Source organism: Amblyomma mixtum, chromosome 5, assembly GCF_055824585.1.
Source record: "Amblyomma mixtum isolate Tamu chromosome 5, ASM5582458v1, whole genome shotgun sequence".
Classification (NCBI taxonomy): domain Eukaryota; kingdom Metazoa; phylum Arthropoda; class Arachnida; order Ixodida; family Ixodidae; genus Amblyomma; species Amblyomma mixtum.
The window spans coordinates 183,698,109-183,770,197 of record NC_143016.1 but is presented as its reverse complement, the minus strand read 5'-3'; the positions used below and the strand labels follow the sequence as shown (position 1 = coordinate 183,770,197).

At 45.5% G+C, this 72,089-nt stretch overlaps 2 protein-coding genes and 1 pseudogene across 2 annotated transcripts; all 3 read right to left on the bottom strand.

Moving 5' to 3' along the window:
- Window positions 1–11,036: 11,036 nt before the first annotated feature.
- On the bottom strand, window positions 11,037–12,361 carry LOC149345032 (uncharacterized). Its single transcript, XM_089547353.1, has 2 exons — window positions 11,769–12,361; window positions 11,037–11,154 (listed from the first exon to the last, which is right to left on the bottom strand). Exons 1-2 carry the CDS (start codon window positions 12,359–12,361, stop codon window positions 11,037–11,039), a joined length of 711 nt encoding a protein of 236 aa, XP_089403479.1.
- Window positions 12,362–29,302: 16,941 nt separating this feature from the next.
- Window positions 29,303–33,823, bottom strand: LOC149345031 (uncharacterized; annotated as a pseudogene).
- Window positions 33,824–34,947: 1,124 nt separating this feature from the next.
- On the bottom strand, window positions 34,948–48,402 carry LOC149345030 (uncharacterized). The gene is made up of 4 exons (XM_089542718.1): window positions 48,237–48,402; window positions 46,553–46,613; window positions 46,327–46,492; window positions 34,948–35,349 (listed from the first exon to the last, which is right to left on the bottom strand). The coding sequence occupies exons 2-4, from the start codon at window positions 46,581–46,583 to the stop codon at window positions 35,235–35,237; spliced, it is 312 nt and encodes a 103-aa protein (XP_089398844.1). The 5' UTR covers window positions 46,584–46,613; window positions 48,237–48,402; the 3' UTR covers window positions 34,948–35,234.
- Window positions 48,403–72,089: the final 23,687 nt, after the last annotated feature.

The following is a 72,089-nucleotide window of genomic DNA, read 5'->3' as shown; positions in this document are numbered from 1 at the left end:
CAAAATCTTCTTGTTCCCAGCTCAGGTTGTGCAGTGGCACTTTCTCATGCTTGTTCTGACAACTGCTTGTTCTGACAACATTAAGTTTTTTTCCCCAATGAATGCACCAAGTTTGAATTGATGATATCCACTTAACCTTCATATAACTTTTGATCTTGTATGGAAACTTGTATGGAATTTTGGATCTTGTATACACTATGCAGTCATCCGCAAAGAGTTCGATTGGTACCCCAGGGTCAGCTCATAAATGGATATCATTGTTACAGTTCCTCAAAAGGCAGCCAGTTTCTATAATTACGTTGTTTTAAATCCCTATAGCATTGATAAGGAACAAATTCAAATGCCTTAGAAAGGTTTAGAAAGATAGCACCTAACTGACCCTTTACATAAACAGCATTTTCGATGTCGTAAGTTATTCCTTCCAACTGGGATTGAAAGCCGTGTTTAACTGTAAAGGAGATTTCAGCTTAAATTCAGTTTAAATACTGCATTTTTACGGACACTCTGTTTATTTTTGGAAAGTGCATCTGTATGAGAATCCACAGGAGTGACTCGACACAATCCCTGTAAAAATCATTAAAGATAATATTGATTTATTAGCCGTCCGTTTATTACACCTGTTTAATCACTGTATTCAGAGCTCAACATTGCCTGAAAAGCTAAAGGTCGCTAAAATGGTGCCTATTCATAAAGAGGGAGAGCAGTCAGTACCAAGTAATTACGGGCCAATTTCGGTCCTCAGTATTATTAACACAATTTTTGAAAAATGTCTGTGTTCACATGTCAGGAAATTCGTAAGCAAATATAGCATAATGAGCGCCAGTCAGCACGGCTTCACACCGGAGATGTCCTAGAGGAGAGGGTGGCGTGTTATTCAAAGTCTTCAGTGACGAACATGCACATGTACCGACTAGTATAAAACTCGTCAGCGTCAATAATTGCCGCTGCACTACGCTATCATTAAACAGACAAACTGTTGTTTCACATGTTCGCAGTGAACGACTGTGAAAGCTGTAATGATACACAGCAAATTGTTTTCGGAACTATCAAGCGTAATCGCGCTCTTTCAGAGCATTATGCTCACTTCTAGCGAGCGTGGAAACCGCAACGCGTCCAGCGTGGTTACAGGAAGTGAGAAGGACCCGTACCAGCAGCTATGATTAATAGCTCGTTCAGAAAAAAAAAACAGAAATCTTGCAACTGTGCGTTATCCGTCCAGCCAGGGCGAAGCGAGCAGCGCACGCTTCACCCTCGCCATGCCCCCGCCGAACTGCGCGCCTGGCGTAGCAAATAGAGAAAGCGGCCCCTAGCGCCAAACGCTGCAGGAAATATGCTAGTTCAGTGCAAGCATGAAAGCACGCGCACGCGCACTGCGATGTCTGTCTCGACGCCAGAAGCGCAACATCAGACGGCGCGGCGATGCAGTTTTATCTGATAATGACCGACTCTCGCGTGCCCCGACTTATTTTGCCGCCGGGTGTACACAATAATGACACGCTCTGTGATAAATTTGGGCAAGAGGAGGGCTGAATTTCAATGCCCGAGTGCGTTCTTTAAAATCAAAGTAACTGCCTAGACCATCTGTATGCGTGTTTCAATGTTATCTCCATGCGTTTTGTACGGCGTCTAAACAGGGTCGGGTATACTGCGCATGCACTAGGCGTCAGGCAGACATAAAGTAAGGCAAATAAAGTCAGGCAAATAAAGTAGGAGTAATAATATATTCAGGTGGTTGCATGACCTTCGGCCGGTTTGTGCGTATTCTCTGCACAAATCAATTATTGAAATAGGTATCAAATTCATCATCATAAGCCTGACTGCGCCCAGTGAAGGGTCAACACCACTGCAATATCTCTCCTGCTACCTCGTCCCTGTGCGAATCATCTCACGTAACTGCGTGTCACCCCGTGCAATCCTTGCCTTCCCTTGGAGTGTCCGTTACACTTGAAGATAAGTCTAAAGAGCAGAGGCGGAAGAAGCGTTACAAAATATCTTCCTCTCATTAGCCGGGCTCATGTCAGCGCATGTCGAAATCTGGCTGAGAATAGGTTTTGGAGAACTTGGCTGACCCTTCACCCAAGTGGCAGTAATTAAATTCACGGCGGATCCTGTACCTCTAAAGGGGATATAAAGAATTAGTCTTGACACTCTTCGGATGGCCGTGTACCGCAGGCTCTACCGCAGGAGGCATTGGCCGTGACCTTCGGGGATTCGCTGGGAGGAGTGATGCCCTCTCGTGCAACACGCTCTAAAGACAGAGATATGACTGAGTTGTACGCTGCCAATTTCACTGATTAGTGGCTTGATTCATTTTTGCTTGTTACCTCCAGTTAACCGGAGTGTTGTACAACGAGGAGAGCTAAAACACGCTGGTGCGAATAGAGCCGCGAGGGTTTGCGTTCTCGTGTAACCTCGCTGGGTGCGGCCATTCATGAAAGTCTGAGGTGTAACGAAGGGAGAGGTTGCGCTTTCCTGTAATGCAGTCAGTTGGAGGCTACGCCTATGAGTTCTTAGAGCGAGGACGGTAGAAAGTCATTTCGCATGACTCTGCGGCTGTGCCATCGCACGGATTCCTAACGAGTATGCCTTCACAATGCAAGTCCCTACCATGTTAGCCGCCCACCTGGGCGCTACCCTCGTGTCGGCTGGCTTGTCGAGTAGCACGAGGTGTCAAACATCAGTCGGCAGTAGTGGCGCTGAAGGTTTTCGCCACTGTGAACAGAACTTTCCAGCCCTTTGCGCCACTCCCGAATGTTTCTTGGCGCCATCTTCCCACATCGGAACCATCCTCCAAACGTGGGAAGCCCCATCGTCATCAACAACTGCAGGAATTACATCGATAAAAGACCAGCGGCAGTCATCTGCGTTCTGTGGACTGTGCGGCTGTGCCATTGCACGGATCGCTAACCAGTTTGCCTTACAAGCCAGGTCAGTTACCCCAACTAATTGTCCATTTCTGACCTGACCTGACCTGACCTGACCTCACCTGACCTGACCTAACCTAACCTAACCTAACCTAACTTAACCTCACCTCACCCCACCTCACCTAACCTAACCTAACCTAACCTAACCAAACCTAACCTAACCTAACCTAACCTAACCTAACCTAGCCTAGCCTAGCCTAGCTTAACCTAACGTGACCTGACCTGACCTGACCTGACCCGACCCGACCCGACCTAACCTAACCTAACCCAACCCAACCTAACCTAACCCATCCCAACCCAACAGAACCTAACCTAACCTAACCTAACCTAACCCAACCCAACCCAACCTAACCTAACCCAACCCAACCTAACCTAACGCAACCTAACCTAACCTAGCCTAACCTAACCTAACGCAACCTAACCTAACCTAACCCAACCCAACCGAACCCAACCCAACCTAACCTAACCTAGCCTAACCTAACCTAACCTAACCTAACCCAACCTAACCCAACCCAACCCAACCCAACCTAACCTAACCTAACCTAACCTAACCTACCCTACCCTAACCTAACCTAACCTAACCCAACCTAACCTAACCTAACCCAACCCAACCCAACCAACCCAACACAACCCAACCCAACCCAACCCAACCCAACCTAACCTAACCTAACCTAACCTAACCGAACCGAACCGAACCTAACCTAACCTAACCTAACCTAACCTAACCTACAGGTCACCGAAAGAGGCTGCCTGCCTACTCTCGATGTGCTTGGAGGCAAAGCAACCTCTCCAGTGCATGTGAAGCTGTCTGCTTTAGTCCCATTTTTCGCTCCTGTTACCAAGTTTCCCGTTAAACCTTCTTTTCAGGTAACAGTTGTGAACAACAAAAACAGTATTTGCTTCTTGTGAGACTTGCGTTGCTCTTGCTAGCATGAGTCTGCCAGTGATTAATTAACTGCCACGCAGTGCTCACAATGCAGTGGGCAGGTTGTGGTGATGATGCCTCAAGGTAAGACTTGGTAGCTAGGTAGGTTGGATTTGCCTATTAAATATTTCTGGTGAGGTCTCCGAAAAACATCAGTCTATTCTAGGCTTGGCCTCACGAGTGTTTTACGGCAGGAAAAGCATTGCAAAATCTTTTCGTGTTCCCAGCTCAGGTTGTGCAGTGGCACTTTCTCATGCTTGTTCTGACAACTGCTTGTTCTGACAACATTAAGTTTTTTTCCCCAATGAATGCACCAAGTTTGAATTGATGATATCCACTTAACCTTCATATAACTTTTGATCTTGTATGGAAACTTGTATGGAATTTTGGATCTTGTATACACTATGCAGTCATCCGCAAAGAGTTAGATTGGTACCCCAGGGTCAGCTCATAAATGGATATCACTGTTTACAGTTCCTCAAAAGGCAGTCAGTTTCTATAATTACGTTGTTTTAAATCCCTATAGCATTGATAAGGAACAAATTCAAATGCCTTAGAAAGGTTTAGAAAGATAGCACCTAACTGACCCTTTACATAAACAGCATTTTCGATGCTGTAAGTTGTTCCTTCCAACTGTGTGGTTGTAGATAACCGGGATTGAAAGCCGTGTTTATCTGTAAAGGAGATTTCAGCTTAAATTCAGTTTAAATACTGCATTTTTATGGACACTCTCTGTTTATTTTTGGAAAGTGCATCTGTATGAGAATCCACAGGAGTGACTCGACACAATCCCTGTAAAAATCATTAAAGATAATATTGATTTATTAGCGGTGCATTTATTACACCTGTTTAATCACTGTATTCAGAGCTCAACATTGCCTGAAAAGCTAAAGGTCGCTAAAGTGGTGCCTATTCATAAAGAGGGAGAGCAGTCAGTACCAAGTAATTACGGGCCAATTTCGGTCCTCAGTATTATTAACACAATTTTTGAAAAATGTCTGTGTTCACATGTCAGGAAATTCGTAAGCAAATATAGCATAATGAGCGCCAGTCAGCACGGCTTCACACCGGAGAGGTCCTAGAGGAGAGGGTGGCGTGTTATTCAATGTCTTCAGTGACGAACATGCACATGTACCGACTAATATAAAACTCGTCAGCGTCAATACTTGCCGCTGCACTGCGCTATCATTAAACAGACAAACTGTTGTTTCACATGTTCGCAGTGAACGACTGTGAAAGCTGTAATGATACACAGCAAATTGTTTTCGGAACTATCAAGCGTAATCGCGCTCTTTCAGAGCATTATGCTCACTTCTAGCGAGCGTGGAAACCGCAACGCGTCCAGCGTGGTTACAGGAAGTGAGAAGGACCCGTACCAGCAGCGATGAGTAATAGCTCGTTCAGAAAAAAAAAAAACAGAAATCTTGCAACTGTGCGTTATCCGTCCAGCCAGGCCGAAGCGAGCAGCGCACGCTTCACCCTCGCCATGCCCCCGCCGAACTGCGCGCCTGGCGTAGCAAATAGAGAAAGCGGCCCCTAGCGCCAAACGCTGCAGGAAATATGCTAGTTCAGTGCAAGCATGAAAGCACGCGCACGCGCACTGCGATGTCTGTCTCGACGCCAGAAGCGCAACATCAGACGGCGCGGCGATGCAGTTTTATCTGATAATGACCGACTCTCGCGTGCCCCGACTTATTTTGCCGCCGGGTGTACACAATAATGACACGCTCTGTGATAAATTTGGGCAAGAGGAGGGCTGAATTTCAATGCCCGAGTGCGTTCTTTAAAATCAAAGTAACTGCCTAGACCATCTGTATGCGTGTTTCAATGTTATCTCCATGCGTTTTGTACGGCGTCTAAACTGGGTCGGGTATACAGCGCATGCACTAGGCGTCAGTCAGACATAAAGTAAGGCAAATAAAGTCAGGCAAATAAAGTAGGAGGAATGATATATTCAGGTGGTTGCATGACCTTCGGCCGGTTTGTGCGTATTCTCTGCACAAATCAATTATTGAAATAGGTATCAAATTCATCATCATAAGCCTGACTGCGCCCAGCGAAGGGTCAACACCACTGCAATATCTCTCCTGCTACCTCGTCCCTGTGCGAATCCTCTCACGTAACTGCGTGTCACCCCGTGCAATCCTTGCCTTCCCTTGGAGTGTCCGTTACACTTGAAGATAAGTCTAAAGAGCAGAGGCGGAAGAAGCGTTACAAAATATCTTCCTCTCATTAGCCGGGCTCATGTCAGCGCATGTCGAAATCTGGCTGAGAATAGGTTTTGGAGAACTTGGCTTACCCTTCACCCAAGTGGCAGTAATTAAATTCACGGCGGATCCTGTACCTCTAAAGGGGATATAAAGAATTAGTCTTGACACTCTTCGGATGGCCGTGTACCGCAGGCTCTACCGCAGGAGGCAGTGGCCGTGACCTTCGGGGATTCGCTGGGAGGAGTGATGCCCTCTCGTGCAACACGCTCTAAAGACAGAGATATGACTGAGTTGTACGCTGCCAATTTCACTGATTAGTGGCTTGATTCATTTTTGCTTGTTACCTCCAGTTAACCGGAGTGTTGTACAACGAGGAGAGCTAAAACACGCTGGTGCGAATAGAGCCGCGAGGGTTTGCGTTCTCGTGTAACCTCGCTGGGTGCGGACATTCATGAAAGTCTGAGGTGTAACGAAGGGAGAGGTCGCGCTCTCCTGTAATGCAGTCAGTTCGAGGCTACGACTATGAGTTCTTAGAGCGAGGACGGTAGAAAGTCATTTCGCATGACTCTGCGGCTGTGCCATCGCACGGATTGCTAACGAGTATGCCTTCACAATGCAAGTCCCTACCATGTTAGCCGCCCACCTGGGCGCTACCCTCGTGTCGGCTGGCTTGTCGAGTAGCACGAGGTGTCAAACATCAGTCGGCAGTAGTGGCGCTGAAGGTTTTCGCCACTGAACAGAACTTTCCAGCCCTTTGCGCCACTCCCGAATGTTTCTTGGCGCCATCTTCCCACATCGGAACCATCCTCCAAACGTGGGAAGCCCCATCGTCATCAACAACTGCAGGAATTACATGGATAAAAGACCAGCGGCAGTCATCTGCGTTCTGTGGACTGTGCGGCTGTGCCATTGCACGGATCGCTAACCAGTTTGCCTTCACAAGCCAGGTCAGTTACCCCAACTAATTGTCCATGTCTTGGTGCCGCTGCCGAGCGCACAGCGCTGCTTTTGCCGACCCGACCCGACCCGACCCAACCTGACCTGACCTGACCTGACCTGACCTAACCTGACCTGACCTAACCTAACCTAGCCTAACCTAACCTAACCTAACCTAACCTAACCTAACCTAACCTAACCTTACCTAACCTAACCTAACCTAACCTTGTATCGTACATGATACGCATGCGCTGTGCGTGCCAGCCCATCCCGAACCGACCGCTGCCGTTGTCGCCTACACACGTGCCTACATCGACCTGCCCCTATAAAACCGAGCAGCTGCTATCAATAAACGTTCATTCTGTTCTTGCTTGACCTGGTCGTTACATGGTGTCAGAAGTGGGCCGACTGTCTGCCTCTCAAGCAGTGGCTTGAACAAGAAACGCAAAGGCGTCGCCTACAAGCCAGGAAAAATGAAGCTACTCAAGCCGCCCGACCAGCTACTTCAGACCGGGAACATCGCAAAGAAGTGGGCGTTGTTTAAGCAGAAGTTCGAGCTCTTTTTGGAGGCAACAGCATCGACCAAGGAGCCAAGGACGGAAGCTACTAAGACTGCGCTGCTGCTAAGTGTTGCCGGCGATGACACTCTTGAGGTATTTAATAACTTCACTTTTTCGGCGGAAGAAAGCAAGAATGACTATGCAACGGTTGTGAGCAAGTTTGAAGCGTACTGTAAGGAGCAGCAGAATGAGGTCTACGAGAGGTACGTGTTTCGCTCAAGGATTCAAGCGGAAGGCGAACCTTTTGAACAATTTCTACGCGACCTGCGAAAGCTAGCCCAGAGTTGCAACTTCTCAACACTGAGCGACGGAATGATCCGTGACCAGATTGTGTTCGGCACAAATAATCCGAAGCTACGGGAGAAACTGCTCAAAGTTAAAGACCTAACGTTGCTTAAAGCTGAACAGAGCTGCAAAGCTGCCGAAGTGTCTGCTCACCAAAATGAGACCTGGGGCCAAATGGAAAGGCAAGTGGCGTCGGTAAAACGGCGTGAACGGTTCAGATGCAGCCGATGCAACCGATTGCACGAGCGGAACAAGTGTCCGGCGTTCGGGAAGACATGTTTTGCGTGCAAAGGGGCCAATCATTTCGCGGCCTGCTGCCAGAAAGAGCCTGCAGTCAGTGCAGTCGTTCACGACGAGGACAACTTCGTCATCCTCTATGTAAGGGTATGCACAGTTGATAGGACCGCTGACTGGACAGTTGAAGCCAATGTGTCGAACCAGAATGTTGTTTTTAAAGTAGACACTGGGTCCCAGGCACACTTGCTGCCTTATTCAGTCTTTCGCAAGTTCAAAGCTACGCCATGCCTGACTCCAAGCAGCTCCGTTCTTCGGTCTTACAGTGGTGACATAATTAAGCACTTCGGCGTGGCGACCCTACCAGTGGTCATTAACGACAAGTCCGGCACCTTCACCTTCTTCATAGTGAAGAAAAGCAAACAGGCGATACTTGGACTACATGCAACGGAGGCGCTGGGACTCGTAGTTCGTTCAGTCAACGCAGTGGATACAGCAGAGTCTGACAAAATACTGCAAGAATTCTCGCCGCTTTTTCAAGGTACCGGCTGTGTAGCCCGCCCATACCGGATGGTCCTGCGCGAAGACGCCATACCTGTGATACAGCCGGCGCGACGCGTCCCCTTGGCACTGCGAGAACCACTGCGAGAGGAGCTGCAGCGCATGGAAGAGGCCCATATCATTGAAAGGGTCAATGAACCAACAGAATGGGTGAGTCCGCTGGTCATTGTCAGGAAAAAGGATGGCAAACTTCGGGTCTGCATGGATCCTAGAAACATTAACGAATGCCTGAAACGGGAGCACTATCAGATGCCTAAGCGTGACGATATTGAGGCAGAGCTGGCAGGCGCTAAATACTTCTCGCGCCTAGATGCAAACTCCGGGTTCCATCAGATTCCATTGGATCAGGCCACATCCACCATTTGCACGTTCGCGACACCTTTTGGGCGTTATCGTTTTTTGAGACTGCCGTTTGGGATTGCGTCAGCGCCTGAAGTGTTTCAAAAAACGTTGAGCTCAATTTTTGATCTAGCACCAGGCGTGCGCGTGTATGTCGATGACGTCCTGATATGGGGTGCTACCCGGGAAGAACACGACAAGCGCCTTCGTAGAGCGCTGGAACTAGCAAAGCAAGCAGGCTTGACGTTCAATCCAGCCAAATGCAAGTTCGCGTGCACCGAGGTTGAGTTCTTGGGCGACCTCATCAGCCAAGACGGGATAAAGCCGAATCTTTCATTCAGTGCATCGATTGCTGAAATGCCGCAACCGGCTGATAAGACGGCGGTTCAGCGAATGCTTGGTGTGGCCAATTACTTTGGGAAGTATATCCCGCATCTTGCTGAAAAGACCAAGTTGTTACGAGGTCTTATCAAAAAAGAAACAGTCTTCGAGTGGACAGACAAGCATGCCGCTGAGTGGGCAGCTATTTGTGCACTTCTAAGCAGCGCACCGGTGCTGGCAATTTTTGATCCAGCAAGAGCGACAAAAATTAGCTCTGATGCATCAAAAAATGGGCTAGGAGCTGCACTGTTGCAGCGACACGGAGATAGCTGGCGACCTGTCGCCTACGCATCACGCGTCATGAGTGAGACTGAGCAAAGGTACTCACAAACAGAGAAAGAAACAGTGGGAATAACTTTTGGATGTGAAAAATTTCACTATTTCGTTTACGGCCGAAGAATTGTTATCGAGACGGACCACCGCCCCCTCCTAGCAATTGCGTCGAAAGGAATCGGCGATATGCCACCACGGCTTCAGCGGTTTTTCTTGCGCTTGTGCAAGTACGATTATTCCCTTCAATTCGTACCAGGGAAAGAGCTGCTGCTGGCCGATATGCTGTCAAGGGCGTCACCCAAGAAACCACTGGACATCACAGGCTCTGAAGACGAAGTAGAAGTTCATGCGGTTGGAGCGGTCACGGACATGGTGAGCAGAAAAACACTTAATCGACTTGTGGAGGCCACGGCAAACGATCCGGATCTGCAGTCGGTTATACGGTACATAACAGCCGGCGGTAACCTGAGTGGCAGCATGAAACCATTTGCGGCGGAATTGTCCCTGATTGAAGGCATTGTGTTTAAAGGCACTAAAGTAGTCATCCCAAAGTGTATGAGGGCGGAAATGCTTCAACGAATACATGAGGGACATTTGGGCCTGAATAAGAGTAAAGCAAGAGCTCGACAGCTAGTGTTCTGGTCCGGACTCAACTCCGATATCGAAACGATGTTGAAAGGTTGCACAGTCTGCCGGAAATATGCCTACCAACTTCAACGCGAGCCATTTCTGATGCGCCCAACACCACATTACGCGTGGTACAGAGTCCGCGTCGACATCTTCCAGCACGGCGGTAGTTCCTACTTGTGCGTGTATGATGCCCTATCGAACTTCCCAGAGGTTGAACGACTAAGCGGCACAACAGCCCGTACTATCATTGACAAATTGAGTGGGATCTTCGCCCGTTACGGGATCCCTGTGGAAGTTTGCAGCGACAACGGTCCCCAGTTCTCCTCTCACGAATTTGCTGTTTTTGCATCCAGGTACGAGTTCAAGCACATTACGTCGAGCCCTGCATTTCCACAGTCTAATGGACTTGCCGAGAAGGGTGTTCAAATCGTAAAGAAAATCCTGAAAAAAACGCAAGAGACACGGGAAGACTTCTGGCTTGGACTGCTTTCCTACCGTTCGACTCCGTTGGAGGACGGTCGTTCGCCGGGTGAGCTCCTGCAAGGCAGAAGACTGCGTACGCGACTTCCCGACTTCAGCCAACAGCCAGAAACAAGTCTTCAAACGCAAGCCGCTCGACACCGGCGCAAAATCCCTACCGGCCCTCCGGAAAGGAGAAGTTGTTAGGATCCGTCACAAACAGTGGACTCGAAAAGCGCAAGTACTGGGGCCGGTAGCGCCGCGGTCATACCGGGTGCTTACCGAAGATAACAAGCTGCTTCCCAGCAACCGCAAGCATCTAAGTGCGACGTTGGAACCCTTCGAGAGCAACGCACTCGGAAGTGACGAGTCCGAGAGTGAGTGCGAGCTCGTCGACGAGCAGGGGCCCAGTCCAAGAAGAGTAGCTGCTGCGCCATCTACGGACGGACACTCTACACCAGCGGTGAGGCGGTCCACCAGAAACAGGAGGCCGCCAAACAGGCTTTACTACGATCACAACTTCAACCACGTGAATTCGTGACGCATTCCCAAGATTCAATAAACAAGGGAAGGTGTATCGTACATGATACGCATGCGCGGTGCTGCCAGCCCATCCCGAACCGACCGCTGCCGTTGTCGCCTACACACGTGCCTACATCGACCTGCCCCTATAAAACCGAGCAGCTGCTATCAATAAACGTTAATTCTGTTCTTGCTTGACTTGGTCGTTACAAACCTAACCTAACCTAACCTAACCTAACCTAACCTAACCTAACCTAACCTAACCTAACCTAGCCTAACCTAACCTAACCTAACCTAACCTAACCTAACCTAACCTAACCTAATCTACAGGTCAACGAAAGAGGCTGCCTGCCTACTCTCGAGGTGCTTGGAGGCAAAGCAACCTCTCCAGTGCATGTGAAGCTGTCTGCTTTAGTCCCATTTTTCGCTCCTGTTACCAACTTTCCCGTTAAACCTTCTTTTCAGGTAACAGTTGTGAACAACAAAAACAGTATTTGCTTCTTGTGAGACATGCGTTGCTCTTGCTAGCATGAGTCTGCCAGTGATTAATTCGACGCCACTTACCGTTAAACCCAGCTTTTCCTGAAAAACGCCGTTTGTTACTTTCTCTTCCAGTTCATGGTTAGACTCAATGCTGTCCTCCTCTATACCGTAAATGATAAGGTTATTTCTTCTACCTCTGTTTTCTAAGTCATCCATCTGGTTTCTAACTGAAGTAAGGTGGCCCTGAAGTTCTGATATGGTAGATTCCATATCTTTCACCTTCGTGGCTAAGACATTTAGGCCGGATAACTGTCTCTCAATACCGTCGATCCGCTCAGTTAAAGAGGAAAGCTTGTCTTCTATCTTGTTCTGTGATGCCTGTAGGCCCTCCATTGTTGAAGTAATCTTACCCTGGCCTGCCAGTAACTCCGATAGCATCTCTTTTTCAGTTGGACCAGGATTTGCTTCAATATCGCCACAAGACAACAGATCTTTCGATAATGTAATAACACAAGACAGAAAGCACTCAACGCTCAGTGGGCAGTGCAGCAGCACTAAAAAACGATCGTCACTTCGATAACAATGTTCATATTTGAGATTACCAACCTGAAGTGCAAAGCAAAAGGGATTGCTTAGCATGTTGCCGTGTCTGCTGCTGACATGCCCACTGGCGAAGAAAAGCTCCGGTGGTAGATTTATAGTCGATGGATGAGCCACATGACATGACGTCCCCGATGTCGTCAAAGGTGTGGAAGCTGATAGCCAAGGTTGGTCTGGTTCAGTGATGACTCCGTCGGAAAGCAGTACTGCTGATACGGCATCGAATCCTTGAACATGGTCCGCACGTGTCGCTTGATACCACTCACGCGGCGCTAGCAGGGCTCCGAGAAAGACCTGAAGTGCAAAGCAAAAGGGATTGCTTAGCAATCCCTTTTGGATTGCATAAAGGGATTGTTTAGCAATCACTTTATGCTGACGACTGTGTATTGTACTCGGAAATTGAGAACGCCGCTGACCAGGAACTGCTGAACAATGCCTTAGGACAAGTTGTTGCCTGGTGCAAAGCTTGGCAAATGTCAATTAATTTTCAAAAAACTGTTTTTATGACCATTACACGCAAGAAGCACAAACTTAAATATCCATATGCTACTAACGACATATTTCTCTCCGAAGTAACACACTACAAGTATCTAGGACTCTGGATCACTAATGATCTCACTTGGACTAAGCACCTTGAATATGTAGTAGCTAATGCTAACCGCAAATTATTCTTCTTGAGGAGGGCTTTGAGACTTTCCACCCCTTCTGTCCGTCTGCTCGAATACAAAAGTGTAATCCTGCCGATACTAGATTATGCATGTGTAATTTGGGACCCTTTCACCAAGACTAACATCACCAAGATGGAAATGGTGCAAAGAAAAGCAGTTCGCTTCATATATAATAGCTTTGGACGTACATCAGTAACCGAACTACTAATGAAAGCAAACCTGCCACCATTAACGCAAAGAAACCGTGTATCACGACTAAAATTCCTCTTTCAACTTATTAACGGTCATTATAAAACCGACCTCACGGGAATAATTAGTTTTTCATCTGGGTATTCTACAAGGCAGAGACACAGTCGCACAATAACCGCCTTTAGCACCCATAATAACTGTTTTAAGTATTCTTTCTTTCCCCGAACAGTAACTGAATGGAATCTACTAACCAATGATCAAATTTCAAAATCATCACTGTCGGCATTTGTTTTAGGTATTGTTTAGAAACGTGTTGTCTTTAAATGTTTATACGCTCCATGGATCTAATTTGTATTATATGCTTTGTCTGTGTTATTGTTTTCATTATGTATTTATTGTATCCCACCCTGCTAAAATCCCCAGAGGGGATTGCAGTATTGATAAATAAATAATAAATAAATAAAATAACTGCCATGCAGTCTGCTCACAATGCAGTGGGCAGGTTGTGGTGATGATGCCTCAAGGTAAGACTTGGTAGCTAGGTAGGTTGGATATGTTTGAATAGTTTCTGAATTTTGTTCTTATTTGCCTATTAAATATTTCTGGTGAGGTCTCCGAAAAACATCGGTCTATTCTAGGCTTGGCCTCACGAGTGTTTTACAGCAGGAAAAGCATTGCAAAATCTTCTTGTTCCCAGCTCAGGTTGTGCAGTGGCACTTTCTCATGCTTGTTCTGACAACTGCTTGTTCTGACAACATTAAGTTTTTTTCCCCAATGAATGCACCAAGTTTGAATTGATGATATCCACTTAACCTTCATATAACTTTTGATCTTGTATGGAAACTTGTATGGAATTTTGGATCTTGTATACACTATGCAGTCATCCGCAAAGAGTTAGATCGGTACCCCAGGGTCAGCTCATAAATGGATATCATTCATGCATATTAAGAACACATTGTTTACAGTTCCTCAAAATGCAGTCAGTTTCTATAATTACGTTGTTTTAAATCCCTATAGCATTGATAAGGAACAAATTCAAATGCCTTAGAAAGGTTTAGAAAGATAGCACCTAACTGACCCTTTACATAAACAGCATTTTCGATGTCGTAAGTTATTCCTTCCAACTGTGTGGTTGTAGATAACTGGGATTGAAAGCCGCGTTTAACTGTAAAGGAGATTTCAGCTTAAATTCAGTTTAAATACTGCATTTTTATGGACACTATCTGCTTATTTTTGGAAAGTGCATCTGTATGAGAATCCACAGGAGTGACTCGACACAATCCCTGTAAAAATCATTAAAGATAATATTGATTTATTAGCCGTGCATTTATTACACCTGTTTAATCACTGTATTCAGAGCTCAACATTGCCTGAAAAGCTAAAGGTCGCTAAAGTGGTGCCTATTCATAAAGAGGGAGAGCAGTCAGTACCAAGTAATTACGGGCCAATTTCGGTCCTCAGTATTATTAACACAATTTTTGAAAAATGTCTGTGTTCACATGTCAGGAAATTCGTAAGCAAATATAGCATAATGAGCGCCAGTCAGCACGGCTTCACACCGGAGAGGTCCTAGAGGAGAGGGTGGCGTGTTATTCAAAGTCTTCAGTGACGAACATGCACATGTACCGACTAATATAAAACTCGTCAGCGTCAATACTTGCCGCTGCACTGCGCTATCACTAAACAGACAAACTGTTGTTTCACATGTTCGCAGTGAACGACTGTGAAAGCTGTAATGATACACAGCAAATTGTTTTCGGAACTATCAAGTGTAATCGCGCTCTTTCAGAGCATTATGCTCACTTCTAGCGAGCGTGGAAACCGCAACGCGTCCAGCGTGGTTACAGGAAGTGAGAAGGATCCGTACCAGCAGCGATGAGTAATAGCTCGTTCAGAAAAAAAAAACTGAAATCTTGCAACTGTGCGTTATCCGTCCAACCAGGGCGAAGCGAGTAGCGCACGCTTCACCCTCGCCATGCCCCCGCCGAACTGCGCGCCTGGCGTAGCATATAGAGAAAGCGGCCCCTAGCGCCAAACGCTGCAGGAAATATGCTAGTTCAGTGCAAGCATGAAAGCACGCGCACGCGCACTGCGATGTCTGTCTCGACGCCAGAAGCGCAACATCAGACGGCGCGGCGATGCAGTTTTATCTGATAATGACCGACTCTCGCGTGCCCCGACTTATTTTGCCACCGGGTGTACACAATAATGACACGCTCTGTGATAAATTTGGGCAAGAGGAGGGCTGAATTTCAATGCCCGAGTGCGTTCTTTAAAATCAAAGTAACTGCCTAGACCATTTGTATGCGTTTTTCAATGTTATCTCCATGCGTTTTGTACGGCGTCTAAACTGGGTCGGGTATACAGCGCATGCACTAGGCGTCAGTCAGACATAAAGTAAGGCAAATAAAGTCAGGCAAATAAAGTAGGAGGAATAATATATTCAGGTGGTTGCATGACCTTCGGCCGGTGTGTGCGTATTCTCTGCACAAATCAATTATTGAAATAGGTATCAAATTCATCATCATAAGCCTGACTGCGCCCAGCGAAGGGTCAACACCACTGCAATATCTCTCCTGCTACCTCGTCCCTGTGCGAATCCTCTCACGTAACTGCGTGTCACCCCGTGCAATCCTTGCCTTCCCTTGGAGTGTCCGTTACACTTGAAGATAAGTCTAAAGAGCAGAGGCGGAAGAAGCGTTACAAAATATCTTCCTCTCATCAGCCGGGCTCATGTCAGCGCATGTCGAAATCTGGCTGAGAATAGGTTTTGGAGAACTTGGCTGACCCTTCACCCAAGTGGCAGTAATTAAATTCACGGCGGATCCTGTACCTCTGAAGGGGATATAAAGAATTAGTTTTGACACTCTTCGGATGGCCGTGTACCGCAGGCTTTACCGCAGGAGGCATTGGCCGTGACCTTCGGGGATTCGCTGGGAGGAGTGATGCCCTCTCGTGCAACACGCTCTAAAGACAGAGATATGACTGAGTTGTACGCTGCCAATTTCACTGATTAGTGGCTTGATTCATTTTTGCTTGTTACCTCCAGTTAACCGGAGTGTTGTACAACGAGGAGAGCTAAAACACGCTGGTGCGAATAGAGCCGCGAGGGTTTGCGTTCTCGTGTAACCTCGCTGGGTGCGGACATTCACGAAAGTCTGAGGTGTAACGAAGGGAGAGGTTGCGCTCTCCTGTAATGCAGTCAGTTGGAGGCTACGCCTATGAGTTCTTAGAGCGAGGACGGTAGAAAGTCATTTCGCATGACTCTACGGCTGTGGCATCGCACGGATTGCTAACGAGTATGCCTTCACAATGCAAGTCCCTACCATGTTAGCCGCCCACCTGGGCGCTACCCTCGTGTCGGCTGGCTTGTCGAGTAGCACGAGGTGTCAAACATCAGTCGGCAGTAGTGGCGCTGAAGGTTTTCGCCACTGTGAACAGAACTTTCCAGCCCTTTGCGCCACTCCCGAATGTTTCTTGGCGCCATCTTCCCACATCGGAACCATCCTCCAAACGTGGGAAGCCCCATCGTCATCAACAACTGCAGGAATTACATGGATAAAAGACCAGCGGCAGTCAGCTACGTTCTGCGGACTGTGCGGCTGTGCCATTGCACGGATCGCTAACCAGTTTGCCTTCACAAGCCAGGTCAGTTACCCCAACTAATTGTCCATGTCTTGGTGCCGCTGCCGAGCGCACAGCGCTGCTTTTGCCGACCCGACCCGACCCAACCTGGCCTGACCTGACCTGACCTCACCTCACCTGACCTGACCTGACCTGACCTGACCTGACCTGACCTGACCTCACCTGACCTGACCTGACCTGACTTGACCTCACCTGACCTCACCTGACCTCACCTGACCTCACCTGACCCGACCCGACCCGACCCGACCCGACCCAACCCAACCCAACCTAACCTAACCTAACCTAACCTAACCTAACCTAACCTAACCTAACCTAACCTAGCCTAGCCTAGCCTAGCCTAGCCTAGCCTAGCCTAGCCTGACCTGACCTGACCTGACCTGACCTGACCTGACCTGACCTGACCTGACCTGACCTGACCTCACCTAACCTAACCTAACCTAACCTAACCTAACCTAACCTAACCTAACCTAACCTAACCTAACCTAACCTAACCTAACCTAACCTAACCTAACCTAACCTAACCAACCTAACCAACCTAACCTAACCTAACCTAACCTAACCTAACCTAACCTAACCTAACCTAACCTAACCTAACCTAACCTAACCTAACCTAACCTAACCTAACCTAACCTAACCTAACCTAACCTAACCTAACCTAACCTAACCTAACCTAACCTAACCTAACCTAACCTAACCTAACCTAACCTAACCTAACCTAACCTAACCTAACCTAACCTAACCTAACCTAACCTAACCTAACCTAACCTAACCTAACCTAACCTAACCTAACCTAACCTAACCTAACCTAACCTAACCTAACCTAACCTAACCTAACCTAACCTAACCTAACCTAACCTAACCTAACCTAACCTAACCTAACCTAACCTAACCTAACCTAACCTAACCTAACCTAACCTAACCTAACCTAACCTACAGGTCACCGAAAGAGGCTGCCTGCCTACTTTGGAGGTGCTTGGAGGCAAAGCAACCTCTCCAGTGCATGTGAAGCTGTCTGCTTTAGTCCCATTTTTCGCTCCTGTTACCAACTTTCCCGTTAAACCTTCTTTTCAGATAACAGTTTTGAACAACAAAAACAGTATTTGCTTCTTGTGAGACTTGCGTTGCTCTTGCTAGCATGAGTCTGCCAGTGATTAATTAACTGCCACGCAGTTTGCTCACAATGCAGTGGGCAGGTTGTGGTGATGATGCCTCAAGGTAAGACTTGGTAGCTAGGTAGGTTGGATATGTTTGAATAGTTTCTAAATTTTGTTCTTATTTGCCTATTAAATATTTCTGGTGAGGTCTCCGAAAAACATCAGTCTATTCTAGGCTTGGCCTCACGAGTGTTTTACAGCAGGAAAAGCATTGCAAAATCTTCTTGTTGTGCAGTGGCACTTTCTCATGCTTGTTCTGACAACTGCTTGTTCTGACGACATTAAGTTTTTTTCCCCAATGAATGCACCAAGTTTGAATTGATGATATCCACTTAACCTTCATATAACTTTTGATCTTGTATGGAAACTTGTATGGAATTTTGGATCTTGTATACACTATGCAGTCATCCGCAAAGAGTTAGATTGGTACCCCAGGGTCAGCTCATAAATGGATATCATTCATGCATATTAAGAACACATTGTTTACAGTTCCTCAAAAGGCAGTCAGTTTCTATAATTACGTTGTTTTAAATCCCTATAGCATTGATAAGGAACAAATTCAAATGCCTTAGAAAGGTTTAGAAAGATAGCACCTAACTGACCCTTTACATAAACAGCATTTTCGATGTCGTAAGTTATTCCTTCCAACTGTGTGGTTGTAGATAACTGGGATTGAAAGCCGTGTTTAACTGTAAAGGAGATTTCAGCTTAAATTCAGTTTAAATACTGCATTTTTATGGACACTCTCTGTTTATTTTTGGAAAGTGCATCTGTATGAGAATCCACAGGAGTGACTCGACACAATCGCTGTAAAAATCATTAAAGATAATATTGATTTATTAGCCGTGAATTTATTACACCTGTTTAATCACTGTATTCAGAGCTCAACATTGCCTGAAAAGCTAAAGGTCGCTAAAGTGGTGCCTATTCATAAAGAGGGAGAGCAGTCAGTACCAAGTAATTACGGGCCAATTTCGGTCCTCAGTATTATTAACACAATTTTTGAAAAATGTCTGTGTTCACATGTCAGGAAATTCGTAAGCAAAAATAGCATAATGAGCGCCAGTCAGCACGGCTTCACACCGGAGAGGTCCTAGAGGAGAGGGTGGCGTGTTATTCAAAGTCTTCAGTGACGAACATGCACATGTACCGACTAATATAAAACTCGTCAGCGTCAATACTTGCCGCTGCACTGCGCTATCATTAAACAGACAAACTGTTGTTTCACATGTTCGCAGTGAACGATTGTGAAAGCTGTAATGATACACAGCAAATTGTTTTCGGAACTATCAAGTGTAATCGCCGCTCTTTCAGTGCATTATGCTCACTTCTAGCGAGCGTGGAAACCGCAACGCGTCCAGCATGGTTACAGGAAGTGAGAAGGATCCGTACCAGCAGCGATGAGTAATAGCTCGTTCAGAAAAAAAAAACTGAAATCTTGCAACTGTGCGTTATCCGTCCAACCAGGGCGAAGCGAGTAGCGCACGCTTCACCCTCGCCATGCCCCCGCCGAACTGCGCGCCTGACGTAGCAAATAGAGAAAGCGGCCCCTAGCGCCAAACGCTGCAGGAAATATTGCCACCTAGCATTGCCAGGTGGCGCATAGCTGCTGACGACGACGAAGAAGGGCTCGCGCCGTGTGGAATCTGTCGCCCTTGCTGCCCAGCTTGCGTGGCCTTGTCTGTCTTCGCACTTGTTATTAAAGCCCCCCTTCGTCAACAAGTACGTTACAGTTTGGTGGGGTGTGCCGGGTACCTGTGAACCCATGCAAGAGACCCCTCCAGGCAACCGTCGCGCCAGCCCTGTACCACTCGACACCCCGGTACACCGCTTCAGTCGGAGGATCCAGGGACTGCCTCCGGAGGTAGGACTAGTAGAGAGCGGCGCCATGGAGACAGCCGCTCCTTCTCCTCTGCAAACTGCCGCTGCCGCGCCATCTCACTACACCCTGCAGACTCCGCGGATTCCCAAGACGTTCCGTGGGGAACTTTTTGAGGATGTGGAGGACTGGCTCCTTCATTTTGAGCGCGTAGCTGCGTTTAACCAATGGGAGGACGCAGCCAAACTCCGGAACGTTTACTTCAGCCTCGAGGATGGTGCTCGCACCTGGTTTGAGAACCGAGAGGACGTTTTAATCTCGTGGCATGAGTTCCGTCGTCGGCTGCTGGAGGCCTACACAAGCGCTGATCGTCGTGAACGAGCTGAGCGTGCACTACAATATCGCATCCAGCTGCCGAACGAAACTGTCAAGATGTACGTCGAGGACATGACGCGCCTATTCAGAAGAGCTGACCCGGCCATGCCGGAAGACAAGAAACTCCGGCATTTGATGCGTGGCGTCAAAGAGCAGCTTTTCGCAGGCCTCGTGCGCAGCCCACCATCGACCGTTGCTGCATTCCTTACAGAGGCCACAACGATGGAAAAGGTGCTGCAACAACGTTCTGCGACCTACGACCGGCCCGTGCATGCTGCTGCTGTCACCGCATCGTTTGCTACCTCCGGGAGCCACCCTGACGATCTGCGTGAACTGATTCGCACCATCGTGCGTGAAGAGGTCCTGAAATTTTGCAGCCCTTCGCAGCCAGCGCTAGCTTCGATTTCTGCTCTTGTTCGCGAGGAAGTGCAACAGGCGTTCAGGGCTCCTGCTGTCGAAACACCTCCTCTACCAGGAGAATGTCGCCGTCCACCTTCTGGTCATTCCAGCCGATCTCCGAGCTGACGTTCTCTTCGCCTGCCACGATGAGCCCACATCTGGCCACTTGGGCTTTTCACGTACGCTCGCCAGAGTGCGAAACATGTACTACTGGCCTGGACTTTCTGATGATGTCAAACGCTACGTTAAAAGCTGCCGAGAATGCCAGCGCCGGAAAACGCCACCACTTAAGCCGGCGGGTTTTCTCAAGCCCGTTACAGCCCCTCGCGCTCCGTTCGACCAGATCGGTATGGACCTCCTCGGCCCTTTCCCTTTGTCGCACGCCGGCAATAAGTGGATCATAGTTGCTACCGACTATTTGACTCGCTACGCCGATACCAAGGCGATCCCGCGTGGCACAGCTTCCGAAGTCGCGGAGTTTTTCATGCACAACATCGTCTTGCGACACGGCGCCCCATCGCACGTCATTACCGACAGGGGGACGGCGTTTACAGCGCAGCTAATCGACCACATCTTTCGGCTGAGCTGCACAACGCACCGCAAGACCACAGCCTACCATCCGCAGAGCAATGGCTTGACCGAAAGATTGAACAGGACCCTCTCGGACATGTTGTCCATGTACGTAGATGTCCAGCACAAAACTTGGGATGAGGTCCTGCCGTATGTCACCTTCGCCTATAACACCGCCCTGCAGGAAACTACGCGCTTTACACCGTTCCGCCTTGTGTACGGACGTGAAGTTCAGAGCATGCTTGATGCCATGCTCCCGTGCCCAGAGGATGACCAACTCGACCCAGACGCCCAACAATTTGCCCAACGTGCTGAAGAAGCCCGTCAGCTGGCCCGTGTGCACATCGGGCAACAGCAGAGCACCGACGCGCGCCGTTACAACCTTCGCCACCGACAGGTTGACTACAAACCCGGTGACCAAGTCTGGGTATGGACTCCTGTCCGTCGCCAAGGCTTGTGTGAGAAACTGCTCTGCCGCTATTTTGGCCCTTACAGAGTGATCCGGCGTGTGAGTGACGTAAACTATGAAGTGGTTCCGGACGGTGTTGCGCAACCCCGACGCCGACAGCCCAGCTCTGACATTGTGCACGTTGTACGGCTTAAGCCGTACTATACTCGGTGACGCAGACGTGTTGATGTCTTGGAACGGTTCACTTGCGGAACTTTGCTCGTTTCTTGTTTATTTTTTGTTTCGTCGACAGCGCTCTTTTTTCATAAGGGGGGGAATAATGCCACCTAGCATTGCCAGGTGGCGCATAGCTGCTGACGACGACGAAGAAGGGCTCGCGCCGTGTGGAATCTGTCGCCCTTGCTGCCCAGCTTGCGTGGCCTTGTCTGTCTTCGCACTTGTTATTAAAGCCCCCCTTCGTCAACAAGTACGTTACAATATGCTAGTTCAGTGCAAGCATGAAAGCACGCGCACGCGCACTGCGATGTCTGTCTCGACGCCAGAAGCGCAACATCAGACGGCGCGGCGATGCAGTTTTATCTGATAATGACCGACTCTCGCGTGCCCCGACTTATTTTGCCGCCGGGTGTACACAATAATGACACGCTCTGTGATAAATTTGGGCAAGAGGAGGGCTGAATTTCAATGCCCGAGTGCGTTCTTTAAAATCAAAGTAACTGCTTAGACCATCTGTATGCGTTTTTCAATGTTATCTCCATGCGTTTTGTACGGCGTCTAAACTGGGTCGGGTATACAGCGCATGCACTAGGCGTCAGTCAGACATAAAGTAAGGCAAATAAAGTCAGGCAAATAAAGTAGGAGGAATAATATATTCAGGTGGTTGCATGACCTTCGGCCGGTGTGTGTGTATTCTCTGCACAAATCAGTTATTGAAATAGGTATCAAATTCATCATCATAAGCCTGTCTGCGCCCAGCGAAGGGTCAACACCACTGCAATAACTCTCCTGCTACCTCGTCCCTGTGCGAATCCTCTCACGTAACTGCGTGTCACCCCGTGCAATCCTTGCCTTCCCTTGGAGTGTCCGTTACACTTGAAGATAAGTCTAAAGAGCAGAGGCGGAAGAAGCGTTACAAAATATCTTCCTCTCATCAGCCGGGCTCATGTCAGCGCATGTCGAAATCTGGCTGAGAATAGGTTTTGGAGAACTTGGGTGACCCTTCACCCAAGTGGCAGTAATTAAATTCACGGCGGATCCTGTACCTCTAAAGGGGATATAAAGAATTAGTCTTGACACTCTTCGGATGGCCGTGTACTGCAGGCTCTACCGCAGGAGGCATTGGCCGTGACCTTCGGGGATTCGCTGGGAGGAGTGATGCCCTCTCGTGCAACACGCTCTAAAGACAGAGATATGACTGAGTTGTACGCTGCCAATTTCACTGATTAGTGGCTTGATTCATTTTTGCTTGTTACCTCCAGTTAACCGGAGTGTTGTACAACGAGGAGAGCTAAAACACGCTGGTGCGAATAGAGCCGCGAGGGTTTGCGTTCTCGTGTAACCTCGCTGGGTGCGGACATTCATGAAAGTCTGAGGTGTAACGAAGGGAGAGGTTGCGCTCTCCTGTAATGCAGTCAGTTGGAGGCTACGCCTATGAGTTCTTAGAGCGAGGACGGTAGAAAGTCATTTCGCATGACTCTGCGGCTGTGCCATCGCACGGATTGCTAACGAGTATGCCTTCACAATGCAAGTCCCTACCATGTTAGCCGCCCACCTGGGCGCTACCCTCGTGTCGGCTGGCTTGTCGAGTAGCACGAGGTGTCAAACATCAGTCGGCAGTAGTGGCGCTGAAGGTTTTCGCCACTGTGAACAGAACTTTCCAGCCCTTTGCGCCACTCCCGAATGTTTCTTGGCGCCATCTTCCCACATCGGAACCATCCTCCGAACGTGGGAAGCCCCATCGTCATCAACAACTGCAGGAATTACATGGATAAAAGACCAGCGGCAGTCATCTGCGTTCTGTGGACTGTGCGGCTGTGCCATTGCACGGATCGCTAACCAGTTTGCCTTCACAAGCCAGGTCAGTTACCCCAACTAATTGTCCATGTCTTGGTGCCGCTGCCGAGCGCACAGCGCTGCTTTTGCCTGGTTGCTCAATATGCGAGTGTTATTCGTGCGCTGATATTACTATCAGGTGATATCAAAACAAATCCAGGACCCGACGCTCTCTTTGCTGAGTTGCAAAAACTGTCCGCTGGACAGGCAGAAATACTGGTGGATGTGAAATCTCTCAAAAGTAGGAGGAGACGTTGGAGACGAAGTTGGAGACGTTACCAATACTGACTGGTGAGGTGTTTGGCGGACCTGAAAACCCAACGCAAATACCTTTTAACCCTAAAAACCGACATACACACATTAAAGACGGGCACCGTCCAAACATATCGCTTTTTGCGGGATTTGGAAGCCTGTATGAACGATTCCGAAAATCGCGCACGACGAAATAATTTTATATTCCGTGGCCTCCCGGACACCAACCACAGAGAAACTTTTGCTGAATTGGAACAAGCCCTTATCCGTCTTTGTTCTGATACACGGCATGTAACAGTTGACGCTGCTCACGTTGAGCGCGCGAACCGCCTCGGCCAGCACACTGAACATCGACCCCGCCTCATAATTGGAAAATATTCATTCTTCAGAACAAAAGAAGCCATTCTTTCTAATGGGAAGCAATTTAAGAACATAGGCTACAGCGTTGGCGAAGATTTTTCTTGTGCGGTCAGAAATTCCCGCAAGCACCTTTTCGCTTTTGCCAAAAACAAGTCTGCATACTCTAAAATACGCTCCAAGGCTTTGCAGTTGTATTCAAAATGTTACATTTATGATGAATCGTTAGGCACTGTAAAAGAAATCGCGTAGCAATCGCGAAATTCGACAATTGTCCGTAAACATTCGCGCACTACCAACCGATCAAATCTTCCTTTTTCAGTTATCTATACTAGGATACGAAGCTTTCTTCCGAAACGTGTCGCCTTGTCAAGCCTTGTCTACCATCTATGATTAATGTACTAATCCTAACGAGAAAAGAAGCTTACTGATGACGTCACCGACACTGAAAATATGCTGGACTTACAAAATTTTAATTTTTTTCGCGATGGCCGTACAGGTGCACGAGCCGGAGGCGTCCTTATTGCGGTTCATCAACAGTTGCCATGCTAACGTATTAACATCAATTCAGGAATGCAAATGCTATGGCTTATTCTTCGCGCCCTACCAAAAACCTTCTTCTTAGGCGTATGTTACAGACCTCCGAAAAGTAATCTACAGTTTCCTCATGAACTAATTAGCATACGGATCCATCTCAAATCCAAATATGTCGGCACCCAAATTCTTTTCAGAGATTTCAATTACCCGGACATCTGCTGGGAAAAAAAAATGTCCTTGACGAATGCTTCGGAATCTAAAGAACTTTTGGACGTATGCTAACATTTTTTCTTCAAGAATTATTGCCCCAGCCAACACATGTAGCTCACTGTGCCTCAAAAGCATTTTAGATCTGGCACTAAACTCTAATCCTGAGAGTTTGTCTTTTATAGCCAGAATACGCGAAATCACTGACCACAAAGTTATTCATGCAGTCTTTCAGTTTGTTCCTGAGCTGCGCCACACGCATAAAAAAACTATCAGACTGTACGATCGAGGCAATTATGATGCAATCGACAATGAGCTGGACGATTTTCTGCCGGAGTTTGGGTCGGGACTACACAGTCGTTCTGTTAATGGTAACTGGTTGATATTTACCAACAGGTTCACCGAGCTAACTAACAAATATATACTTCAGATTACCTTCCGTGCCAATCATCACAAGCCGTGGTTCACAGACTGAAACGATTAGAAAAAACAGAAAAAGCGCCTTTTTCGAGAAGCAAAATTCAACCAAAGCACGTGCGCTTAGAACAGATATTACGTAGCCGAGAACGCCTACTATACGGCTATTCTAGACGCTAAACAATCATTATTTAATTTTGAATTCCCTCAATACCTCAACAACGACCTCGAAAAATCTGGCAATTAATAAACCCGTCACATACCCATGCTATTACCCTTACCGACACAGTGGGAGAGTAGGTCAGTGGCGCTAAATGTGCTAGAATTTTGAATGCTGCCTTTTACTCCGTTTTTACTGACGAAGCTGGCCCGTTACCACTTTCACCGCCCACTAATGCACTGGTGCACCGCCTACTACTGCCTACTACTTTGATCCCTATACTCTGATGATAGTATTTATGATGGTATTTTGTCTACAATAAAATATATGAAGCTATCGTCATCAGCTCTCATTGAGGAAATCGATTAGAAACTGTTAAAAAGCACTAAGTGCATCACGGTTGAATACCAGTCATTGTTGTTCACACAATTCCTTGCTATAGGAAGCCTGCCGGATGACTGGAAAGTGGGAAAGGTCGTCCCACTGCACAAATCAGGTGACGAGGAATCTCCCCTCAATTAACGCCCCATTGCTCTAACCAGTGTCCGCTGTAAAATCATAGAACATGTCGTTTATTCCCGAATTATGAACCATCTTGATAGTAACAAGTTTTTCCATGCTTCACAGCATGGCTTCCTCAAGGGCTTTTTTTTGCTAAACCGAACTCGCACTTTTCGTTCATGATCGGCATACTAATCTCGATTGTAACATCCAAATTGATGCCATTTTCTTAGATTTTGCAACAGCCTTTCACACCGTACCTCACGCACGTTTGTTACTAAAGCTAGAGCCGCTAAATTTACATCCTAACATTTTTGCCACAGAATTTCTAACAAACCGCCCCCAGTTTGTTTTTAGTTAAAAACAAAAATTGTACCTCCCTCGCAGTAACAGCAGGCGTCCCACAAGGCTCTGTCCTTAGTCCACTGCTGTTTCTAATATATCTTAACGATATGCCAATGCATCTAACGTGTAACGTTGGGATGTTTGCCGGCGATTGTCTCGTCTATCGCACAATAATCAACATATCCCATCGAGATAGTCTTCAAAATGATCTTAATCACGTTCATTGCTGGTGCACTAATGCTTCATGAAGCTAAATGCTAAGAAATCCAAACTTGTCTCCCTCCACCGCCGCCAACAACCCATCTTTTTTAACTACGCTGTCCTCAATTCTGCTATCGAACTTTCAAAACCTTATAAATGCCTTGGCTTAACCTTAAACAGTAATCTTTCCTGGCGCACTCATATCACTAACGCCATATCATCAGCGAACCGATCTCGGATTTCTGAAACGTCACCTGCGTCATGTCTACCACACGTGAAACTACTGGACTATAAGTCGCTAATCCGGTTTAGGCTAAAATACGCATTTCTAATACGGCATCCCCATCAAACTTATCTAGCTAACGCCCTTGAAGCTTTGCAAAATCGCTCTGTAAGATTCATTCACTCCGATTACTCTTTGAATACCAGCGTAACAGCATTAAAACTTCAGACCAAACTTTTGAACCTAAGCACTCGTCGCCAGGGGCACGACACTACCACAGTGTCTCGTCGCTCAGCGTCTGTATTTCTACAGGTTTTGCTTCTGCCACTCCTGGGACAGCTGTTGTCGCTGCCCGCAGTGCAGCTAGCTGATACCCGGGACAAAGAACCGTGCGTGAGCAAATACCCTGGCGAGGACGAACCGCCAATCTGCTGCGACCTGTCTTCGTGTCTGCTGCTTCGACCACCGCCGTTTATGGATACGTTCACTTTACTGGTCGGGCAGCGCGGGATGATGCTACCTACTGCGCCCCTTCAAAAGTGCGCACTTTTGGACGACGCTCTGGGCCACGATGCTGCCACAATGTCTTGTCGCTCATCATCCGTATGTGTACAGGTTAGTTACCTTCAAACTCGGTGTTACCGAAGCAATGATGTTTGCCTTTTGGCAGTGTCGTGGCCGCCCACCCTTTCAAGTTTGCTTGCTCTGCTGTTCTTTGTTTTGCGCTTGTTGCTTCTCAGTGGAGACGGAGAAGTAAACCCAGGGCCCATGTCAAAGGCGCAGGAAGAGAAATTAGACACGGTGGCAGGAACCGTATTGCGATTTGAAGCAAGCAACGCCACTCTTATCGAAGCAGTAAAAAAGTGCTAAATATTCATGCCGCACTAAAAGCAGGCCTTGAAAATCTAACCAAACATGTTCAAGAACTTGAAGCAAAATTTGAATTGGCTTCATCTGTTAGTACTTCGGCAAATCTGGAAACTCGGTTGTCTAACATCGTGAATAAAATTTATGACCTAGAAAACCGGTCGCGACGTTCAAGTGTTCTGTTCTATAGTATCGCCGATAGTGACTCGTCTGAAAGTTGGGAGACCTCAGAGCAACTTGTGAACGACTTCTGCCGCGATAAGCTTGGCGTCACTATTACTTCCGTTGCTAGGCCACATCGTCTGGACCGTTTCTCGACCGAGAAGGCAAGGCCAAATATAGCGAAGTTCATCGAAGATAAAGAAATTGAAGCTATTCTAAGAAACGGCCGCAGGCTAAAGGAAAAATATTTTTGCATTGGACGTGATTATTCGCTTGCTGTCCGTAACAAACTCCGCCAGCTGCATCAGTTCTCCAAAACGATTAAGAAAGATGGTGACCGCGTGCGCATTGCTTTCGATTAATTGCATATCAATAAGGATACTTATCTGTGGGATGTCCCCAGTGGCCGAGGGGGGCCAGTTGGTCTTTCCGACTGACCGGTTCCAACAGCCACGTCATCCTTTCCAACGTCTTCACCATCCTCGTTGAACACTCGTCTTAGTTCAGAGAATAGTATTAATTTCCTTTTCACTAGTATCCGAAATGTACTTTCAAAATCTGTTGCCCTTTCTTCCCTCGTCGATTCAACGTGCGCTTCGCTTCTGATATTAACAGAAACTTGGTTGGATTATTCTATTCCGGATGCTAATATTCTTCTCAGTGAATCCGAATTTTGCTTTTTTCGTTGTGATAGGAAAATTATTGCTACAAAAAAAGAAATATCTGCTATCTCGATCGCTGTCACTGCTTTTCTTGAATGTGTTTGTCATTGTCGTTGTCATTGATGTTGTTATTGCTGCCTTCTACCGACCGCCAGATATGTTGCCACATTTTCAGATGAATTTCATAGATATTTGAGTGACTGATATGTGCGCTTTCCTGAGTACATTTTCCTTGTATTTGGTGATTTTAACTTCCCAAACATTGATTGGCCTAATCTTACGGTTAACCCCAGCGATCCGGAAGCCCACATGTTCCTTCATACCAGCTTATGTTTTTCGCTTGTTCAACTTATCACTGATCCTACCCTGCGCTCTGCCACAATGGCAAATATTCTTGATCTCGTCCTAACAAATAACCCCGAGGTTTCTTCCGATTTCTTGCATTTACAAGGCCTATCCGATCATGAAATCATCACCGGGTACATCACTCGTCCATTCGGTAGAAAGAAATCATCCACTAAGCGAATTCATTGCTACAACCGCGCTAATTTTGATGGGATTAACTGTACACTGCAATCGTTTTCGGATGGCTTCCTAGCTGACTATTCATCTCGCTCAGTCGAAAAAAAAATTGGTAATCGCTCAAAAGACACATTGACTAATCGTGTTGACAAGTTTGTGCCAGTAATTACCATCAGATATCATAGAAATGCACCGTGGTTCAGTTCAGTTCAGTTTATTTCCTTAAAGACCCCTATTCAGGGGTATTACATAAGGGGTCGGGCTACAGATATAACATGAGGTTTGGTTTAATCTAACATCAGCTGCGTTAACTCTTGGTGGAATCTTGATGGACAGGTAATGGATGCGCCTTGATGGGAAAGGCCGTTCCAGTCGGATGTTGCTCTGGCAAAAAACGAGGCCGAGAATGCAGTGGTACGGGAGCGTGGACGAACTTGAAGCGGATGACCAATGCGCTTGGATATGTGCATGCGACGTACGATGTAGGGTGCTTCGTGCAATGAACTGTTGAAGAATTTATGAAAAAGGCAGAGACTAGCAATGCGCCGGCGATGGGAAAGAAGTGACAAGTTAATTTCAGCTTTTAAAGACGATACACTGATGTCGTATGAGTATGCGGAATGAATGAATCTAACAGCACGGTTTCGAACTTGTTCAAGGTTAGCCTTCAGATAATTTTGAAGGGGATTCCAGATGGCTGATGCGTATTCAAGTTTAGGTCTTATCAGTGACTGATATGCTAGTATTTTAAGCCTTTTGGTGCATGGCGTATGTGGCGTTTGAGGAAACCTAGTTTTTTGTTGGCCGATGAAATGATGTTCACAATATGCGCATTCCAGGATAGGTTAGTTGATAGTGTGACGCCTAGGTACTTTAATGTTTGCACAGATTCTATTGGTAGGTTGTCTATTGTGTAAGCAGAACGAAAAGCTCTAAGACTTCGGGTGAATGACATGAGCTTACATTTGTTAGGGTTAAGAGTCATTAACCACTGGTCGCACCATTCTTGTACACTGTTAAGGTCAGTCTGAAGAGCGTTTTTGTCTGAGATCTTAGTTACTGTACGATAAATAACGCAGTCGTCAGCAAATAAGCGGATTGAGGAAGACACATCCAAGGGTAAATCGTTAATGTATATTAAGAAAAGAAGAGGACCAAGGACGGACCCTTGTGGGACGCCTGAGGTTACGGGTAGGGGGCTAGACGACTCGCTGTTTATGAGCACGGATTGAGTACGATTAGTAAACTGTTCTAACCATCTTAAGACATGTGGGTGTAAATTTAAGAGGGAAAGTTTTAGCTGCAAGCGTCGGTGGGATACTTTATCGAATGCTTTAGCGTAATCTAAAAATACAGCGTGAGTCTGGATGTTACCGTCAAGATTTGCATGCAGGTCATGTAGAAAAAGTGTCAACTGTGTTTCACATGAAAATCCTTTCCTAAATCCATGTTGTGAAGAGTGAAAGAAGTTGCTAGTATCTAAGAAATTCATCATTTGCGAGTATATGACATGTTCCATGATCTTGCACGGCACGCTGGTTAGTGAGAGGGGAGCATAATTCAAAGGGGAATTTTTATTACCTGATTCGTAGACGGGAACGACCTTTCCCACCTTCCAGTCGTGAGGCAAAATACCTGTAGATAATGACTGCGAAAATATGAGGCACAAAAATTTTGCAGAGGTATGTTTGGTATTCTTTAACACTTTCGAGTTGATTTCGTCGATGCCGGCTGATGATGAGAGTTTAATATTTTGAATTTGGGAAGCGACGCCATCAACGAAGAACGTTGTGGCCGGCATGTTATTCGTTATGTTTCTGGGAAGGGTAGACGCGGAAAGTAGGCCGGTATCCTTGGTAAATACAGATTAAAATGCGTGATTAAACATGTCTGCACTGTCAGCATCTGTGATTATTTCATCACATTCGTTAGTGAGAATAACTTCGCGGGGCTGTTGGGGGTGTATTATTTTCCAAAATTTTTCTGGGCTGTGACGTAGGATGTTAGGCAAATCATTTTGGAAAAAAGAGTGCTTTGCGTCGCGGATAGCTGCTAGATAATATTTTTCGGCTGCGTAGTATTTATTCCATGCTGAAGTGCTCGGTCTAAGTTTGGCTGCGCGGAAAAGTCTTTTTGTCTTATTTTCTATTCGTTTTATGAACCTTGTGAACCATGGTTTGTGGCGATTTTCATGAAAAGTAGTTTTCGGAATGAATTTTTTTGTTAGTTCGTGTACCTTAGTTTTAAATATAGTCCAGTTCTCTTCAGGAGATCTGTTATGAAATGATGCTTCAAATGGTGGAAGGAAGGCAGTTAGTTCATTATTTATGGCCTCATAGTTCCCTTTATCGTACAGGGCGATAATTTTTTTTGTGAGTGACACGTGGTTTTGGAGCAAAGGAAAATGTGGCATGGATTACCTTGTGATCACTGATATCTGGTAGGAAACAAATAGACGTTAGGCTTTCCGGGTGGTTTGTTAGTATCAGGTCTAGAATAGTGGCGGAGTTTTCTGCTACACGTGCCGGCTCCGAAATGAGTTGCGTAAGGTTAGAATTAAGACATACGTCAAGAAAATAATTTGATTCAGTGTTAGCAGCCGTTTGTGTACGCCAATCAATATTTGGAAAGTTAAAGTCACCGAATAGTAGGATATGTGCATTATGGTGTGATGTAGCAACGTCACACAGAATTTTATTTAATTTTGCGCAGAAATCAGCATTACTGTTTGGAGGGCGGTAGCAGACACCCAGCAACACTGTTTGGGGCGAGGTTCGAATGAGAAGTCAAAGAATTTCCAGATCTGAGACAAGGTTCATTGGCGTACATGACAACTGCTGGCTTGCTGCTATTAACCCCCCCCCCCCCCCACCTCGTGTTTCTTTACGACCTTTGCGATAAATGTCAAAACCGGGAAAGTCTGTCTGCATTTCATGGTCGCTAACATCGTTGGTCAACCAGGTTTCTGTTAGGATGAGCAGGTTACTATCAGATGATGACATGAGGTTGAATACGGTATCGCGTTTCGGAAGAAAGCTACGAATGTTAAAGATAACGAAAAATGAAAGCTTGTGCTGGGGCGTAGGATGGGAACAGTTTCTTACCCTGGTATCGCGAGATGATAGCTATGAGATTTCTTTGACTGTTTCTGATGATGCATCGTAGTAATAGCGCTTCGGGCCAATGAAAAGGGTTTTGAAAGGAAGGGCGAAAGCTATTTTTTTCTCTTTTGCAAACGCAACAAGGTGTTTGCGAGCAGTTCTCACAGGCCGTGAAAAATCTTCGCCGATACTAATATCGGTACCCTTTAACTTCCGTCCATTAGCCAAGATGAGCTTTTTAGTTTGGTGGTATGTGAGCTTTACGATGATTGGACGGTCTGTGCTGTCAGAATGGCGGCCGATGCGATGAGCACGTTCGATTTCTTTTGTGTCTAAATTTATGTTTAAGAGGGTATTGCATTCATCAATTATTAGTTGTTCCGATTGCGCAGAGGTTTCAGATGGGTTTGTGTCGCGTATGCCGTAAAATATCAGGTTGTTTCCTCGGGATCGGTTTTCTAAATCAGCAATGCGGGTTTCTAATCTGCATATGAACTGGTTAGTTTGGACTGTTTCACCTTTGGCGCTGTCAACTTCTGTTTGCAGAGTCATTAGGTTTTCGTGCTGACTCTCTACTTGAGCCATCCTTTGGCTCAGATCAAGTATTTTCTTGTCTGTAGCTAGGAGTTAGTGCTTCAGATCGTGTATTTCCGCGATTAGAGCCTCCTGACCGGCATTTAATTTTATGCGAAGCATATTGCTAGAGCTACCACTCACGCCGTCGGCGTGGGACCCCTAAACGTCACACCACGTGACACCGTGACGTCACACCACGTGACACCGGATGAGAGAGGCGGCCTCCACCTCGCGCCGTCGCCGTGGGACCCCTAGCCGTCACGCCACGTGACACCGTGACGTCGTCGTGACGATGACATCGCACAGACGCCGGAATGTCCTCGAGCGGCATTCCCGCGCATTTCGAACGCGTGTTCACACTCGGTGTAGGTGAAACGCTCGCTCCACTGGGCAGGCAGACACGGCTTCCGTGGAAATCCAGGCGCTCACCCAACGCGCGTCTCGCGGTTAGTCGGCGTTGCGCTGTAGCCATGCCGTTGTCTTCCCCCACGACGAAGGCTTCTAGTGGTTGTATTAAAATGACCAAGTATTCAACCAAGGAAAGCCATGTATTACCAAGCCTAGCCACCAATATGCTTCGCATCTGACTAGGCTTAACCTTAGCTAAGCCTCAGACATAATTTTTTGTAGTTCACTTAGTACGGCGGTATTATCGTTAGGGCCGGGGTTGGTTTCAATGTCCCCCGACAACAACAGCAATGAACGAATCACGGATACACATTCAGTTACAATGGCAAGGCACATTTGAGGGCTCGGTAGCTGTATCAAAGCGTAATTGCTAGATTTTTTAGAAAGGGATTCCGTTTTACTAACCTGCATGGCGAAAACCATAGGGTTAGCTGGCAGTGTTGTGGCACAGCCACCGAGCCCACAGAGTGCTGCTGAAGGTCGCTGTCCTTTTATATGTTGCTGATGGATTGCTTTCCCTGTCGCTTGGGCCGCCCAATGTCGGTCGAGTTCCCAGGCATCCACTGTTGGTGCTTACGCACGTGTTGCAGCGGCGATGACATTCATGATGCCGATGTCCAGTTCGCTTTGTTTCCACTCCGGCGCATGCCTCGATGGCACACACCAGTGCGAAGTCAGCAGAGCGGGCAACATGCCAGTGACTGCGGCGATGAGCACCTGCATGGCGAAAACCATACACTGTAAAAAATATTTATTGAAAAAAACAGAAATTTTCTGGCAGCTGGCCTGCCAGAAATTTTCTGTTATGCTATGTTTTCGGTTTTTTACTTTTTCTGTCATTTTACAGATCTTTTCTGTTTTCGACTAACAGAGAATTTCTGTTAAGACGATAGAAATTTTCTGTTATTGTATGTTTTCTGTTTTTACTTTTTCTGTCAGTTCACAGGGTTTCTTGTTAACAATTAACAGAAAATGTCTGTGAGGATGACAGAAATTTTCTGTTTTTGCTTTTTTCTGTCATTTCACAGGTTTTTTCGATTTGCTGCTAACAGAAAAATTCTGTGATGTTCCATTTTCTCTTACCATATTTTCTGTCATTTAGCAGCTTTTTTTCATGACTCACAGAAATTTTCTGTGAAGCTCCATGTTCTGTCATTTCACACTTTATTTCTTTCACATCATCTTTTAATGACTGACATAAAAACAGATACAGAACATTATGACTGCTGCCACATTTCAATAGAATAAAATATTTCACCGCTTTTAAACAATCACAAGCAAAGGCAAGTGAGTATTCAAGAATATTGGAAAATATGCAGTGTTAAACAATGCAGTCATGGCTGATATTTTACTATACAGTAATATCTTTCAGCATCACTTAATTAAGTTAAACGGTAGGAGGGTGGCCGAAGAAAAAAAAGAAACTTACGTTGCCCTGCCTGCACTACAGGCATACAGTAAAAGCATGCAAAATATGCAGTAATGGCAAGTAAAGTAGAAACGAAACCTGTGCCTTTTTGTCATACAGAATGGCATGATTCACTCTAAAATAGTAATACAATACAATGAATACGACGCGAAGTAATAATACCTGAACAATGAACACAACCAGTAACTAAACTAATGGCAAGCATACGCAAAAGGAGAGTATTGGAAAAATATGCTTTGCTCATGACTAGTGCAAGATGAAAGCAACAGGACATAAGGCATGCCACGGGCTGTTTGCCTTATCACAGTTTAACTGCAAAACATTTTTTCACTCCAGTTAGTACGTCTTATCTTGAGACTACAATAACTTGAAAATGAAAAAAGTAACACAGACAAGATAGAAAGTAGTGCTACAATTCATACAACCAGCCACTGAAGTGTAACAGCAAGTATAAGCATAAATAAGGCATCTTAAGCAAATTGTGTCTTGCCTGACACTAGTACGAAATGAAGTGAAATAGAAGCAACAGGACATAAAGCATGCCACAAGCTGTTTGACTTATCAGTGTAACCATATAACATTGATTCTCTATACATAGTACATCCACTCTTGTGACTACTGCATGATAAGTCATGCCACAGGCTGTTTGGTTTATCACAGCGTACACAAAATATTGATTTAAAAAGTTGTCAGATTTCAGAACAGTTAAAAGTCAAAGTCTTGCATGATGAGGGAAGGAACTTTTGAAGAGGGGCAGTGTTGCTTCTTCTTCGAGTGCTCTGCCTTCGTTCCCCGGACAGGATTCACAGCTGCAATGGTCCTGAAACAAGGACAGAACATTGTTACTCCTCGGACAGTGAGCATATCTATACTGTCTTCAAAGAAGTAATAAACATTGCAAGAAGACTGCGCCCCTCCTCCTACCCCAAAATTTAATTCCTTTCTAGCCTACATTTCAGTTTCATTGTGTGCACTAGTGAATATATCCAGTAGTCTTTAGTACTCAGTACAAAACCAGACTCCAAGCCAAAATAAACCTTTCCTAAATGTTCACTTTAATAAGGTTTTTAACAACCATAGTGTTTTGTTACTTGCGTGAAAGCTGCTCACTGAACTCCAACACTAGTTTTTAAAGGGATGCAAAAACAACTCCATGAAACCTGTTATTATTGGGAAAAATTCATTTTGTCTGCACTTCCGCAATTTGTTGCACGCCGCGGTGGCTCAGTGGTTATGGTGCTCGGCTGCTGGCCCGAAAGACGTGGGTTTGATACCGGCCGCGGCAGCCGAATTTCGATGAATGCGAAATTCTAGAGGCCCGTGTGCTGTGCAAATTCAGTGCACGTTAAAGAACCCCAGGTGGTTGAAATTTCCGGAGCCCTTCACTACAGCGTCCTTCATGGCGTAAGTCCCTTTGGGACGTTAACCCCCAATAAATCGAATCAAACCATTTTGTTGATGTCAGTGTGGCAGCGAAAAAATGCATTTATTGCTGAGAAAACTACATTTAGAAATTTTCCGGTCACTAAATTCAAATTCTGATGTATACGCCGAAAAGGACTTCATGACCAAATTTTGAAGTTAGTTGCGGGGCTGCTTAGGGCCTTGTTATCTGCACCCAGAAATCTGACGCGTCAGTAGATTGCAGTCTACTTAGAAAATGAGGCAATGATGACAACACCATCACTTTGTTTCTTCATTTTATGTAGCTTGTAAAAGCACCATTTCAGTCTCCTTGCAATCAGACAGTAGCCTCTCGACAAAGGCCAACTTCAGTTTCCATTCAATGTTCCTTCAAAGCGCTCTCTGACACCAGAGTAGCAATGTCTATGTATACACAGGCCGAATCATCAGCATGCCTATTCTGTGTCACCCGAAAGCACAGCCGTAAGCAAAAATCTTTTGACAGGTAATAAGTAAGTTTGCAGCACATATTGACGTGCTTTGTCTTTACAGAGATTCAGATGCATGACGAGGGATATGCACATTTTAGTGAAGATGGAATAAACAGAACTGAGCAGAGGCTTGTTTGTATTACTAATGCCCAACTAGTGATACGCAAGTCTAAAATGAGGTCTAGTGCTGCAGAGCAAGCTGTTACGTGAATGTGACGTTACCCTCTTAAATCTGCACTCAGCTTCCACAGTCCAAGAATAGTGCAAAGTGCCTGCTGCCCTGAGTAAAAAACTTTTCTGACCACAACCTCAAGCAATAACCCAGCTAAAGACACATGCAGAATGCACACAAAATATTCTCTGTAGGCAGAATCAAAACAAAATTAAGCAATAAGTTGAGCATTGGAAGCCGCACATATTCAGTGCTGTAGCATTTTCCCCATATGCCGCTAGTACGGCTCACATGCAGGCCTCAACAATGCAAGTACTAACAGCCTTTTTCAGTATCCTGGCTTATGCTCAGTTTGAACTGGGCTGCAAGGAAAAGGTACTTTCACTATCGCGCATAGCAGTCCTCGAGGCTAGTCAACACAGCTGAGCGTGTCTGTACAGCATCCTGGGCTCCTCACTCCTTCCACATATAAATTCCCCCCTACAGATGCACTTTGGAAGAAATATGTGCGGCTTACAGTGCACCCATCAAGAAAGCTTCATGTCAAATGCAGCAATAACAATGCTGTATCTCTCATCAGCAATCCTCACGTAATTGACTGAGGAGCCAGTTTATTGAGGCACACATAGCGAGGTATATGCCACAACAATATGCAATGCTGTATGCATGGGTTATCTTGCATAGTATACAATTCAAGACTGTAGGCTCAAATACCGCAAAAAGGAAGTCTTCCAGTCGACGGCACCAACCAACCATTACGATGTTGTGGTTATTTTGGCTAATTTGTGGTTTATCCTTTCCTTTTGCCAGCTGGTGTGATGGATTAGCAAGTGCATGGGAATTAACCATGAAGTCGTCAGAATCATTCAACACCATAGGGGCATTTGCTGCTGCATTCTTCAGTTGTATCCAGCTGTAGTCACAATATGAAGCATTGCCTAACAGTTCACGCTCAAATGAATGCAAATCAAAATACAAAAGAGAAAAAACCCAAACTTCCCATTAGCAGTGAACCTGTCTCCGACAAGTGGGAGCAATGCCAGCCTTAGGGGAGGGTGACCGGTGCAATCGCGCAAGACGTCACCAAAATGGGGATGCTGAGTTGCCCTGTGGGTGTTATACTACATCCTCCCATCCTCTACCGGCCCTCATTCTGTCCCTTGACCTTCAAAAGAGACAATTTCAGAGCTCTTCAAAATGAGGGAGACAATATGTATGCCTGAAGCATGCCAAAATGAGTGCATAACTCGCTGCTGTAGAGGGTTGCAAAGGGTGCATGCACCTTACAGGCGCGGCAGTTTCAGGCGTCGTTTGTTGCGGGCAGGACCATCTAAATGACATTCTTTCCACCTGTAAGCTCTGCTGCGGCAGAAGGGAAAGGGGTAGGGGAGGAGAGTTGTGCTTAGAGAGCTTTGTCAGTTCACTGCTTAGCCCTTGTCCCGTCTAAGTTGTGCAGATTCTTTCCATCTTTGAACTTAATACTGCCTTCAGCACGCCCTGTGCATTATCTAAATCGGAACACATCTGAGTGTGTCAAGCTGTATTGCATTTAATGGCGGTAGGAAATAATGTGTGCACCATTTATCTCCCTTTTGCATGCTCTGCTCTGTGAGAATTTCATTATAGCTAGTTCTTCTTTTAGGCACCCAGTGCTGCAGAGCAGCACTGCTTGATTTTAGGCGTTAATTACAGACCTAAATGTAGACTGGGCTTTTTGCTAATCATCATCTTTGAGACTCACAGGATTTTGGACTGTGAGCCCATAGTTACTCGTTCACAAGAAATACCTGTCTTGGACAAAAAAATGTTTTTAATTCTGAATGGCGAGAAAATGGGCACAGAAAATTTGAATGATTTTGTAGAGAATGGTTGTAGTGCTACTATTGTTGCTATGTGCATAGATGTAGACAAAAATTTTGCGCAGCGTTCTGGCAACTTAGAAACAGAGATTTGATTTCCTGTGTCTGGCATTATGTCGGCATGGTTTGTTTTTACTTTGAAATTCGTTTACTTCTACCCAATCACCTGTCCTGCCTCTTGCATTGTAGCTATGGACTGTGCAAATGAACTCTCCCAACAAGCTGTCTTGCCTTATGCGCAGTTCTAAGCAAGACAATTTATGAAAGAAAAAGAATGCCGAAGTGCTAAAATTGCTGGTGCATTGTGACAGTTTTCAAGAAAAAGCAGAGACGATGGAAAAAGCCCTTTTTAAAGTACAGGAACAAGATGAATTATCGTACTAAGGTTAAAACTAACCTGATCTAGCCTGGCTAACTTTGCACGGCCTACTGTTTAACCTGAATAAGTTCAGCTCATGTCGACAATAGCTATTTCGCCCCACTAAACTTTTGCCCTGTGTATGCAGAAAAGTGGTACGCCAGACCTTCTTCACACCAATCTGCAGCCAAGGCACTGTTATTAGGAACAGAAGGAATCCGTGATGATAAATATAACGCTTGTACCATTTTCTACATAACCAACTGGAAAAAGGTTTCAATTTTCCTGTCACCCAATTTAACGCTATCAAAATTTTGTTACGCTGGCTTTTTTGTAGTCACTATTAAAAGCGGAGCAGGCAACACTAAAACATCAGCTTCATGAGCTAAATAATGGTTTCAAAAGAAGCGGAAATGCCCTGGGAAGGCCAGTATCGTGAAACACAGCGACCCAGAGAAGAGAGATTGCATGAAAAGTGGGACAGGTGGAGTGTGCTCATGGTTCTAGGAAACTAACACACAACTTAAAAATCTGGATACCACTTCTCTGCTGCTTCACGGATATGTACACCAACACATGTTGACTACGATAACACCAAAGTAAATCTGGCCGGTCCCGTCCGTGACCGAATATTACAACCATTCAAGACATTTTAGTGGTTATTGCAGGGGCAGATTCATGGGTGCAACTGGAAGGGGGGGGGGATTTGAAGGAGAGGGGTGGGGTACATTAGAACCATGTATTCCTTGGACATTTTTCATCTAAGAAATGAGGTTCAACATGGCTGTTATTTAATATTTTCCAGTGGGAATCCTTTCCTTTTAATCAATTTCTCCTAGGTGAGCATTACCATATATCCTAAACAAGGTTTCTCAAAGACACCTCAAAAACAACAGTCTTCAGTGGACGCTGGATATTTAACTTATTAAGACAGAGTATTCTGTTTGTGCTGCAAGCTCTTTGACAGGGATCCCATGTAATCACCAGCGGCAACTGGATAAAATGACTGGAGGCACATGGCACAGATTCTTAGAAGCCTCGAATATTTGACAAATCGCTTCGCACCATATCAAGCTTGCACAGAGGCAAGTCTAAGAATGAAGCATAGCAAATGCACTGACAAGGAGCATGAACTCATCATGGCACAAGCGAAGAAACTCTTCAAGAATGTCTTAGAGCACCTCATCAAGATAAAAAGCATATATGGTATTTCATGGCTGTTCAGACTGGTTTTTTGCAATCTGCGAGGAACCACGGCAAAAAAAAAATAACAGACTACACAGAAGGAGGACCACATGGACTGAAGCACTGAATGATCAACTTTTGTACAGTTTCCTGTCAGCACACATGGCAAAAAAAGGTGAAACCATATCAGGAGATACCCCGAAACAATGTGACAAGTGGTTTTTTTAGTCTGAAAAAAACAGAGGGAATAAGCCAGTAAGCATCTGCACAGCTGTTTCTAGGACACAGCAGAAAAGGAAAGTTAGTGAAGAATGGCCAACAAGGAACATGGAAGAAACCAGGGTGGGAACAAGTGCACAAGACATGGTCTTGAAAGCTAAAACCAATAAAAGTGATAAAAACATCACAGACCAATGAATAACAGGGCAAAAGGCTAAAAAGATTAAAGTCGCAAAAGTGACAATGAGGTCAAAGACCAAATGTAAAACCAGAAGTGGTGAAGGCAAAAAATAAAAAATACGACTGAAGGCCGAGGGTGCACATGGTGAGACAAGTGTTGCATATATAAAAACTGGTATTGCATGACAAATAGGCTGGTACTTTTTCAAATAATGAAACTGAAGGTTTCCTTATGCACTGGTCCTTCATTGCCAGTACCTTGCCTGCTTTTATGATTTCACAAGCCAGTGAGTTCTTGTTCTTCGCTATGAATTCCATTCTTTGAAATTCGGATAAACGTCCTGTTTCCAAAATTTTACAGTTCCGACAGTGAATGCCAAGATGGCAGCATTACTCATTATCAGAAAAAGAACTAGCCTAACTGTCATCCAATGCCTGGTTTTAGCTACACAACACTTGTCTCATCATGTGTATCCTGGGCCTTCAGCAGTATTTTTTTACTTTTTTGCCTTCACCACTTGCTCCTGGTTTTACACTTCGTCTTTTCCCTCATTGTCAAATTTTATCACTTTTAACTTTTTAGCTTTTTGGCCTGTTACTTGCTGCCCTCTGAGCTCTTTATCTCTTCTATCACTTGTAACCTTCAAGAGCATGTCTTATTTTTTCACTTGCTTTCATCGTGGTTTTTGGCATGTTTCTTGTTGGCCATTCTTCGCAACCTTTGGATTTTTGCTGCTTCATAGATACAGCTGCGCAAATTCTTGCTGGCCCATTCCCTATCTTTTCCGCCTAAAAAAAATCTCCTTGTCGAATGTTTTTGTCTTATTTTGTTGTTCCGTGAAACAAGCTTTCATATCAAATGGACTTTGCCTAGCTTTTTTCGTCGTGTATCCGACAGCTAGGAAGGTGTACAAATAGCTGTCCCCGTTTCTTCTGATATAAAAGTTGGCAGTTCAGCATCCACGTTGCCGCCTTCTGTGCAGCTCTTTGCCCAACAGAAAGTGTTGCTCTAGCTTTTCGCTCTAAGGAACGAAAACTTTCTGCGATTACCTGAGCTTCTTGGTTAATATGACAGTCATGAAAGAGCATTTAGGTGTGTGCCAGATGTGGCAGTTCACTACTGTAGCAAAACAAATTAGAATAAAATATTTCACGTGATGGTGAAGAATGTGATCAAGCACTTCACAGAAAATGAAATGACTGAAGTGAGTGCTTTTTTGCCTCTGATGCCTCCCTTCTAGCTAGCAATTTCATGAGTACCGAAAAAGAAATGTGTACAACGGTGGCAAAGATACCTTGGTGAAAAGTGCATCATGCTGCGCCATCTAATAAGTATTGTTTCTTTTTCCCGTAACGCAAGTGCAAGTGCTTCTGGGGCACTGCAACAGCAACAACTGACTCGCTTGGATAAATCGGGAGCTCACTCTATGCGACTGTTTCTTACCAAATAAGCACTTCATCGGTCCCTTCATTACTGGGATCTTGTTGCTGGCACTTCTCTTTGAATAACTATACTACTTGTGTCACTTTGATGCCCATTCTATTTATGTCCCTTGGACTGGTTGATTTATTAAAGAAATTTTAATCAGACATATATCTATGCTTTGCTTATGCCTGCAATTTTAGAAGAGGATCTGAAGGTGTCAGCATTTTCAGTTCATGTAACTAAACTCATCTTTCAGTGGCAAGCCTCTTTGCTTTTCTATATTTTAAACCGTACTATCTGCTTGCAAAGTCGGTGGTCCATGACCTTCGGTGGCATTGTGGTGGCGACTTCCGGTTGCCGCTATTGGTTTGCAGTATCCCTTCAGGCTACAGCCATCTAAGGGCACAGCTTGCGGTAATGTACTGTAAAGCACAATTTTGTTTTACAATTAGGCTTCCCTCTGAAAAATACCGAAAAAAAATTGGAACATAAAAAGGTAATATAAACAAAAGAAAATAATGAGAGGCTTTGCAAGTATGGGCCTCAGCAAGGGCTCACACAAGGTGCGGTAAGGTCGTCCCTGAGGCAACGTGATACTGCCAAAATTACCTGGCAATGTTGCAATGTTGCAGGGGTTACACTTACTGAAAGGAGAAAATTAAGAAAGTACGGAGGCTGGGACACATCTTAAGATGGTACTTGTGAATCACTGTGTATTTTGAGGGACTGTTCTGCTACCGTATACGCCTGTGCACACAGACTGGGAGCTACCGTATACGCCTGTGCACACAGACTGGGAAGCTACTGGCAAAGCGTTGTTTGGTAACTGTCATCACTGATTACTTAGTTAAATATGGGGTCCTTCACTCCATGCAAGGACACTGGCATGAAATCTACAAACTGCTGGAACTGAAAAGTTGCATGTTATTCAGAGATCTGCCCTCGGCCATTGTTTATGAGACATTGGACGCATACCAAGCACACTTCCCTCTTTTCCGCATCTCTGGAGGCATCTGCATATATCATATAGTGTAAAAAGAATTTTTTACATCTTTTTCTTCTTTCGTCCTTCCCGCAGCACAATGTATCCAACACAAGCCTAGCTAAACTCTCCGCTTTTCTAATTTCCGCTTTTCTTTTGCTGCAGTGTCTAAAGATACACCTCAAAGACTGTTCATTCTCACTGAGCGTATGGAGGATGTAGCTGCCGGCCCATTGCTAAATCTCATCCAACATGATAGTGGATGCTGCCAGCCAGTGCACTACTGCTGCGTGCAACACTCTTCTCTGCAAAGCATTTGCAAGTTGCATGCCACATATTGTGACTTGTGAGGAGTTTCAAATGGAAGTTTTCCCATTCTTATATCGCCGGCTGTCATTCAGATGAAGTAAAACAAGCCCAGCTCTCCCAAAAAATCCCCGATATATGTCTTCACACCCGGTTGCACGTGCATATATATATAGCACTACCATCGCTCGCACCAGTTCACATATATAAGCAGCAAGCTACGCGGCGTGCACCAGCGGCTTGGTGCTTTCGCACTGGTCTTGTAATCTGTCAGCTCTGCTCATAATTTAAGCAAGTTATCACCAGCACTGAAGCGCAGCAGAATGCTTGCTAGATCGAGCACCTATACTCTGCACAGCACGCATATTCCTATATGCACCTATCCGTATTACATAAGAAACATAATGCTAGCTCTTTTTTATCACCAAATATAATATTGGTTGGTTGGGTTGGTTTATGGGGTTTAACGTCCCAAAGCGACTAAGGCTATGAGAGACGCCGTAGTGGAGGGCTCCGGAAATTTCTACCACCTGGGGTTCTTTAACGTGCACTGACATCGCACAGTACACGGGCCTCTGGAATTTCTCCTCCAAAGAAATTCCAGCCGCCGCGGCCGGGATCGAACCCGCGTCTTTTGGGTCAGCAGCCTAGCACCATAACCACTGAGCCACCGCGGCGGCCTGATATAATATTCATCTTTAAAATATTTATATTATGCCTCACAGCCATGCAAAAGCAATAGTATGGGGAATTTATTTACAGCGTTGACCTAGGTGACTCGAAGAGATACTCCACCACAATACACAAGAACATTGTGGAGGAGCAGCCACAAAGCAGGAAGCATGTACAGACCACTTCCGGGCCAACATTGACATTTCTGAGGGGAATACAAGGAAAGTGCCTAGCTCGCTGCTTGGTCTTTCAGGCGGAAATTTGCACATATTGAGTGGTTCGAGCTTAGCATGAGCCAATGGGCCCTTCTCAGCCAATGCCACACACCACACGTGTATTTGGAGCACTGATCCTGCACACGCACTCAGCTTCGACTGAGGGACAGCGGATCGTCGCAAGTAAACAAACCTCCATGTTCACATAGCGGACTTCACCGCACAACAGAAAAGCACACATGTGCACCATGCTGCATGGAAATAGCCAGGAATAATTTTGCAGTTCACACACCCTAATCAAACGACATGTGGTGAACGGTGCAACCAGAGAACATGGTGTTTGTCATGCGATCAAGCAGTTCATTGCATGGAGCTCTCAGATTATGTGCGACAAACACCAATTGGCCCATTCCGGGCAGTGAGTAAACATTCTTGAGCCCAAGGTATGACTAATCCTCATAGAATTCAAAGGAGAACTATGAGAGTAAATCGAGCAGACTGCCAGGCAAGAATCAAATGGCCGGACTTTGAAAAACACTGTCAGATTTGTCCGATGTATTTAGAAAAAACATGCTCCGGGTCTACGCAACGTACTAAGGGGAGGATGTGCACCGGGTCCATCCGGCGTACCTTTAGCCACAGCCTCCTCTCGCAGTCAGTAGTAAGAGCACACCATACAAAAATTTCACTGCTCTATTTAATAACCCCATTGTGAGTTATATAGACAAAAGACTTAGCAGATGAATGCAATTCCAAAAAATGGTGGAGCTCAAGAAGATTATTTTTTGACAGAACTCACAAAATGACTGCTAACGTGAACAAGGAAGACTCATTGACTTAGTGTGCTCAAAACATTGGCTGCAAAAATGAAGCACTGTGGTTGCAAAGGCTTGTACACTTACACCATGATTCCAGTCATGTTGACTGACATGATAAGTACAAACACCATGCATGACCCGCCACTAAACCAGGGTGTCAAGCAAGCTACTTTCTTTCAGTTCCCTGACTTTTCCATGGTTTCCCCGACTATTTAAGTCAAAATTCTCTGAATACTGAGCAGACGGGAAAAGACAGTGGCCAATGGTAATGTACAGTATACATGATCTATTCACAGCAAAAAACTACATACTGAAACTTCAAACACTGCAATCAAAATAGATTTGCTCTTATTTGAGGCAGCTCATTTCTTCTTGATGAAAGTACAGCTTCAATGCGACTTATGAAGCTATCTTTGCTTTTTCTGTTCCATTTCTCTAACACAAATGGTTAACATAACCTTTATTCTTCTGAGCATAAGTTGTCTCCATTAAGTGTGTTCATATTTCAAATTTTTATTTTAAAGTGCAGAGTATTAAAAATTAGCTTAGATTACAAGACAAATGTGTTTCCACATAACACAGCAATGAAAAGCACCAGACATTGGGCAAATATTTAAATCCTCATCAATTATCCTATCCGAAGCACCACAAAATACAAAAACAAAATACAAAATATAGCATACCCTCCAAATAACGCCAGAACCACATCAGCTGCCAGAGCTCAAGATCAAAGAAGCTCCAGCAGCCGTAGTGTAAATGCGATCAGACCATCACAAAGTTCATCGCACAGTTACATGAACACAAGTCCTCGTACTTACTAATAGCGAAAGAATGCTGACAATTTCTGCGAAGTACCATCTACGACGTCAAATCCATCAAATCTGCATGGCAACACATTCAAATCTATCCATAAACAATGGATAGTTACATGGCCACAAAAGGGTTACTGGCATTGCATGCACATATGCACTCTTCAGTAAACCCTCTCTCCCTGGTGCTGTGCTCCTCTGGACAAGTATCTATGTCCCATATGAGCAAGCAACGTGTATGACTTCCACCAAAATAGCCATATACTGTTCCATAATCTCAGAAGCAATATAGTACCATGTACCCCTTCCAACCCTTTCATATTAGTGACTGGGCACCATGCAATGCAGGTAGTATAGCCATAATCTGTGAAGAAGTGGTTGAAGATCAACTCCACAAAAAATAGTTTTATCTGTCTTTCCTTTCCACATATTTTTTCAGAGCGCTATTTTACCAGCTGCATTAACCAAGCAGCAGCAGCAGCAAAATTTCATTCCATAGCTGATTCGTTGCCTGGGTTCAGCAAACATTTTCTTACTTTTTTAAAAATTGCTTTTGCACTTTGTTAGCATTTTCATAAAAAGGTCTTATGATAAAGTGGTATGTACCTATAACTTTTATTATCACTGCGTATTTGAGAAGTGGCAAAACCAAAACAAGAAAGGTTATCACAACTCAGTTAACAAGCGAGATAGGTACTTACTGCTGTGTGAACTCCAGGCAGAGGCTTGTTTCCTTGGGGTACACAACATTGAAAGCAAAGTGCACCAAAAACATGAGCTTGAAAGCCTGGCATGGGTTGGCTGCGTGCATCACTGGCAGGGTGTCGATGCATATGGTGAAGCTCCTCGCAGTAAGGAAACTACCTCCTGCACAAACAAGTTTTAAATCAGGAATGCTCGCCCGAGTGCGGTACCACAGAGTTATACCTTTTGCAATGATGAAAGGAGAACATGGCATGTCCCCGATGTCGTCATCACTGGCAGATCCCTGGCATAAGAGGGAGTTAAATGCGCATAAGAATTGTCTACTAAAGTAGCACCATGTGAAAGCTGCAACTTTAAACCAGTTACAAATAAGCATGCAGCAGAGTACAAGCATAAATAAGTCATTTCTGCGCTTGCTCAGGCTCTCATTTTTGCCAACAATGTGTGGTGAAATGCTTTGGAGTGTATACAAATAAGCGTCAACCACATATAAAGGCCCTAAAAATCAGCACAGGCATTTACAAGTGCTGGATTATCTACAATACATAAACATTGCACCGTTTTAGTCAAATGCAGCCCAAGAACACAGTGTAAATGCCTCTCAAGAGCAAAAGAGGCCCTCCATCGAGTGGTGTCAAGAGACTGTCCTAGCACTGCAGTTAATCCGGCCGACCGGTAGTGAATAACCTTGCACCTGCCAGCCCCCTCAAATGTCACACTACTAGGTCACAGGGGAATTATTTACCATAAGTAGAGCGCAGCTTGCGTTTTATCTCAAGCAACCGAGCAAACTGTTTGTAAATGACTATGTTTTAAGTAGTATAGTACGAGGTACTAAGGTGCGCAGTCGTCGTGATCGGCGCAGTGCTGCGGAAAGTTCGAGCTCGCGTAGTGAATGCTGAATGGTGTACTGTTATCTCGAAGCGCCCATTTAGCGAGTACACGAACTATTTACTATAGAAGCACCAGAAAAACGCAAGCAGCAGATATCGTATTCAACAGCCACAGAGCCCAAGCAGACACGCGCGGCACGGTTGTGGGCAGGCGGATGTATGGATGGTAGTGGCTTAACCCTTCGTATCGGGCGGTGGCTCGCGCCTCCAGCCTAGGATTCCACCCCCCCCCCCTTTTTAATTTGTATTTTAAGCCATCTTTCATAAAGTTACTCATCCCTTGACCTATTCCACAGGCTGGCCGAAGCGATGCGATTGACATTGGAGGATACGGACTGAGCTCGCGTGTCGAAGGCTCTCAAAAATCTCGAATGTCGGCTCCAATGACATCAGTGCCATTGAAAAACTTCCCTGTGACAGCGCAAGTACGGCATTTGAAACGCCTGTGTAGAAACTTTTCAGCCTGCGTTGACCCGTGCAACACTATTTCGGCCCAAAGATAAGATCAGTTAAATCTTACAAAATGAACACAATTACTGCATTACTTGTACCGGCATGAATAAACGTCAATAAAAATAAAAAGACACAACGTACACTTATGATCCTTTCTTAGACGAGAAACGAATTTGAAAATCCCGCGCTCTTTGACGTCCTCCGCCGCTAACCAATCGCGTACTTCCCTGGCCTAAAATTTCCCGCGCTTACTCACTCGGTTCTTTTAGGAGTGCATATCTCCAGACAAAGCAAAATTTGTGCATTTTCCCGCAAACTATCGCACTCTTCCGTGTTTCTCGCTTGTGTTCCTCTCTCTTCCGCGCGCTGTGCACCTTTTATGAGAGACAGTAAAGCAGCAGTGACGCATCGGCGGTGAAGCGGCTGTGGTGGGCACGCTCAATGTCCGCCGGCGATTTATCTTCACTGCCCTGTTCAGCAGCAGTACAAGCACGCAACAATACTCCCAAAAGACGACAAAAAGCGTATCATTCATGCCGGTAAAAATGTGCACCACTCACCTTGTGTGCGAACGGTCTGATCGGTGAAAATCACGGACACAGCACGCCGGTATTATCCTAGCTCCCGGCTCACGTCCATGCCGTCCTCCATGATGCCGTCAATCGATGAATGCAGGATCGCAGCAAATAGCACTGCTTCTCATTCTGCGCGCTAATATTGCGCGTAGAAACTTTTTGACGCTTAAAATATGTAACGTGATTGATGAAAAGTAGCAAAGGTTTTTCGGATCACTTTTTTGTGTAACGGAGGTGCTGACGTCACCAACTTTCGGTGAAATGGGCGTGTTGCGGCTCCAAAAACAGAAAATTACTTTCTTTTGCTTGAACGTGTTTCTGTTAAGGGCGCAAAACAGATATTCTCTGTATGACAACAGAAAATTTCCGTAAAAATGCCTGTCATTTCACACACATTTCTTACAGTGTAGGGCTAGCTGGCAGTGTTGTGGCACAGCCACCGAGCCCACAGAGAGCCCACAAATCCCCTTTGTCGTCTTAATAAGAAGGAAAAACGCTTGTACCGCCAAGCAGTCAAAACAGGTCTTCCATCGTCATGGGCAAAGTACAGGCATTGCGATCATGAATATCAGTCACTGCTTAAAACAACTCGTCATCATTTCTTCAGTCACGTCCTGTCCACCATGTTAACCAATAACTCTCATAGATTCTGGCGCGTCATCAATCCGAGTTGCCAGCCCGAAATAGTACTAATCATTCTTGACGATGATCCAGGCACTGACACTGAGTGTGCACAGCTTCTTAACGACGCATTCGTTTCAGTGTCACCGATGAAGACATCACTTCCTCGCCCATGTTACAGACATCTTCCGTCACTTCCATGTCAGATATTACCATTAGTGAATCAGGCATTCTTGCCCTTTTCACTAACCTCAAAATTCCTACTAGCTCTGATCATCTTGGATTTAATAACATACCACTAAAGAATGTCTCTCTAAACCTCTATCAAGTATTGACATCACTTTTTTCACAATCATTATCATCTGGTACCATTCCTGATGACTGGCGTACAGCGAAAGTAATACCCATTTTCAAATCCGGAGACCACACCATTCCACTTAACTATCGCCCTATCTCATTAACCAGCAATATCTGTAACCTCCTGGAGCACATAATTCATACTGAAATAATTAATGATCTAGAGGAGCACGATATCATTATCAAATACCAGCACGGTTTTCGCAGGGGTTATTCATGCGACACCCAACTAGCTGGATTTACTAACGACGTACGAGGTCTGTTGGAAAAGTATCCGACTTTATTTTTTTTTACGAACACCTGATGGATTTGAAACAAGCGCGCTTAGAGCAGCCGACCTTGAACCCTCGTGCGCATGCACGAATTTTTTCCCGCCTGCCGATAGCGTCAGTCGCTGGGAAGCAGCGTTCGAGTGAGGCAGTGCGCAGTGCTCTCGTCGGTTTTTTGTTGCAAGGAAAATGGCGGCGCGAGAGGAGCAGCGCTACTACCTCAAATATGGCCAGAAACTTGGTGATAGCCAAGTGGAAACGATTCGAAATGTTCAGGCGGCTTTCGGTGATGATGCTATGAGCAGCACACAGATTAAGCAGTGGTGCAACTGGTTTAAAGACGGCCGCACAACCGTGGAGAGAGAGCCACGCTCCGGTCGGCCATCAACATGCCGAAATGACCAGGTAATTGCCGAAGTGAACGCTGTGGTGATGCGGGACTGTTGTGTGACTATCCGAGAAATTGCGGAAGAGGTGGACATCAGCAATTTATCTGCACATTCCATTATCACCGAAGATTTGGCCATGGAGAGAGTTGCGGCGAAGTTCGTGCCGAAGCTGCTGACGGTGGAGAAAAAGCAGCTTCGTGTTGAAGTCTCACAGGAGATGATGGATTCCGCAAACAGTTAGTTACCTTGAGTTTACCGACGCTGTAATCACTAGTGACGAGTCTTGGGTGTACGGGTACGACCCGGAAACCAAATCCCAGTCGTCACAGAGGACGCATTCCACGTCACCAAGACCAAAGAAGGCCCGCCAAGTGCGCAGCAATGTCAAAGTGATGCTGACTGCTTTTTTGACTCCCTCTGTGTGGCACACCACGAGTACGCACCCCACAGGGTCAAAGAATGACTAAAGAGTACTACAGGAATGTCCTCCATCGCCTACGTGGTGCTGTGCGGCGCAAGAGACCGGAATTGAGGTCAACAAAAAATTGGCGCATCCCTCGCGGCATTGCTCCTGCACATTCCTCGCATTTGAATCAGACTTTTATGACGAGAAACTTGACTCCTGTAGTTCAACAGGCTCCTTACTCTCCTGATATGTCCCCCTACGACTTCTGTCTGTTTACTAAAATCAATATGCCATTGAAAAGAGCAGATTTCAGAAAAGAATGGACATTATGGCTGCAACGACAGCAGAGCTAAATTCCATTCCGAAAAGGGCCTTTTCGGAATACTTCCAACAATGGCAGCGCCGCTGGGAGATGTATATGGAGCCCCAAGGAGACTACTTTGAAGGTTATTAGATTTTTAACGCTCCAGTTGTGCCAGTTTTTTTTCTTCGGGCAAAGGTCGGATACTTTTCTAACAGGCCTCGTATTTTCCGCAGTACGCGCTGGCTTGCAGGTTGACGCAGTATTTATAGACTTTTGTAAAGCTTTTGATCACGTTCCCCATCACAGGCTCTTATCCAAAGCGACAAATTTAAATCTCCATCCAAACGTTATTTCATGGATAAAACAATTCCTCTACAATAGAAAACAATTCACCTCTGTCAACGGCTTTAACTCGTCTTCTGCCCCCGTAACATCTGAAGTCCCCCAGGGAAGTATACTTGGCCCTCTGCTTTTTTTAATTTTTATTAACAATCTATCCAAGTTTGTATACCGCCTCAAATTAAGTTATTCGCGGATGATTGTGTTGTATATCGTAATATTACTAATGAAACCGACCGCCATTCCCTTCAAACTGATCTTGACTCGGTAACGCCTTCGTGTTCCTCCTGGCTAATGTCTCTAAATGTCTCTAATCTGGCTAATGTCTCTGCATTCTTGTAGGGGGAACTACCACACTAAGCAACAGGTTAAAACTGTCCAGGCTCCAAAATAAGGCAATCCGTGTTATAACCCGGTCTGCCTACGATCATCCGATTGCAGCCTTGCTCCATAACCTGAATTTGCTAAGCGTTAATGGTATACATAAATACCAGCTTTGTAAATGTTTGGTTCGTGGCAAACTACAGCACAATAATTATCCTATTAACTGTGCTGAGTCGGAAATCAAAGAGCAATCGGTTTATAATGCGCGAAGTCCCTTATACTGGAAAGTACAGCATTATCTAACTAATTATGCAACACAATCTCTAAAATATTTGATACCAACTCTTCTCAACACTTTTCTTCAACAAAATATTGACATTCTTAACATTCACCTCAAACATTTAAAACAATTTTTTTTCCTTCATGACATTTCACGACACTATTTTTGTAATGTCCTTTATTAGTTTTATATCTTAAGCAATGTGCAGGTGTACCATACTTTTGTGTCCTTATCGCTATTTTCAATGCTGAGCGAATAAGAATCTAACCGTTTTTTTCCTTTGTTGTCAAATGATGTGCTAGACATTTTTTGTGTGCCTTCATTGCTTCACGTATTAATATGCTGTGCTACTCATGCTCCTTCCGTACCCATAATTTCTTCATTGTGTACATTGTCAACTTGGGCGTAACACTGCATTTTGTGCTTGCGCCTAACCGAAAATTTGTTTTTCTTTTGCGCATATACTTGAATCTATTGTACATTTGTAACTATTGTTTTCATTATTATTTATTACTTGGTTCTGATCGGTTATCGGTCTGGATTCACTGCTGTTTTGCCTTTGAGGGTATAAGGCCTTAGTCAAGCTGCGTACGCAGCTTTTTGCCTTACCTCCTCCATTATATTTGATGGAAAGACCAATAAAAAAATGCATCTAAAATAATGTTAATGTCGTTTACTAACCGTTCCACTCGAATTCCTGCAGCCTACTTCCTCAATAACGATAGAGTAGAACTTAAAACCTACAAGTACCTACGAGTTCACTTTCAGTCTGGCCTAACTTGGCCTTACCATGTTAACGCAATATTAGCATCACCAAATCGCGCACTCGGCCTTCTTAGGCGTAATCTCAAACACGCGCCATCACACTTAAAAAAAAAACTTGCTTACATCACGTTAATCCACACGAAAGTTGAGTACGCTTCTGCCATATGGGACCCTCAACAAGTATACATCACAAACAACATTGAATCCCTGAATAATCTTGAATTCCTGAATAATCTTTCCAGATTATTCCCGCTTCACCTGTGTCACAGCATTAAAGCAACGAGCCGAGTTGGAACCACTGTCATGCCGACGCCATTTCACGCGCCTAACCTTACTTCACAATCTGCATCACCATTCCACACTCCACGACGACTTCTTTTTGCCACATCCTGCAGTCTTTGCTCCCCGCAACCACAACAACAAAATCAAACGCATAACATGCCGTTCATCGCTTTACGCGAAATCATTCATTCCTTCCACTGAAATAGACTGGAGGAACTTGCCATCGCACATAGGTACTGAGGTTAACTCACAATAGTTTGAGCATCCGTTAAAGCAAACCATGGACAAGCAGATTTTGTATTTTTGGTGTATTATATCCATTTACTGAGTATTTTATTCAGTTTTGTTTGTTGTGTTATCTGTGTACATTACTAGCGTTATTTCATACTTCGTTATTACATGTATTTTGTTTCAAGTGCCTGTGCCGTATTTTCATGCTTGTATCCCCCCCTCCCCCCATGTAATACCCTCGCACGAGGGCCCTTAGGGGTATTGTAAATAAATAAATAAATAAATAAATAAACATAGGTAGCTTGCGAGTATGTTTTTGCAGGCTAGTTGGTGCCTAAGCATTGTGGTTTTTTTGCGCAAAAGACACGACACAAAGGAACGAGGTAGACAGGACAAAGCGCTTGTCCTGTCTACCTCGTTCCTTTGTGTCGTGTCTTTTGCGCAAAAAACCCACAATACATAGGTAGCCTTTGCCTATTCCCCAAGATATTTCACAATTCGCTTAATCATCCCACATACCTTCCAGCACCACCTTCAAGCATATTCCACCCCACAATACATCCATTTTATGTTGCTCGACCGCTCACTAGAACTTGTACGTCTGCTGACTCACTTTTTCCCCAAAGAGCTATCATCTGGAACGGCCTTCCCTACGTTATCGGTGCCATCACCTGCCCATAGACATTTGCGACGAGTGTTCCTCTTCACATTGAAAAACTGTAATCCCCCAGGATACGTAACCCACGCCTTACGTAATACCCCGCAAGGGGTGTTTAAGGTACTAAAACGAATGACACGAAGCTGGAAGATTCATACGGCATTGTCTAAGCGCAGGCTATTTCGTGCAAGTCTCAGGCCGGTATTTCTTGCAAGGAATTCTCGCGAAATCAAGAGATCAGGATTGGATTGAATTGGAAAACATTTATTCACCGACACAAAGTAGTTCAAGGAGAGGTCTTGGTCGAGCTAGACGGCCGTCAGCTCGCGGCATACGGCGACCTCGTTGGCTCGCTCCACTGCCCGGAGTTGGATCTCCGGGTCGGAGCTGAGCAGCACGGCCTCCCAGTGCTCGGAAGTTAGGAGCTGAATTAGGTCCGGGGGAAGTGGATTGTCCGGACAGTTCTACAGGATATGCTCTAGTGTGGCTCTGTCGCCACACTAGTTACACTGGGGGGAGTATTTCCCGGGGTACATGAGCGAAAGCACAGCCGGGTTGGGGTGCGCATGAATTTTTAAGCGACGCCAGGTGGTCTCTTGGGTGTTTGTGAGCGATTTATGCGGGGCAGGGAAGGTGCGTGTTTCGAGGCGAAAGTGGTGTGTTATGTCATAAAACGAATTCAGGAAGTGTGGGCGTCCCTGGGCAACCCGAGTCTTTGGATCATTTGGAAGCACTTCCTGGCTCTGTCTTCCCCCCTCCCCTGTCCCCCTTTTCGAAAGGATGTCCATCACCGCGAAACGCTGAGGCCTGCGGGCGTTTCAGTAGTCACAAATGATATCGAAAGGTAAGAATATTTGGTGTTTGCGTCCTTTTAGCGCCTGTTAGTAGTACGGAGAGAATGGAACTAATCCCACACTCGGGATTCCGGTAGCGGCATGTGCTGACGTGGGCATCCAGAGCCGGCGTCAAGCCAAGACTTAAAGGTGCACTAAAGAGGTTTCTGAGCTCGTCTTTTTACCGCGAGCACTTGACCTGCACGCTCCAAGCATTCTAAGAAACTTCGAATTATTGTCCTGTGCGGCCGATTTCCTTATTAAATCGAAAGAAACATCCACGGCTCCCTCTTTTCTTTAGAAAAAAAAGGGAGCCGAAACGCGGAGGGCTCGAAACGAGGAGGAGTACATGTATTCTTGTCCATGTCTTCTTGCCATCCACTCCGTTAGCCTTAAGGTTCAGCGATTATCTTGCCTTCGCATTACATGCCCTGCCCAAGCCCATTTCTTCCTTTTGATTTCAACTAGGATGCTCTGGGTGAACCGTATACTCCGCACTCGCAGTCCAGCTGACAGCGCAGCAAGCAGTGATAGATTGGCAAAAAGCAGGCTCTATCGGACCCCCTACCGTATTCCTTCATGCTGATTTAGAACATTAAAGGTTTGAGATACATTCTTTTTAAGGTTGTTCACGTGTGGCAAAAATGTGACTTCTTTCGAAAAGTGGCGCCTGAAATTCTTGACCTCGTTTAATTCGTAGTGCGGTTTGCTTCACGCATAGATTATAATCAGCCTACAGGCCCATCTCATTGAGAACACAACAGCTACTGTTCTTTGAGCACAGAAATTTTAAGAGCTTCCAAAGAAGCCAATTTATTCAGTATCATATGTATGCCCCTCACAAGAAATGCTGGAGGAAGTGGTAGGTCAATTGTAGGTCATCTTTATAAGAAGAATACTTTATGGGCTTTTCCATTGTTTCAGCTGAAGAGTGTTCAGGTTAAATACATGCCTGGGTTACGCCATATTCTTGGATGAAAGTCATGGAAAGTCATGCTCCTAGACGGACTCAGAATTTGCGGTTAACCAACAAGTCGTTCAGCCAGTTCAGCATCCTGCGGCGGATGCCTATGTCTACTAGGTCACGCAGGATTCCGAATCTCCACGTGGTATCATAGGCCTTCTACAGGTCGAAGAAGACGCCGATACGGTGCTGGTTGAGGATGAACGCCTTGCGGACTGCGTTTTCTAGGCGGACAAGGTGATCAGTGGTTGAACATGCTTTTTCTAAATCCACATCGAAGCATGTCTAGAAGCCGGCAGAATTCAAGTACGAAAGTCAGCGTAATGTTCCCACTACTGTCCAATGATTTCGCAACGCATGTCATGAGGGCTATCGATGTGGAACTGCTAGGAGCGGTTGTTGATTTTCCGGGGGTCAGATAAGGTATACTGTGGGTGCTTTTTGCCACAGATCGAGTATTTTCTCTCTTACCCATATTTCATTCAAGGATATCAACACAGCCAACACCGCAACTTCTGAGAGATTGGCAAGCATAGCGTAGTGCATATTGTGTGGTACTGGTGCTGACTTTTTTTAAGGATAATAATGCCCCATTTATTTCCCGCAGCCTGATCAGCTCATGTAGTCCTCTTGCATGCCTTCTCCAGGAAGAAGGTTTAGTGTTTCTGCTGTTACTTTGTGCATTTTAAGGTGTTTGTGTAGCTGTAGGATCTTGAGATTTCAGCAATATGCTCACCCGATATATTGCCCAGTTCTTCGAATGACCTTTGTGCATCCGGTGTTGTAAACTACGAACATGTGAAAGGGATATGGGCACCAGTGCATTTACAGTCTTAATTCCACATTTTCATTAGAGGGTACTGAACTGCCTATAGAAGACACATATTTCTGCCGGGAAGTTCATTCTGCATTTCTTTGAATATATCGCGCTCTAGCCTTAACCTTCGGAAAGAAAAGTTAGTTGTCTGCCGTGGGATACCAACGGAGAGCGCCGAGACTTTGTTTCGCTGTTTTTTACCAATGTGCATTTCGTTTGTCCACCATACCTTATGTTGCTTCTGTACGGACTCCTGGTTTTAGGTGTGTGTGCAGTTTCAATGCATGTATATCGATACCGCGAGGCTCATCAAACAAGCAATACTTTTACAAAACGTGAGCTACTCAAGGTCGGGAATAGAGATGTTCAATGCCATTTTGCAGGCAAGTGAGTCGAGTGGGCCCCGAGTACCAGTACTGCTCATATTCTCCCGGACTAGAAGACGATAAAGTAAGCAGTGGTGCGGCACGGAGGCTCGTGTTAGGCCCACCGTTATTAAAATCATATTATCGACATCGATCATGTAGTCCTGTCTTCATCGGCTTTCCGTCACGTATCATTTGGTGCGGGGTGCGGGCTAATCATCGCCATGCTGGTCGTGGAGCTTCGGCGTTCGGCTTTTGCCTTGGTCTTCGGCCTTGTGTCCCGGGTCCGTGCCGCCCGGCTGTGCCCAGGCCGCCTGAGCGGAACCAACCCTGCCGTTCGCACAAGCCCCGTCTACCGCCTGACCACAAGACACAACGAACTGTTCCTACTTGACCAGACCGTAAGCGACCCGACCGATCCGAGACACGTAAGTACACAGCCCCCCTGCCCATGCTGTTTGGTGCGGCCATGGACCTCGGCTGTCGGCTCAGGGTGACCCGTGTGCCGGGAGCTTTATGAACTAGCGCTCATCCGATCATCTGCTCATTTGCTTCATCGTGACCGCAAGCCCTACATCTTCCACTCTTCTTTGTTCATCCGCCCAGTCACACCCATCGTCACGTCTTTCGTTTAAACGTTACTGTTCTTCAAGTTCGCACGACCGGGACAATCGCTCGATGGCCCCGGGTAGTGCCATGGACTAGAAGACGACAAAGTGGTCAGTAGTGCGGTACGGAGCGCGCGCGTTAGGAACACCGCCATTAAAATCATATCATCGACATCGGTCATGTAGTCCTGTCTTCATCGGCTTGCCGTCACGTAACAATATAATTTACTTGCGCAGGTTTTCTCCAAGAGAAATGTTTTAATCTGCGCCTACCGTTAGGTTCCGAACAGCAGGAAGGCATGAAATTTATTTCCATGGACCATTTTCTTGGTGACATAAGTGCTGCGGCTGCCTTTCTTGAACGGTGCTGATATTTACGCCGCGATAATTAGAACGTTGCGTCAAAATAGAGGGAACAAAATTGGGCCACCTGCTGCTCTTGTTGCCCGGATGATCAAGGAATACGTTCTGCGTACGGGACCCACCAACTTGTTCATTTCCTAGTGCTCATATCTGGCCTTTTTATGCGAAGCATATTAACGTAGATTTCGGGCCTTCGCGCGACGCCCGGCGGTGGCCACCATTGACCTTCAAGTAGGTCACGTGACATGACGTCACGTGATGACGTCACACCGGCTGCAGATGGGGCCTCGTATCGCGCCGTCGGTCGCCTCCCGGCGGTGGCCACCATTGACCTTGAAGTGAGATCACATGATGTGACGTCACGTGATGACCTCACACCGGCTGCAGATGGAGCCTCATATCGCGCCGTCGGACGTCGCCCGGCGGAGGCCTCCACGCTTCGGTTCGCGCCGTCGCGCGCGACGCGGCGGCGGCGCCACCATCGCTGCATCACGTGATATGTGACGTCACGCCAGGGATGAGGCGGCGCGCGCCCGCCGACGCGTCAGTCTCTGTGCCCGCAACCGCGCCAGCGTCTTTGCGCCGGGCGTGTATGCGGTCAAGATGCCTCCAAACGCTAAGGACATGCTTCGCATCCACTGGGCTTAACCTTGATAAGCCTCCAATTTTTTTGTCATCAGCCCAAGCTGAGCTTGACGCAGCAGTGACACAGTCGCGTCATGCTATGCACAACACAGATCTCCAGCAAAAGCTGAATCGCTAACATGCAAGCTAATCTTTTTGCGCTATGATCTTGTATAATGTTTATTTCGTGTTTTCGCTCTCAAGATGCCATGTTTATTTTTATTCTATGATTACAGCGCAGAGAACGGGACAAAAAGAAGGAGACAGGCAGGGACACAGGATGTGTCCCTGCCTGGCTTGCGTAGGGGGCGGCTGTACACAAGCGCCGCTGCGGGCCTAGGACATCAAGCTATCATCGACGGGATTGGCTGTGCCGCTCAGCAATGCTATAAAACCACCGGAAAAACGAGACGACGGTCACTTGGCAGCATCGGCGACAGCGAAATTCAACTGCTCACAGTTTTCTCTGCGAACCTTCTACGCAGGTTGGTGCTGAATCTTAGCCGTTTATATTTCGATTACTAAGTTCTAGCTATTGCTGCTGCTGCCAGTGTTCCCAGTATTGTACTGCTTCCTGTACTGGGCGATGCCTAAGGAAATTGCCGCACTTCTGGAAGAATTAAAACAGGAGATTCGGTCTGAACTGAAGGAGTTCAAGGACACTTTCGACAGGGACTTCAGAGAAGAAATGAGAGAGATCAAGGGGAGCCTGAGCTATATAAGCGAAGGGTATAATGAAATGCGGGTGGAGAACAAGGCCCTGAAAGAAGCTAACCAGAAACTTGAAGCACGATGTAGCGAGTTTGAACACCAAGTTAAAGCCCATGAAAATCGAATTGTAAAAATGGAACAGTATTCCCGTAATGCAAATATTGAAATCAAAGGCTACCCATACAGTTCCTCTGAAAATATTTCTGGCATTGCGACCAAAATTGGCAGCCAGCTGAACGTTCCTTTCGATCCTCCTGGCATCGAGGTTGCTCACCGTGTCCAATTGGCAAATCACTCCTCTGTCAAAAACATATTTGTGCAATTTACCCGCAGGCAGACTCGTGACAGCTTTCTTTACAAAGCTCGCCAAGTACGACTAGTCGGAAAAGACCTTGGGTTTGACACAGAAGAATCAGTGTTCGTGAACGAGCACATATGCCCAGAACTAAAATGCCTACTTGGTAAAGCCTCTGCGCTCAAACGCGAAGTGAAATTGAAATACGTCTGGGTGCGCAATGGAAAAATTTTTGCCCGACAAACACACACTTCTTCGGCCATCAAGATTGCATGCAATGAGGACGTTCAAATAATGGCGAATTCGCAAGGAAACTGAGCGCTCAAAATCGTTGCCATTTGCGCTGACATGATGGAACATGATAACAAGATGCATGATAACACAGTGCAATGCATGACGCCGGCATCGTGTCCTCGATCGTGTCCTGCCTCATACGTTAAGGGCCTGTGTACATGGAAAGGATTCTTTTACAGCGTTACATCTTAACCCTTTGAGGGTCGAATTATTTTGAAGAAAACTTTCCCAGGTGGTCAAATCACTTTATTGCGGATCTTGAATCTACAAAATGTATATAATCGAGAATAAATAGTAAAAAAAATTAGGAACAGTACTTTGGTGACAGCATCACTCACAACTGGAAAATGTTCAATAGAATAGAATAGCAACGGTGATAACCAAGCTAAGAGCAGCACCAATAAAGATAGAAATCAACTTTCGCCGCCTCTGCAAAACAGTGCCCACAAAGAGAAAACACGTTTCGCGCGACTCCGTTGCGATCCCGCGGCGGAATCGAAACCGCGTAGGCGCGTTGCCACAGAGGGCGAGAATACCTCGCGAGCAACGGTGATAAGCAAGCTAAGAGCAGCGCGAATAAAGATAGAAATCAACTTCGGCAGCCCCTGCAAGATAGTGCTGACAAAAAGAAAACTCAAATTTCGCGCGACTCCGTTGCGATCACGCGGCGAAACCAAAACTACAAAAGGGGTGTTGCCGCAGTCTGTGCCGCCGCGCTAAACGTAGACGTAAGTTCTGCCATAGCCACCTTTATACTTTCTGTGCCTGTCAACGCGCCGCGCGAACCATACAGCGGCGCCGTCGGGTAAAGTTGCGCGGCGCTGCCGCTCCCTCTGCTGAGGGCGCCACTGACGTAGGTGTCGAGGCGCACTGGTGCGAATGCCGGCGCGAGGATGGGAGCGCTGTTATTCGCTCGCGGGATAACTGCTACTGAGCATGAATCGTACAAACTCGTTATATTTACTCGTAAAGCAGACATCCTCTAAGCATAACAAGTGATCACGTTAGTTGTTAGCCAGTAACACCAACGCTATGACATGTTATGTGAGGCAGTTTCAAGATACGTGGGCATGGCTCGAAAAACTGCATGACTGCTCCGCTAGCGTAAGTGGTTATAGTACAGTTACAGTGCTAGTGTACGCTGCGCTAAAACAAAACTTAAGAAGAAAGGCACCAACATTTATTTACACATTTCACAACAGCAGCTGTGCTACAAGAGTAGCTACTTTTACAGCTTCATTACTTTTCGTGAGAGTGGCTTCTGCCGAAACAGCGACTTATACAAATCATTCTTGTCTGTTATCGAACAGGCGTAGTTCACCAGCAGCGGTCTGATGAATCTAGTTGCCACAAGTAGAGAAAAATGTTCACGGTGACTGCTGTCACTGACAGGGCACTTCAGCAACCTTGATTTACAGATGGCTGGAACAGCTGCATCTGTCAGGTTCTTCAGTGGATTTTCAAGTCGTGGGTTTTCTTTTAAGCTTGTCTCCACAAACAGCCGCAGCGTGTCTAAGACATAGAGTAATTCGTCAGATGGGTAAAGCAGCCCACCACGGTCCTGTTCTCGCGTGAACTGCTCGAGTGGGTTACCAGTAGGTGGCTTGGTTGTGAGTAAACAGCACTGCTCACATTCCATATGTTCACTTATCACACGAGCAATGTAGCCACCTACATAGAACGTGGCCGACAGCTGCAATGTAGGTTGAGAAGCAGGGACATGCTGCACGTCTAAGCGTCCAAAGATTGCCAAAGCAGCCTTTGGAAGCTCATCGATCCTCCCAAGTGCACATAGCCCTGCAGTCCTAAGTCCAGCGCTGTGGTGACTCTCATGATATAGCACGTTGCTGTGTTCAGATGTCGCGGCAATTCCCGTCTTCAAGACTTTTTCTAGTCCTGAGAGTACTGACCGCACGTCAAGTTGGTCGTTGCATCCCAGTGACCGCCTCAGGGTTCCAAACAGCGCTTCAATCGGGTCACTGCTGAATTTCCGCGTTAGTACAAAACAGAACTTCTCCTCAGCTAACAGATAGCGAATGCAGCAAGCAGTCGAGTATGTTGTGAGCAGAAGGGCCTCCTACGTTTCGGCTGTGAAAAAGGCACGAGGATAAGTTGCATCTTTCTTCAGTTGGTCGATATATAGTGGAAATGTAACTTCCAGCCATTCTTTTTTTTTTATTTGATACCTCAAAGGCCCCTGGTATGGGACATTACATGAGGGATGGACATGACAGTTAAACAATAATGGTCTTGATGGCGTTCTTAAAATGGATGGCGTTGATGTGATGCACGGCGTCCTGTGGTAGATCATTCCAGTCCCGGGATGACGTGACGAAACAAGATCGAGAATGAGCGGTAGTTCTTGCGGTGGGGGCGTAGACGGCCTTATGGTGGTTAATACGGCTTGAGAGGCGATAAGCAGGTGATATGACTGATTCTCCTAAAGATGAATGATAAAACATATGAAAGAGGCACAATCGAGATATTTTTCGTCGCGTTTCAAGGCTGGGTAAGTTAGCTTTAGTTTTTAAGGCAGACACACTAGTGTAGTACGAATAGTCAGAATAAATGAAACAGATAGCTCGATTTTGTATTTTTTCTAAGGTTAAAGAGAGGTTAGACTGGTGAGGATCCCATATTGCCGAAGCATATTCTAGTTTAGGACGGACAAAAGTTATGTATGCTAATGATTTGATGGATGGGGTGGCAAAACGTAGATTGCGCCGTATGAAACCAAGGGTACGATTAGCTTCGTTAGCGATGTTCGTGATATGAGATGACCATGCTAGGTTTTGCGTTACAGTAATACCCAGGTACTTACAGGAAGAGACGGAAGATACTTCTGAACCGAAAAGAGTGTATTTAGAAGGAGTATGCATCTGCCGACGATGGAATGAGATTAAACATGTTTTGGAAATATTGAGAGACATTAACCAACGTTCGCACCAAGTTTGGATTCGGTTAAGATCTTGTTGACGAATGCCAGCGTCAGTACTGTTAGTGATTGGGCGGTAAATTACACAATCGTCAGCAAATAAACGGATGGTAGAGGAAATACTGGAAGGAAGATCGTTAATATATATGAGGAAAAGCAAAGGTCCTAGGACTGTACCTTGGGGAACACCTGAAATGACCGGGTTACGTGGAGAAGAATGATTGTTAGCATAGACAAATTGCTCTCTGTTAGTCAAAAAGTTAGAAAGCCATTCTAATACTAACGAATTAAGATTTAGACACGATAACTTTAGTAGCAGTCTTTTATGTGGTACTTTATCGAAAGCTTTTTCGAAATCAAGGAAGAGAGTGTCAGTAGGAACGTTTAAATCAAGGTTGGAGCTTAGGTCATTAATAAAGAGAGCCAATTGGGAGTCACATGAGCGTCCTTTCAAAAAGCCATGCTGGTTAGTATGAAAGAATTTTACGGAGACAAGGAATTTGACTATGTGCGAATAAATAATATGTTCCATTAGTTTCGAACAGACGCTTGTGAGAGAAATGGGGCGGTAATTTTTGCATGAAACCGGTGAGCCCTTTTTGGGGACTGGAATGATCTTACCAACTTTCCAATCTTGTGGAAGGACACCTGTTGATATGGACTGCTGAAAGAGGTGGCACAATATTACACTGGCAGTGTTTTTAGTATTTTTTAGGATTTTAGAATTTATGCCGTCAACACCAGATGAAGAAGTAAGTTTCAATGATTCAATAAGTTTCATGATTCCATTAGCATCAATTGTAATCTGTGGCATAGCTGGGTGGCCGAGAGCTGCGAAATCCGGTAACTCACCGTCAGGTTCTTTAGTGAAAACTGAAGAAAAAAAGTTATTAAGAGCGTGGCTAGATTCGTGTTCCGGGATAAGATTGTTGTCGTCGTCATGTAATGTTAGAGGCTTCGAATGTGATGGGTTTATAGTTTTCCAGAACTTGCGGGGGTTAGTGTGCAACATGGAAGGTAGAACAGACGAGAAAAATGTACGTTTAGTTTTGCCTGTTAAAGATGAGTATGTTTTTTCTGCAGAATAATATCTTTCCCATGCAGATGCGGTGTCAAAGCGTTTTGCGGATAGAAAAAGCCTTTTCTTTTTGTTTCTGAGGCGTTTCAGCTCTTTGTTGAACCATGGTGACGATGGTTTTTCGGTGATGGTGATAGTAGGGACATGTTTATCTATAAGTTGATGCATTTTGTTTCTGAAAAGGGACCAGTTATCTTCGATTGATCGTGCTGAAAAATCTCGGAGAAACCACATGCAGAAATCAGCTAGTTCAGAATTAATGACTGCATAGTTGCCTTTGTCGTATAGAGTTAATGTTTTTTGCATTTTTTTTGTGTGTGACAACTGGCAGGAGTACGTGGATTGAATTACGGAATGATCACTGAGTCCTGGTAAATGAAGAAGCGGCGGGATGTTATCAGGGTGAGAAGTTAATACGAGGTCGAGTATGTTGGAGGAATGATTGCTTTGTCTTGTCGGGTTTGATACCAGCTGGGACAGACCGAAGGTTAGACACGTGTTGACAAAATCGCTTTCGATGTTATCTTTACATGTAGTGGTAGAAAGGTCGGACCAGTTTATTGCAGGCAAGTTAAAGTCGCCGAAAAGAACAATGGGAGTATGTTGGTGAGACGCTGTTATCGCGCGAAGTGTTTCGTGAAAATTAGCAACAAAAGAATCGGTTAAACCAGGTGGACGATAGCAAACTCCGATGATTACGGGAGGAAATGAAGCGTGGCACTGAATGAACAATATTTCTAGAGGGGATGATGGTTTGGTTTACGGGGTTTAACGTCCCAAAGCGACTAAGGCTATGAGAGACGCCGTAGTGGAGGGCTCCGGAAATTTCGACCACCTGGGGTTCTTTAACGTGCACTGCCATCGCACAGTACACGGGCCTCTAGAATTTCTCCTCCAAAGAAATTCTAGCCGCCGCGGCCGGGATCGAACCCGCGTCTTTCGGGTCAGCAGCCGAGCACCATAACCGCTGAGCCACCGCGGCGGCTTCTAGAGGGGATGAAGTTTTAATTTCAGAACAACGAAGCAAATCATGGGTTCCTATTAGTACGCCTCCTCCCCGTCTATTAGTTCTGTCGCGACGGAAAATGGTGTAGTTGGGAAAAACGGAAAGTATTTCAGAGTCATGTATGGCTAATGTTAGCCAAGTTTCAGTGAGTATGAATATGTTGCTGTCTATTGTGCGCGTAAGGCTTTCGAGGGCGTCAAGTTTGGGCAGGAGTCTTCGGATATTAGTGTAAAGGAAGGACAAGGAGGAGAGCTTCGGAGTGACGGGAGGTTTATGCAGTAGCTATGGCGTGCGGTCGGGGGAGGGCGTGCGGACGGAGGAGGGCGGGGGTGAAGGGGGACTACTTTCTGTGAGGAATGGTCGAAAATATAGACAGTGTTATCAATAATTAGTTTATTATGGCGGAGTTTGTATGTCTGTGGTTGGAGTTTAGCAAATAGCAGTAACTGTTTCCTAACAAAGAGGGTAGGTTTTGAGTAGTCTTCCGAGATTCTGTAGTTAGTGTTTCTTAGTTTCTTAGCGCAAGAAAGAACTTTCTCTCTTGTTTTGAAGTGAGCGAATTTGACGATGATAGGTCCTTTCTTGTCGCTTTGAAACTTTCCAAGCCTGTGCGCTCTTTCAACATCCATGAGGCAGATTGTGACGTCGAGATTATCCCTACATAACTCCGTAACCAACTTTTCAGACTCGGCCCATGTTTCATTGTCAGTGTCTGACAAGCCAAAAAATAATAAATTGTTTCTGCGGGATCTATCTTCAAAATCAGCCACTTTGGAAGACAGATTTGCAACTTCAACTGAATTTTGCTCCGCAAGCGCTCGCACATCGCTAATATCTTTCCGAATCGCAGCAAAGGTTGAACAATCTTCTTTTATTTTTACGAGCCTTGTTTTAATTTCATCGAATGTTTTATCATTCTGGGACAATTTTAACCGAATGCTTTTCATTTCTCCTAACAAAGCTGCTTGCCCAGTACGTATTTCGTTCAAGGCTTCCATTATTTCGTCTGATGCATCAGTAGAGCGGGTGTTAGGTCCGGGATTTTCCTCGACGTCACCTGCCAAGATTAGTAATTGATGAATGACACTGATACAGTCATAGGCAATCACTAACAACACTGTGGGCTTGGCAGCACAAGCAAGGCAGCATGACCGGTACGCTTTGCAAATAGTGGGTAGCGGTAATTTACCTGTGCAACAAAGAGGCGACGCAGGTGAGCGGACGTGGCCATTGCTGCTGTGCTGCCAAGCCCATAAAAGGCGACGGGAAGTGGAGTGGTCCTTTTATGCCATTCACGGGTTGGTGACGTAGTAGCACGTATGCCGATGATCGATGTAGAGAGGGGAGGGAGTGGTCCAAGGCGCGCATGCGCCACATTCAGCCAGATAGCCGAGTCGTTGCTGATGCAACGGTCCAAGGCAGGCCACACGGAAAGCTGGGGGGGCCGAGGGCACTGGGAGTGTTGAGCTGGGTCAGGCGATTGTAGGCGGGCTGGAAAGTGGATCCGAGCGACGACACGTACAGGCGGCGGCGCAGGAAGGACCGGGGCGCCCACGACCCCCTCGATGCCGGCGTTGATACCCTCAATTGGACCTAGCGGCCCAAGAGCAAGCACCAGTACCTGTGCAACAAAGAGGCGACGCAGGTGAGCGGACGTGGCCATTGCTGCTGTGCTGCCAAGCCCATCAGCAATGGGCTTGCAATTCCAGCCTAGAATCATTTTTGTCGTCAAAGTGCCTGACGTCAGGGAAATTTTGCTCGATATGTTGGTACTTGTTGCTGGTGTCGTGCAGTAGGAACCACCGATGGATGTTCTTCATAAACAGTATTGTGGGTCCCGCATAGGCAAATGATGAATGGCAGCTCTGTCCTGCGTGCTCTTTCAAAAATTCCAGAGCAGATGTAACGCCTGGAGAAAAAACTTCGACTTTGATGTTCATTTTTTCAATATTGTTCGGAAAAACATGTTATCTGGTTAGGCTCCTCACAGGTTTTACAATCCAATCTTTCTGCATCTCGTAGAGTTTCTTCAAGTGAGATGACGAAACCTCTCCTTTCTTTCCAAGGTCGCGTGCAAGGAACTGAGAGCGGATGTTTTTCAAGACGTGGCAATAATCAAAGCTTAAATAAAAAAGCCGATCAGGATTACACGGATGCTGTATCCTGTACGTGAGGAATCCGTCGCAGAGGTCCTTCATGGCACTCACGTTTACTTTATGGTTGTCGCTCACAAGGCGCACCACCTTGAAGCCTGCCTTTTCAACCTTAGTGAGAACATACCGCATCAATTTGGACAGCTGTGCGCCATTCAGTCCTTTCGTAAAAAAGTACGATGCTGGCATTCTGTATGAAGTAGACAGGCCGTTAATTACAAAACAAAGCAAGGAATTTGCCAGTACCGGCGCACTGTCAAGATCGGTGGCTACACCCATGTCCACATGGCCTACGAAGCTATCTTGCTGCTTGTTGTACTGCAACCTTGGCTTTATTCGCATCTCGTCGACGATGAGAGAACATACTCTGGACTGCGGCGATTCAAGGTTGTCAAGCTCTGCTTTCAGCCGGGCTTGTACCAAGGGACTAAAACCTGTCTCTGCAGAGGTACTTACAATGTAGTTTTGTAGTGTGTTCCTGCTTGGAAGCAACAATTTTTCCTTTCGGACGTGCTCATAGGCCTTTGTAGAAAGATGCCTAAGTACAATGCAGTGTCGCACTACATCTTCAGGCCATGTTGGCATTTTTCGCTTGAAATTGACAACTTGGTTGAGCAGGAAAACTGCAGCAATGTTTTTTTCTTCCGCTTGTTCCCGGATATATGTTATATCTCCAAAATTACTGTCTTATTTAAGCCTTTTCAGCTCCATTTTATATTTATCTACCGTGGTGCGAAGCCTCTCTATTTGCTTTTTTAAGTCTCTCTCCTTCCTCTTCCACTTGATTCTTTCCACTGCCAGCCAGTTGGAAGATCTGATGTCAGCTTGCGTTGTTTTGTCGGCGCGGACGAGTTCTTCTTCATGCTTTGTACAAATGGCTCTTGATTGGTGTTGCGTCACTTCAAAATAGTTGACACTTGTAGTTGGAGCGGCTTCAGAGACCTCACTGTCAGCATCAGACGCCGGCATTTCCACGTTCGTGCTTTCGTCATGCTTCATGAGTTTTTTCGCTGGCTCATCTTGGCTATGGTGGGGCTGAAAAGCTGCTCTTTTTCTTCCGCGTACACTGTGCCTCTCCTTCAATACTCGAGGTTGCAAGTACGACGGGTAGTCACTGAACACTGATGGTACAACTCCCTTTTTCAGACGGCGCCTTTTGCCCTCTGCGAAGTCAGATTTTGAAATGTTTGCTGCATACCCTTGAATAGTTGGAAGTGCAGTTAGGTACCCAGCCATCTCTTCGTATTGCTTTCAGCCATTGCTCACGCTGTGCAGCTTCGACGGGGATCTCATGAAAAGAAACGCCGGGCTCCTTCTTTTTACTGTCCGACCGGCACAATGGTACGCAGCAGTATGCCATTGGGAGCTGTAAGAAGAACAATTTCGGTATCAGCTGTTACATTAATTGATTCATCGCGTCCTGCAAACAATTTTTTTTTCTAACTTGAAAAACAAGGAAAACAAACATACGCGTTGCATCTTTCGGTTTTGCTCACTCCAAAGCAATGGTCATAATAGGTAAAGCTTGTGTTTTTATTTTATCAAAGAATTTCACAATTAGCCGATACACTGCAAAAAAAAATACTGCCCTGGAGCACATGTAACATACCACACAGACGAGCTAACCAGGGAAGAAATTAGCACCGCAGACCAAAGAATACTCGCGCACATTTAAGATTATTGCCTTACTGGCGCGTAGGCGCGTAATAAACAGTTTATGGTGCTGTCGTTATTTTCCCCAGGCCTCAATGCGGCTGAAACGAGTTTGGCGGTTTCCGATGCAAGAGAGGGACACAACGATTGAGTTGACAACATTTTAAACTAATATAGCTTTCCATCGTTCGGTTTAGCTCACTTTAAAGTAGCCACCATCACAATAGGTAAATCTTCTGTTTCTATTTTTTCACAAAATTTCACAATTAGCGTATGTTGTAAAAAAAAATGCGCAGGAGCACATCCAGCATACTACGCAGGCGAGCTAGGCAGAGAAGCAATTAGCATTGGCGGTAATGGAATTTTTTATTAAAAATAATACAAAAAGGAGCATTTGCAGTCCAAAAAAAAAACACGTGCACATCCCGAATTACTATTGCAGTACTGACGTGTGATAAACGCAGTTTTTTGTGCCGCCACTATTTTTCACAAGCCTTAATGCAGCTCAACACTACGCAGCGATCGCCGGAAGGATAAATCAAAGCTGGCACTTACCACTTGGTGAAATGCTGTATTCCTGCGGCATCGGAAGGCACAGAAAAGTGGAAGTAGGACCTTGCACACTGCAAAAAAGCCCACGTAACGACGACAGAGCAACAGCACGTGGCACGCGGCTATCCGGGCTGCTGTGGGTGCCCCAACGTCGCTGTCGCCATCTCTCGGCAGCCAGCGGCGTAACTTCTCAAAGGAGGAGGAGCGGCGACGACGCCCGCGGGGCGCGGAGTTGCCAGGCACAGAAAGTATAAAGGAGGCTATGGTTCTGCTTATCTCCGTAAGAAGGCAGCACAAAATTCAAACACTTTTTGTAAGTCCTAAGAGGTGGCAGCACCCCCCAGTGAGCACGCATTGCTCTTTTGGCGCAAAATTTCAAACGGAAGATCGAAACCGTACCCGTACGGCAAAGACCTTGCGGGACAGAAAACCGCCGCCGTACATATACGGCAAAAACCTTCAAAGGGTTAACATTCGTTCAGTGAAATACAAACAAGAGATTGATGGCCTCCTGAATGACCTCCCGGAATGTTTTGATTGCTATATGTTCACTGAGACTTGGTGTCAACAAGAAAGCGACTTTATTCATTTACACTCTTTTTCACTTTTCTATTAAACAGGCTGTCACGAGGAGGGGGCGTGGCCATTTATGTAAAATCATCTTATAAATGTGAACTCATTGCAGAACTTTCAGCCTCGACAAAAAACTATGAAATACTAACATTACGTCGTAACAAATACATAATATCTGCAGTCTACCGGCCTCCTAGTGGAAACTACGATCTTTTGCCAACATCAAAACCATCTTCTAGAATTCTGCTCTTTAAACCAATACAGCTTAGTTATGGGTGGAGATTTCAATATTAATATCAATGAGAAGAGCCCAACATCATTAACATGTTCCACCGTAATTGAATCGAGTGGATTTACTAATATGATCTCTTCTCCAACAAGAGTTGCGCCATCTAGCTTAAACACCATTGACCTTTCGTAGTTAATGTTGGTATCACCGTTCATTCTGCTGGCACTTTGTCAAGTGATATTAGTGACCACTGTCCGATTTTTGTATCCGCAAAGATGCACCGTTATGTGAGTAATTCATATCATTTTAGAAAGTTTCAGTCATTTAGTAATGAAAACCTAATCTCGTTTCGACAAGCCACAAAGAACATGGATTGGTCAGATATTTATAATCACACCTGTGTGAATGAAGCATACCACTCATTCATTGAAAAGTTTAGGGGTATCTACTGTTCCTATTTTCCGTAGATAAGAAAGCGGAAACAAAAAATTACGGAAACCTTGGATTACCCCTGAACTTTACCAAAAGATTAAAACAAAAGATAAACTTTATCAAAAATTTGCGGTAGGCAGGAACAAAGAAGATTTAGTTGTTTTTAAAAAGTTTCGGAACTCTCTGAATACGGAACTACGAAGGGCACGAAAAGGCTATTATCAGCAATTGTTCCAGGAAAATAGGCGCGACAATCCGAAACTAATGAGGCGGGCTGCGAATTAGTTAATCAATAGCCCAAACAGAAATGAGAAGATTGGTGAACTTGTCATTGATGGATCGCCAGTAACGGGTGCCGCCCTAGCGAACCGCTTCAATCAACACTTCATCAACCTCCCAAACACTACTTACAATAAAGATGCGGCTCGCTGCATTGCAAAGCAAGTAAGAAATTCATTGTTTCTTCAGCCTACTGACCCATCTGAAGTTTCCTCTACGCTTATGGCATTAAAAGACAGCTCTAGCTCGACGCTGAGGGTTTCACTATTTATTGCTGACCTTCTTGCACCATGTCTATCGCATATTTTTGACCTATCCATCTCGACCAGTGTTTTTCCAAATAAAATGAAGCAGGCGAAAGTCATTGTTCTTCATAAAGGGGGCTCAAAGCATGACATGAGCAACTACCGGCCGGTGTCGATTCTACCCGTATTTTCAAAGCCACAGGAAAATATCTTACTGACGCGTTTAGAAGGTTTCTCTAATCAGCACTCCCTCATAGACGATTCCCTGTTTGGTTTTCGACCAAGCCTATCAACTGAATCTGCTCTGCTGACACAAGAACTCATTTTACAAAATATAGAACTATTAAACTTAGGCATATTTATTGATTTCAGCAAAGTCTTTTACTGCATTAATCATCATATTCTACAAGACAAATTGCAAAAATATGGAGTCAGGGGAAGTGCATTACAGGTGATTGCATCCTATCTTGATAAACGCCAGCAGTGTGTTATCATTAACAACTTGTGTTCCTCCTTTGAATATATTAAATGTGGTGTACCTCAGTGAAATATATTGGGTCCTTTTTTCTTCATTTTATATATTAATGACTTGGCACAGATTACAGATATGACAAAATTTGTAATTTATGCCAACGATACTAGTTTGTTTCTTTCGGGATTATCTGCAAGTGAATTACTTGTGAAAGTAAATACTGTTTTAGAAAAAGTGCTCCACTGGTCCATTACGAACTCCTTAAAAATTAACAACACAAAATCTAAACCAATAATCTTCCGTCCAGTAAACCGCCCAGTATCTGCACTTATGTAACTTACTCTGGGCAGAAATAGCATTGAAGTCGTCACCAAACACAAAAATCTACGAGTCATCTTTGACGAACATCTTAAGTGGTCTGACCATATTCAATATCTTACAAGTAACTTATCAAAAACTGTAGGGGTTATCTGTCGATGTCGCGATATACTACCCGTAGCGATGAAGAAACTGATATACCATGCATTATTTAACTCTCAAATTAACTACTGCCACTTAATCTAGGGGTCCACAGCCCGTACACATATTACTCACATTCTCATCTTGCAGAAAAAGGTCGTCTGTATTATTTCCTCCGCCGATTACATGACACATACACCACCGTTATTTATCCTACACAATATTCTACCAGTAAACAAAATGTTAGAGTACAACGTTCTGCTTCTTATGAAATCCACGACCTCCCACCGCAGTAAATTCCTCCTCAAACTTGCATCCTTGCAAAAAATAGACCCACCCAGATATACACGTCAACGAAACAAATCGTCGGTACCTCAGGCTCGCACAAACTATGGGAGGCAAATGATGCAATTCTTAGTTCCTAACACAATTAATTCAAATGAATGGTGGTGTGAGAATGCCGGCTGTAAAAGAAATGTTTTCATGAAAACTTTTCTCAGCCGTATGGATAATGAGAGTATTTTCTCTTAACTATTGTTTTGTGTGCATGCTTGTACATCCTCACTGTGTCTCCTCACAAACAGAAAATTCTACCTCCCTATTTCTATTACCTCATAGTGAACATCTTATTTTGTACTTATGTCTGTCGCTTAGAACTATTTAGTGGCGTTGC

Coding starts and splice junctions, on each gene's coding strand:
- LOC149345032 (XM_089547353.1), bottom strand. CDS start 12,361: ATGCTAAGCAATCCCTTTTGCTTTGCACTTCAGGTTGGTAATCTCAAA. Junction 11,155..11,768: donor TTAATCACTGGCAGACTCAT/GCTAGCAAGAGC, acceptor GTCCGTCCGTAG/ATGGCGCAGCAGCTACTCTT.
- LOC149345030 (XM_089542718.1), bottom strand. CDS start 46,583: ATGCCATGTTCTCCTTTCATCATTGCAAAAG. Junction 46,493..46,552: donor TCCTTTCATCATTGCAAAAG/GTATAACTCTGT, acceptor TTGTTTGTGCAG/GAGGTAGTTTCCTTACTGCG. Junction 35,350..46,326: donor TGCCTGGAGTTCACACAGCA/GTAAGTACCTAT, acceptor TCCTTGTTTCAG/GACCATTGCAGCTGTGAATC.